General features: G+C 39.0%; 1 protein-coding gene and 2 pseudogenes across 1 annotated transcript; 2 read left to right on the forward strand and 1 right to left on the reverse strand.

Annotated features, from left to right (window-relative positions):
- Positions 1-9,027: 9,027 nt before the first annotated feature.
- LOC143658044 (olfactory receptor 2A12-like) lies at positions 9,028-10,002 on the reverse strand. Its single transcript, XM_077130413.1, has one exon. It carries the CDS (start codon positions 10,000-10,002, stop codon positions 9,028-9,030), a length of 975 nt encoding a protein of 324 aa, XP_076986528.1.
- Positions 10,003-21,097: 11,095 nt separating this feature from the next.
- Positions 21,098-22,024, forward strand: LOC143658053 (microtubule-associated protein RP/EB family member 1 pseudogene; annotated as a pseudogene).
- A 4,102-nt stretch (positions 22,025-26,126) lies between these two features.
- Positions 26,127-28,757, forward strand: LOC143658065 (nucleoporin SEH1-like; annotated as a pseudogene).
- Positions 28,758-72,089: the final 43,332 nt, after the last annotated feature.

Below are 72,089 nucleotides of genomic sequence, written 5' to 3' on the forward strand. Positions count from 1 at the left end.
GACATATCTTTCACCAGAAACTTGAGAAACAAATTCATGAGACTAGGGCCATCATCCTTGAAGAGCTCTGTCGTCACTCTTCTTTGTAAGCCAGATATTACTGTGGGAACTGCTGCTTTGAGCTAGAATCCTTAAACACAATGGAGATGATCAGATCCTGAGTTTGCAGAAGCCATGTGGTGACAGTTAATCACCATAGAAAAGGTGGGCAGGGCCACCATCATGGACAGCAGACTTAAAGCAGCAGTCAAAACTATGTGACTCATAGAGACTTGTGGCATTGGCTAGTAGATCATGGGGTGCCTAGAAATAAAACAGATGGGCAGTTTACTAAATTCTTGTTTTAACTGTATAGGCAGAAGAATTCTAGGTCAAGTGAACAGAAGTATAATTTGAATTAAAAAAACAGAGGGTTATGACCCCTTAATCAATTCCAGACTTGAGACAGTTTGCAGACAAGAGCTCCTCAAACGTCGGAGGAATGGGTACTCTTGGGGAAGGAACATTTTAAATTGCCCAAAATTTAAACTAACATTCTTCCTAGCCTTCCCCAAGGAGACATATGGCCTTTTACAGGTGTGACTGTGCACTGGGGAAAAGGAAATGGTCGGATGTTTGAGGGAGTATTTGACACTGGCTCAGAAGTGACACTAATTTCATGTGACCCAAAACATCACTCTGGTCCACCCATCAAAGTAGGGGCTTAAAAAGGTCAGGTGATTGATGGAGTTTTAGCTCAGGTCCATCTCATTGTGAGTCCAGTGAATCCCTAACCCATTTGGTGGTAATTTTCCCAGTTCTAGAAAGCATAATTGGAATTGTTATATTCAGCAACTAGCAGAGTTCCCATACTTATTCTCTGACTGATGGAGTGAGGACTATTATGGTAAGAAAGGCCAAGTGAAAGTCACTAGAACTTCCCCTGCCTAGCAAAATAGTGAATCAGATGCAATACCTTATTCCTGGAGGGATTCCAGATATTGGTGTCACTCTTAAGGACTTGAAGGATAAGGGGTGGTGATTCCCACTACATCCCCATTCAACTATCGCATTTGTCCTGTGCAGAAAACAGATGGAACCTGGAGGATAGCAATGGATTACCATAAACTTAGTGTTTATGGTGGTAATTCCAAGGGTAGCTGCTGTCCTTATATGGTATCTTTGCTTGAGCAAATCAACACATCACCTGGTACCTGGTAAGCAGCTATTGATCTGGCAAATGTTTTTTTCTCAACAGCTGTCAATAAGGACCACCAGAAACAGTTTGCATTTAGCTGACAACAGTATACCTTCACTGTCCAAAGGTATATCAACTCTCCAGCCCTATGTCACAATCTTGTCTGTAGGGACCTTGATCATTTCTCCCTTCCACAGGACACTACACTGGTCTATTATATTGATGATCTCATGCCAATTGGACCTAGTTAGCAAGAAGTAGTAACTACTCTAGACTTATTGGTAAGGTACTTGTATGTCAGGGGATGGGAGATAAATACAAAAATACAGGGATGTTCCACCTCAGTGAAATTTCTGGGTGTCCAGTGGTGTGGGGCATGTCAAGATATCGTTTCTAAGGTTAAGGATAAGCTGTTGCATCTGGACTTTCCTATGACCAAAAAAGGCACAATGCCTATTTGGCCTTTTGGATTTTGGACACAACGTATTCCTCATTACTCCAACCCATTAACCCAACCACTAGTTTTAAGTAGAATTGACAATAGGAGGAGGCTCTTTAGCATGTCCAGGCTGCTGTGCAAGCTGCTCTGTCATTTGGGCCATATAATCTAGCAGATCCAATGGTGCTAGATGTGTCTGTGGAAAACATGGATGCTGTCTGGAGCCTTCGTCAGGCCCTTATAGGATAATCACAATGCAGACCCTTCAGATTTTGAAGCATTTTTCTAAAAAATTACTCTCCTTTTGACAAACAACTTTTAGCCTGCTACTGGGCCTCAGTAGAGATTGAAATTAACCATAGGCTTAACCATGGGTCACCAAGTTACCACTAAACCTGAGTTGTCTACCATGAGCTGTGTGTTGTCTGCACCACCAAGCCATAAAGCTGGGTGTGCACAGCAGTACTCCATCATAAAATGGAAATGGTATATTAGAGATAGGGCTCAAGCAGCTCCTGAAAGCACAACTAAGTTACATGAGGAAGTGGTCCAAATGCCCATGGCACCTACTATTGCACATTACCTTCTCTTTCCCAGAACAAAGCTATGGCTTCTTGGGGAGCTTCTTGCAGTCAGTTAACTGAAGAAGAGAAAACTCGGGCCTGGTTTACAGATGATTCTGCGTGATATGCAGGGACCACCCAGAATCGGACAGCTGCAGCACTACAACCCCATTCTGAGATGTCCATAAATGACAGTGGTAAGTGGAAATCATCCTAGTGTGTGAACTTTCAAGCAGCACCTTGTTGTTCTTTTTTTTTGGAAAGAGAACTGTCCAGTGGTGTGTTTGTATATTGACTCATGGGATGTTGCTAATGGTTTGGCTGGGTGGTCAGGAAGCTGGAAGTAGCATGATTGAAAATTGGTGACAAAGAGGTCTGGAGAAGAGGTATGTGAATAGACCTTTATGAGTTGGGAAATAGTGTGAAGATATTTACATCCCATGTGAATGTTCACCTAAGGGTGATTTCAGCAGAGGAAGATTTTAATAATCAAGTGTATAAGATTACCTGTTCTGTGGATACAAGTCATTCTCTTTCTTTAGTAATTCCTGCCATTTCCCACTGGGCTCATGAATACTGTGGGCATGGTGGTAGGGATGGAGATTATTCATGGAGTCAGCAACATGAACTTCCACGCACCAAGGCCAACCTGACTATGGCTGCTGGTGAGTGTCCAATCTGCCAGCAGCAGATACTCACACTCAGTCCCTGATATGACACCATTCCTCCAGGTGATCAGCTTCTACCTGGTAGCAGGTTGATTACATTGGATCACTTCCGTCATGGAAGGGGCAGCAATTTGCTCTAATTGAAATAGACACATACTCTGGATATGGGTTTGCATTCCCTGCACACAATGCTTCTGCCAAAATTACCACACATGGACTTAACAGAATGCCTTATGGACCATCCTGGTATTCCACACAGCATTGCTTCTGATCAAGGAACCCACTTCAAAGCAAATTAAGTGTGAGAATTGGCACAGGCTCATTGAATTCTCTAGTCTTACCATGTTCCCTATCATCCAGGGGTAGCTGGGTTGACAGAGCAGTGGAATGGCATTTTGAAGACCCATTTACATGGCAATACCTTGCAGAGTTGGGGGAATGTTCTCCAGGAGACTGCATGCTCTGATTCAGTGTCCATTCAATGGTACTGTTTCTCACATAGCCAGGATTCATAGGTTCAGGAATCAAGGAGTGGAAATGGGAGCAGCACCACTCACTATAGTGATCCTCTGGGAAAATGTTTGCTTCCTGTCCTTGAAACCTTAAGCTCTGCTGATCTACATGTCTAAGCTCCAAAAGGAGGAATGCTCCTAACCAGGAGACACAACAATGATTCCATTGAACTGGAAGTTGAAACTGTTACCTGGCCACTTTGGGCGTCTCATGCCACTGAACCAACAGGCACAAAAAGTAATTATTGGTCTGTCTGGGGTGATTTATCTTCACTATCAAGAGGAAATAGGACTGCAACTACACAATAGACATCAAGAAGAGTTTTCCTGGAGTACAGGAGACCCCTTGGGTGTCTCTTAGTACCACCATGCTCTGTGATTAAAGACAATGGAAAACTGCAGTAACCCAATCCAGGTAGGATTACCAATGGTCAAGAAACTTCAGGAATGAAGGTCTGGGTCACACCACCTGGCAAAGAAACATGGCTAGCTGAAGTACTTTTTGAGGGTAAAGGGAACATGGAATGGGTAGTAGAAGAGAGTGATAAATATGAACTATGACCACATGACCAGTTATAGAAATAAGGACTGTAATTGTGTATTTCCTCCCTGCGTTTTACGAGTATGTTTGCATTTGTACATAAGAAAATATCTTGTTTTCTCTTATCATACTATAGCATTTAAGTTATAAGATATGAAGTTTAAGACTGAATGTTACCTAACGACTTGTACCCTATTCTGGAGAGATGTAGTATGCTTCAGATTCTATGTAGGACTGTTGAATATTGTTAGGTGAAACATATATCTGTTATTGTGTTCTATTTGGAAATTAAGCATGTTTCAAGGTGGCGTATATAGCTGCCAAGTTGACAAGGGGTGGACTATGATGATTACGTTTTGGTGTCAACTTGGCCAAATGATTATTTCCAGTTGTCTGGTCAGGCAAGCACTGGCCTGACCAATGCTGTAATGATATTTCATGGCTGGTTGATAAACTGGAAGGCTGGCTATGCTACCTTCTGCCTCCCTTCACAGCTGTTTTCCACTGACTTCCTGATCACTTCCTCTCATTCATCAAACCCATTAACTTCTGGCCAAGTGTTCCTCTTCATTCCATTCCCTGCCATCAATCATCATGACTTTAGTTTCAGCATCTATTACCCATCCAACCCCCAATCTGTGAGTTCCCTAACATTTCTCAGCCTTGGCATGGAGTGAGGTGTAATTCCGGCCTTCCATTCTTAGCACTCACTAAGAAAACCACCTTCCCATGAGGTCCTCAGTCTCCAGAGGGCACTGTAGCACTGTCCCCCAACTGGACCACACATCCTGCTCACAACCATTGGTACTTGTGGCCTTGACTGAAATGTTCTATAGTACCTGCAACCTGGACTGCAGAAAAACTTATTTCAGGCAACGCTGAGATGCAATGAACCATTCCACTGCTCCTACTTCACGCTTAGGATGAGAATCTCTGGGAGGCAGCATCAGCCTGAGCAGCAAACACTTCCTCTCCTCCCAGAACACATTGTGTAAAAGTGCCCATTCAGTTTTATACCCAGTCTCAAACCTATCAAGGGGTAACTTTCTTCCCCTACCCTTCCCAGATTACTGTCTGGGGGGAGGGAGTGCAAAGGAAAGGAGGGATACACAGGGCTTCTTTCTAAGGGACACAGCCTTCTAAATTATCCTTATGGTCCCTCATCCCAGCTAGAGGAATCTGTTCTATTTTCCAAAGTGAGAATTCTGGTGTTTTTCTCTCCAACATCTAAGAGCTTTACTTTTTGAAACTCAAAGGCCATGATTGCCTCTGTGTTTCTATTTCCTGTGACATTTTATCCTATGACTTCAGAGATGCTTAGAGAGTAAAAGAAAAATGGGAAGCAGGATGGACAATGAAAGGACCTGAGTTAATTTCTTCAAAATCTAGCTCATTGGTTTATTTCCTGTCTCCCCTACTGGACTGTGATCCAACCACCATTGGAATAGAAACTCACATACAATAGGCACTCAATACATGTTATACATATGAATGAATGGGTGAATGAATGAAGAGCTGAATTAAGGAATGAAATGTCTCATCTTGGCATTCAAATCTCATCACACTCTGAACCTTTCCTTACCTAAACAGTCACCCAACATAATGCCTCTGCTTCAACAGGTAAGATGTCTATTTTGGTTTGGTAAGACTGTCAGAATGCAATATACCAGAAATGGGTTGACTTTTACAATGGGGATTTGTTAACAAACAATTTCCAGTTCTTAGGCCATGAAAATGTTCAACTCAAGAATCAATATGATGATACTTGTACTATGAAGATAGGCTACTGGCATCCAGTACACCTCTGCCGCATGGGAAGGCACACATCCTTCACTCCTGGGTTTTGTTGTTTTCTGCTTTGGGGGCCAGTGGCTTTTCTCTCTGGGTCTTCTCTTAGCTTCTCCAAGACTTTCTCTATGAGCTTCTCTTGATTTCATTTCTTAGCTTCTGTATGTGTTATAAAGGACTATAGTACAGGGATTAAGACATACATTGAATGAGGTGGGTCACATCTCAATTGGATTATCCTAATTAAAAGGTCCCAACCACAATAGGCTTATACACATAGGAATGGATTAAAAGAACATGACCCTTTCTGGGCTACATAACAACTTCAGACTGCAACAATGTCGTCCCTATATCCTGCATACCTCAGTTGGTTAATCTCTCCTCACTCACCTTTGCTTCAGTTGTTCATTCTTCTGAAATGCCATTTTCTTCACTGCTCAACATTATCACATTTCTTCACTTCATTCTTCCAACAACGAATTTTTAATCTGTGTGCCTGATGCTTTGCCAAGCACTGGAGACACTGACATAAGTACCACAGCAGGTCTCTGCCCTTATGGCTCATATAAATTCCATCCATCACCTCCCAAGTCACTAAGATTCCAATTACTAGATACTGTCTTAGCTACTTCACATTGATCTCATTAAAAAGTCCAACATTTCTAAGAAGGTACTGTAAATGTATTTCACATATGAGAAATCAGAACCTTCGCAATGCAAGGATATTTGGCCAGGTTCCCAGGGGATAAATGTCTATGCAGGAATTCAAACCACAGCTCTCTGACTTCAAAATCTATGCTTTCTCCACAGCATTCCCCAATTCACTGACCTCCCAAGACATGTATCATCTGTTGCACAAGATATTTCCCTCGGGTGGTGGTATTATAATTTCATGGTTGTAGATCTTTCTATGTATCTCTTGGTTTCCACAGTGTCTGGCATCAGCTGGACCATTACAGATAGCCAAAAAATGCTGGACCTGAATTGACTCATCCCAAGGCCTCTGGAGACCAAAGAGATCTGGAATTAAGACAGGTGTCTATGTCAGAAGTCTTAGAACTTAGAACTAAGACATATGTCAGTTTTTCTCTTGAAAAGGTGAGAATCGCTGCTGTGTTTTGCTCACTATGGTCTACAGATGGGACATAAACATAGAAGTGGTTTTATCATTGACATTTTTCTTATTCTTCTTCTGGTTCACAGATTTTCAACAATTTATTGCATTTGATTTTCATTCGCTATTCCCACTTCATCTATTGTGGCATAGAAATCCAGAAGCACAAGAGGACTTAGAGATCATTAAATTCAGTGTTCCTTTTACAGATGAGTAAATAGGTCCAAAGAGAGGAAGTAAATTGCCCAAAGTCATAAGACATGGTTGGGAGTAGTGACCCAGGTCACTTAACATCAAGTCCTGTGTCCTTTCTAGGATAGAGTTCAGAGTTGCTTTGGTTTCCTAAAGTTGCTGAAATGCAATATGCCAGATGTAGATTGGCTTCATCAATGGAGATTTAACTTAAAGGTTCACAGTTCTGAGGCTATGGAAATGTCCAAATCAAGGCATCATCAAGATGATACCTGTACTCTGAAGACAGACTGTTGGTGATCCTCAGCTCCTCTGCCACATGGTGTTTTGGTTTGCTATAGCTGCTGGAATACAATATACTAGAAATGGATTGGCTTTTATAAATGGGGCTTATTAAGTTACAATTTTACAGTTCTAAGGTCTTTAAAAATGTACAAACTAAGGCATTCAGAGAAAGATACATTGACTCCAAAGAAAGACGGATGTCAGTCACATAGGAAGGTGTATGGCTGGCATCTGCTTGTCCTTGTTCCCAGTTCTGTTGCTTCCAGCTTCTGATTCCAGTGGCTTCCTCTCTAGGCAACAGTGGGCCTTCACTTAGCTGCTCTGGGAAAAACTGGGTTTCTTCTCTTAGCTTAACATCTACTAGGCCCAGAGATTTCTTCTCTTCAAGTTTTAGCTATTTCTGTGAGTCCTTGCTTAGCACCCCACTTTTTCATCTCGATTTCCATCTGTGTCTGTGTCAGCTCTGAACTCTTCCTCTCTCTCTGTGACCTCTCTTAAAGACTCCAGTAAACTAATTAAGACCCACCTGGAAAGGGCAGAGTCACACCTCTATTTAATCAAAACACAATTGGGTGTGTCACATCTCCATGGAAACAACTTAATCAAGAAATCCCATCTCTCAATATTGGATCAGTATTAAAGAATATGGCTGTCCCTGCAAGATTGATTAGGATTAAAAGAACATGGCTTTTCTGAGGTACACAACAGTTTTAGAACAGCACACATTGCAAAGCACATGTCTTTCCTTTCTCGCCCAGGTTTTATTGCTTTCAGTTTCTGTCTTCTTTCCCTGTGGCTTCCTCTCTCACTTCTGTGTATTTTTCTCTCTCATCTTTTCTTTCTCTCTGTTTCTCATCTTCTTTTAAAGGGCTCCAGTAAGAGGGTTAAGACCCGCCTAGGGCAGGCCTCAACTGAAGTAACCTAATCAAAAGTTCCCTCCTACGATAGGTCTACACCGCAGGAATGGGTTAACTTTAAGAACATAATATTTTCTGGGGTCTGTTGATCCTCCAAACCATCACAAGCACATACCCAATGAACCACATTCATTCCATTCCATTGATTGTCAGGTCTATGGCTTTATTGATTGCATACACCATTGGTTTAACTATCAATATTGGCAAAGATATTTATTGTTTGCATGTATCAACTTAATTGCTACATCACCTTCACCTTCTATTGTTTCCATGTACCATATCATTTACAGTTAACATATTTCATGTTGTTTATATTTATTCCATAGGCTCCTGTCATTGTGGTAGTTTATATCATCATCCACATAATTTAATGCAATCCTTATAAAATATTATATATTGCTGCCCATTGCCACATGGCTTGCATTATTTCTCTGTGGGAAGAAGATACTTGACTATGTGACTTGCTTTGATCAATGAAATGTGAGCAAAGAAAAATGTATCAATTCTGAGCATGAGCTTTAAGAACCATCACTTTGGGGCCATGTTTCCTTTCCCTTTGTAACAGAATGGCATGCTTCAGATAGGGGCGTTTGTCTAAGACTGCAGAAAGCCTCAGCCACTTTACAACTGATGTGGAGCATGAGCAATAAATGAAAGTTTGCTGTTGTAAGCCACAGAGGTTGTGGAGTTGTTTGTTGTTGCACCACAACGAAGCAAGGAGATAAAGACTTGCCACGTTGATTCCATATACTACATTTGTTCCACTAACAAAGTACTGTATTTGTTCAGATGCACAATGATGACTGGATAAATCTAAAGGCATTGGGCATTCTACCTCATGCCTCTCTTGACTCTCAATTCACAGGCTAACTTACCACACCCCATCACCTTGAAAAAAGCCACCTTGATGTCCTTGTTCCTCAGACTGTAGACCACAGGGTTAAGCAGAGCAGTGAGAACGTTGTAAAACAATGAGATCTGCTTGTCACGCTCAGGTGAGTAGCTGGACTTGGGTCTCATGTAGATATAGGTGGGTGGAGCATAGAAGAATGTGACCACAGTCAGGTGGGAAGCACAGGTGGAAAAGGTCTTGCAGCGGGCCTGGGTAGATTTGATCTTGAGAATGGCCAGGGCAATACGTACATAGGAGGCTAGAATGAGGGAAATTGGGGCAACAAGCACAAAGATACTGATGGCCAGGTCCACCATCTCGTTGAAGTGGGTATCCATGCAAGCCAAGCTCCGAACTGAGGGGCCTTCACAGAAGTAGTGGTTGATGATGTTGGGCCCACAATAGGGCAGCCTCATGGTGAGGAAGGTATGGATCAGAGAGAAAAGGAACCCACAGGCACAGGTCCCAGCTGCCAGCTGCATGCACAGGTTCCAGGTAAGGATAACAGTATAATGTAGTGGGTAGCAAATGGCTATGTATCGGTCATAGGCCATGACCACAAAGAAAAGGCTTTCAGTCAGGCCCAGGGCACCAAACACATACATCTGCAGCCAACAGCCAGCAAAAGAAATAGTTTTGGATAGAGCAAGAAGGTGTACCAGCATTTGGGGTATAGTGGTTGTGACATAACCCATGTCCAGCAGGGAGAGAATACAGAGGAAGAAGTACATGGGAGTATGGAGATGTGAGTCCAGGCAGATCAGAGTGATGATGAGCCCATTTCCAAGAACTGAGCTCAGGTAGAGGAGAAGAAAGATAATGAAGAGGATCCCATTGGATGTTGAGTCACTGGAGAAGCCAATGAGGATAAATTCAGAAACCCAGCTTTGATTTTCCCCTGAGAGTGTCCACATGATGAGGTCTATAAGAGAATCACAATGATATAAATGTCATTAAAGTGTGATAGCCTGGCAAGAATGTCAACTCTTGAGGCAAATTGGATTGAATTTTAAGTCTGGGCCCACTACTCATCTTCTGTGTAATCTTGAGCAAGTTACTTAACATCTCTGAGCCTCAGTCTCCTCATCCATAAAATGCAGTTAATAATACCCACCATGGGTTGAAATATGCACCCCAAAGATGTGCTTAATTTTAATCCACATTGCTGAGGGTGTGACCTCATTTATGATCCTATAATGAATAGGATCTTCTAAGATCTTATTTAGGTATGGTCAAACTGAGTAGAATATGCCTTCATCTGTATGACAGGAATTCTTATTAAGAGGAAATTCAAACATAGCCAAAGGAGCCAGAAAACAAGAGTAATGCTAGCTGGAGAAAAATCACATCATCAATTAATTTGGGGCAAAATAAACAGAAGCTCTCTGCTTTCTACTGGACCTATAGTGCTGCACCTCAATTGCTTCACTTGGTCTTGGTTAGAAACTTTCCCCTACCCTCCCAGCATCTTCTCCAAACTGTTGGACCATTCCTCAAACAACATCAGCTAATACATGTCCTCATTTGTTTTCAAGGAGTGACTTGATCCCTACTTCACAAAGAATTCAAACCTCCATCTCAAAACCTCCTTAATATTTTGCCCCCATACTACTATTAACAAAAACTAAAATGTGCAAATATTCACCCACACCATTACAAAAGAAAATGGAGTTTCCACTTTTCCAAACCTCCAAACATATACTCTGGAGTCTAACCTTTGCTTTATGACTTTGCTCTACATATCATCTAGAATATCTCCTGTATCCTTAACATTTCTCTTTGCTGTAGTTCATCAATGTCCTGTGTTTCCAGCATTACTTGGAGACAGAGAACACCATGAAATCCAAATTACCTTTAAATAGAAAAATAAATGTCAAATTTCACTGATGTTCTTTTAACTTCTATGAGACTGGATGCAGAGAGCAGGAAAGTAGACTATTAAACTTCATGAAAAAAGGAGAGGGGAGAAGAGGGCATACCCAAAGCACAGAAAAACATCACCCTCAGAAAATGAAATTCAACACTAAAGTACAAAAAAATTCTCAATACAAATCTGAGTCTCAACTGTTTCAGTACAGGAAAGGTATTTGGAAGCAGGCGGTAACAAAGGTAGCAGCACTGAAGAAATACTCCCTCAGGGGTGAAGGAGATCAATAGAAAAGAGGAAAAGTCCATCAGGGATGTGGAAGGGAAGAAGAAAAAGAAAGTAAAGGAACAAAATTAAGGATTTTGCATGTGTAAAAAAGAATCACAAGATACACAAATTTTTCTCTTACCTTCCCCCCCCCCCCCCACCACCATCATTACTTCACCATACTGATATGGGAAGGGGGCTCTTGAACTAGGAACTAACTGTGTCAACAAACTGCTTAGAAAAGGAAAAATCAGACCTATAGGATATCAAGACACTCTAACAAGAAAAATATTTCAGGTAATGAGAATTTCCATCCCCAAAAGCATCTCACAAAACAAAATAAATGGTAACTCAAAACTTCAAACTGAATTGAACAGCATTAAACATTCAACAATATTAGAAAACAAAATGAAATAAATAAAATTGAAATCCAAGATTCAAAAAACAACATAAGTGAAATTGGAGACACAGAAGAAAAAAAAAACAATGAAACAGAAAGAATATTTAAAAGTACTCTGGGGGGGGCCAAGCTGGCTCAGCAGGCAGAGTTCTCATCTGCCATGGTGGAGACCCATGTTTGATTCCTGGTGATGGCCTATGCCAAAAAAAAAAAGGAATCTAAGAACATTTCTATAAAATAACAAAAATCCTAAATCTATGGATAGAAAAGCTCCTCTGATGTAAAAGAAAAAATTAATCCAAAACGATTCTCTCCAATCATTCTAACAAAACTATTGGAACTTAGGTAAGGAATTAAGTCTTCAGGGTCTCCAGGGTTTTTTTGTTTTGTTTTGTTTTTTGCATGCGCAGGCACCAGGAATGAAACATGGATCTCCTGCATGGGAAGTGAGATGTGTAATCAGAATTTTCAACAGCAAAATTAGAAATTAAAGCAACAAACAGCATGTTCATAAACACGAGAAAAGGAAGTGTGACCCCAAATTTTATATCTGTTAAGTTGTCCTTTAAGTATCAAGACTATAGAACAACAGGGTTGAATATGCAAGAACATAGGGCATACTGGACTCTTGAGCCCTTCCTGAGGATCATCTATAAAGTCTGCTTTATTCAACTAAAAGATGACAGGAAATTTCAGCAAAAGATTTGTTGGTGTGCATTTAATTACATTTAATTGTATAACTAAGACTAAAAGAAGGTAAGGATGCAGATAGAAGAAGAGTATGCAAATGTTACATGTTCTGGCAAAGTAGAAAGAATACACCTTTAAAAACAGGAAGACATAAGAGAACTAAAAGGGTATGCATGAAAAGACCAATGGTGATTGCACAGTTAAAAACTGGGAGTCTAATACTGACAAGTCAGATCGTTAAAAGGAAGGAGGTTAGCATCTTATTAAATGGAGAAATACTAGAGGCATAAAGAATGTGGCAAAAAAATGTGCTATCATTACTATGCTATTTAACATTGTGCTAATGGCATTAGTGAATCCTGTTAGAATAAACAATTAGAGGCTTAAGAATTGGAAAAAAGGAAGTAAACTATTTCTATTTACATAAGACATGACGATGTACCTCGAAAATCCTAGAGAATCAGTAAAAGAACTAAATCAATCCATAGGAAAATTTAGTAACTGCTTTTTGGGGATTGAATTTTGGGTTGAATTGTGCCCCCCAAAAAAGATATGCTCAAATTCAAACCCCCAATATCTGTGAATGTGAGCATCTTTGGAAATTGGGTCTTTGTGAGTGCAATTAAGATCAAGCCATACTGAGTTAGAGTGAGCCCTAAATCTAATTACTGGTGTGCTTATACAGAGAATGAGATTTGGAGACAGATAGGCAGACACAGAGGGAAGAAGGCCATGAGACTGCAGAGACAGAGACTAGAGTGGCACAGCTACAAGCCAAAGAACCACAAAGATTGTGGCATCCAGCACAAGCAAGGAAGAGGCAAGTAAGAGTCTTTCCTAAGGCCTTCAGAGGAAGCAAAACCCTGCTGAAACCTTGATTTCAGACTTCTAGTCTCCAAAACTGTGTAAATATCTGCTGTTTTAAGCCACCGAAAAGCTGGCATTTTGTTTGGGAAGCTCTAGAAAACTAATACATATGATAGCAGGATATAGTATAACCATAAATTTTACAGCCTTTAATGTGCAAATAGTAATCAATTAGAAGATACAATGGAAGAGAAAACTACATTTATAATAGAAAGAAAGGAAAAAGAGAAAAATTCTTACATATAAACTTATCATTTATTATGTGGAACCTCTAAACCATGCCTGAAGTACACAAAAGTAGACTTGAACAAACAGAAAAACAATCCTCATTTTTGCCTAGAACTTATTACCATCAAGATGGACATTCTATACAAGTTAATTTATAAACTTAATGCAACCCTACTACAAATACTAGGAGCTGGACAAGTTGTTAGTAAAGTTCACATGGAAAATTAACATGCAAGAATAGCTACAAAGATACTGAAGGGAAGACCTATAAAAGGGAACTAGTCTTACCAGATTTGTAAACTACAATGCCTCTACAATTTTAAAAGAATGGTAAGACTACAATGCCTCCATAATTTAAAGAGTGGCACTGGTACATGAACAGATCAATAGACTACAGTACAAGTACAGAAATAGACCCAAAACGTTTGGAAATTTTCCTGAACAACTGAGCAGCCATTTAGAAAAAAATGAAATTAGATCATAAGTAAAAGTGGATCAGAGGCTGAAATGTTTAAAAAATTGAAGTTACCGGGAAAAAAAATTGAAACACCAGAAGCATCTGCAAGAAGGGGATATTCATATGGAAAAGAATAAAATGTGACCCTTACTGCACAGCACACACAAAAAAGAGAGAGGTGATCAGAGACAGACAGACAGAGAGAGAGAGAGAGAGAGAGAGAGAGAGAGAGAGAGAGAGAGAGAAAGAGGGATGGAGGGAGAAAGAAAGAGACAAAGAAAGAAAGAAACACCAGAAGCAAAAACCAAAACCAAATAAATTGGGAGAAAATATTTGCAATATATCACAGATGTGGGCTTATGCATATCCTTAATATATAAAGAATATATGATATTAAGACCTTTTATAAGTCAAGGGGCAAAAAGGTGAAAAATCCTATAGAAAATGAACAAAAGAAATGAATAAAGAATTCACAGAAAAGATATTAAAATGTCCATTAAGCTTATGAAAAATTGTCCAACTCCACTCATTCTAAAAGAAATATAAATCAAAACCGTGAGACTTTATTTCTCACCATCATATTGATGAACATTGAGGGATTTAAAAGAAAAAGCACACCTTTGCAACTTTTATAGTAAAAACTGATCTAGGCTACATTCATCACTGGATGTTGTGTCTGTATCAGTTTATTGTCTCAGCTCTAAATCTACTCTTTTTCAAACTGCTTTGTGTTGCTGGATCCACTTTGTAAACATGGCTCTTTTGCCAGCTGCCACAGTGTAAGGCTTTTTCAACAGTGGGCGATGGACAGACTCTATAAAGAGATAGCAGCAGAAGGCACCTCCATTCCTGTTTTCAGTGCTCCTTCTTTTATAATTTAGCTTTAGAGCCAGTGAACTGGTGTGTGAAAGGGCCAGTAGCACTCTCCTCATCTGACCTCAGCGGACCAGCTCCAGCCACACTCACCCCACCCAGCAACTGCAGTCTTGCCAGATTCAGTTGGCAGCTTTCATGACTACTCTGGCCATACCCTCAGGTAACTGTTTAGTCACCTGGCAAGCACTTCCACAGACCACAATCTGAGGCCAAACTCAACCCACCCAACAGCCTCTTCTCCAGACAACTCTGGCCACACCCTCTGGGAATACTTTCCCCACCTAGTAGCCACTTCTTTGTGTGCTCTGACCTGCTCCCACTGGCAGGCAGGACTTCTGTCTGAATTTCAGCTTTTTTTTTTTTTTTAATTTTTTTTTACCTTTGACAGGATCAAGGGGAGGAAGGAAGGATCTCCTAAATCCTTAGTCCATTCAGTGTGCACACTCTTTCAGCCAGGAAGTAGTAGCTGCTTTTTCCCTCTTCTATACTACTGCATCTCTTAGAGTCCTTTTTAAAGTCTTTTACTAGTTAACAATTCACTCCATTAAAATAAGCCTGTTCAAAGTACTGATAAGTACTATCTCTTGACCGGATTCTAACCAATATGTATTCTAAGTCATGAAGAGTGAGTTTGATGAGAAACAGAATATTTACATAGTTACTAAAAATCTAGCAAAAAATTACTTATTGCATCCTTATAATTTTTCTTTAATTTGATAACTACTGTGTAAGAGAATACCCTTGTTAGAAAATATCACTGAAATATCAAGGGGTAAAGAAACATGATATATGTAAAGTATTCTCCAGTGACACAGAGCATTATGACAACAATAATACATTTAGAGAGAGAGAAAGGATGATAAATAAAGAAATCAACAGGAAAACAAAGAATGATCCCTAGAATAACAGGAAGATAATCACAAAAGAGACCATCTAAATGGCCATTAAGCAAGCGAAAAGATGCTCAACATCATTCTTCATTCAACAATTGCAAATTAAAACCACAAGACAGCACCACTACACACCCACCAGAATGACTGAAATGAGCAATACCTAGTGTTGACAGGACCAACCAGAATTTTCTTACACTGCTGAAGGTATTGTACATTGTACAATTCCCTTGGGGAAATGGCAGTCATATCCTAAAGCTGTACATATGCATACCCCATTACCCAGAAATTATATTCTGAACTATATCATGCACATTCATACATTCAAAAAAAGACATGTACAGGAATGTTCCCAACATTATGAAAAATACTCAAAAATAGGAAACTACTCAACCATCGATTAACATTATAATGGATGGGACATTGTGGTACATCTATATGGTAGAATGCTATATGGAATTCATGGGAATGAATGAACCACAACCTCAGGCAAAAATATGGATGAATCTTACAAATACAATGTTGAGAGAAGAAACAAAGCAAAACACCCAAATGATGTATGGTTTCGCTTATACAGAGTTCAAAAGTCTAACATATTAAAACTAACTTAATATGTTAGAAGCCAGAATAGAAATTAGCTTTGGTGGTGATAGATTTGAAGGAGACTTCAGATCATCCCTGGTCTTAACTCCTTTGACCATTCTACCACCTACATATCTCTCCGAGTCATTCCTTCTCCCTCAGTCAGGTGTCTATCATTTCTGCATCAGCCCCTGCCTGGTCTCCCAGCCTCTGGGTTCTCCCCCTTTCGTGCATTCTCCACATAGACCTCTTCAAGTGATTGTTCCAAAATGCAACATTTTTCTGTCCCTTGCTTAAACACTTTACAGATGCCCATTGTCCCATCACTTGAGCTAGATGTGTAGATCCCATCATAAATGATATGCTGCTTGCAGACTTCTTCAGCCTCAGCACCCAAATCTCTTTCCTCACTCCCAATCCCATTGCATGCAGACATAATTCACCATACAACCGCTCCCTGTTCCCTTTATGTCCTCTCTCATATCTCCAGGACTTTTCCTAAGTTATTTTCTCAGAATGGATGAACACGATCCCCCACACCCTCATCATCCACCCAGACTTCATTGAGAGTCCATCCTTGATTCCTGAATTAGGACTCAGTTCAAGTGTCATGTCACCCAGGAAGCCTCTTCTGACCTGTCTCATTACCTCCCACTACCAAGCCTGGATTAGATGCATCTATTTCTCACAGCCCCTGTGCTTACTGCCAAGGTATTATGTTAATCTTATCAGTCCATATAATATAAATTGAAAAGAAGTTAAGAACATGGTAAAATGTTCTTCCCCTCCTCATAATTTAATTCCCAGCTATTAGAGTTAGAATATCTGTAATAAAGTACAGATATATGGGTGAGTTTATAACTTCCCTTGAAATCATAGTAATAGTTCATATTTAATAAGCAATTTCTTTGTGTCAGGCATTGTTAAACTATCTTTATCTCATCCTCACAAAAACTCATTAAGGTAAGTATTATCACATGGATTTTACAGACTTAAAAAAACAAACTTAAACATGGGCTTAGACAGTGTAAGTGATTTGCTCTAGATGACATGGTTAGAAAGTTATGGGTCTGGGCTTTAACAAAGCAGTCTGACTCCAGAGCCTACTCTTAATCACTACCTTCTCTTGCTTCCAGCAAACAGGCTTTAAATGAAAAAGCTGAAGACTTAGAAGTTTCCACCATCAGCACATCAGTTTGAGCTTCTTGAGGTTTGGCATAAGACACTATGAAATCAAGTCATAGCCTATTTGGAATTTAGAGGATGAACTAAGGTCAGCAGACACATAGAATGCAAATCCTCCTAGGAAAAAGGGTTAAAGTAACAGCCACAAACTATTTCTCATGACAAGGTTTTCTCAGCTTTTCCCCCCTTATTTGGATATAGAAGGCCATGGTTGTGTTGGAGGAAAGAAGAGCCAGTTGAAAGAAACTTGGGAAATTATTATCCTTTTGGATCTATTAAATCTTTGTGAAAGCATCCCACTCTGTGTCAGCCTTGAAACCTATGGAATGGAAGGCATTATTTAGTCATTAAAATAGCACACACACACACACACACACACACACACACACACATATATCTTGGAGATTCTGCCAGGCCAGGTCATGTCTTAAGTTCCAAAGGTTAGGAGGGTGGAGGGGTGTTTGGCACGGGCAAGGAGATAGCCCTAATTATCCTCATAATCCCTATGGTCATCGCAGGTTTCTCACAGCATGTCCGTCATTGTTTTGTCCCAAATATATCTTTCCAGCAAGATCAGGAAATACCTGAGATCAGAAGATTGTATTTTAGTCATGCTTCAATTTCTGGTGACCCAGTGACCATCTCATCCTTCAGATATCCACAGAAACAATTCACTGAAATGCCATCAGTTGCTGTTAAAAAACAGGAGTTGTACAAGAAAACCCTTGAGTAACTGAGTCCTGTGAGCTGAAATTCCAGGCTACTCATTTTTCAGAAAATTTCTAGGTTTCCAAGCGTTTTAGAGCTAGAGCTCTGACCTTCACTCCGTGGTCTGGCTCTCTACACCTATATAGGCCAGGCTTGGCTCCTGTAGGCCATTCCTTTCAGGTCCCTGTACATAGATAAAGGAATAGGGATCCCCTGCCACCCCGATCTCCTCCATGAGCCAAGTTGCCAAGGCTTTGTGGTCCTGCTTCCTTATGAGGTATTTCTGGGAGAGCTGAGGAGGGGTTGTCTCCCACATCTGGGGATTATGCATCCTTCCTCCACAGTGTCTGTCCCCAATGGGAATGCCAAGATGGAATTCCCTGAACATTGTCAATAAGAGCTCTATTAGGTAGAAGACCTTGGGGACAGGGCAGGAGAAAGTAACACCCAAGAATGGAGAGAAAGAGTATAAGGACCTGTTTCCTTTTCCAGCCTTCTCTAGGGCTGTAATCAGCCCCTGGGGAGAAGGGAGTGGGACTTGGGCCCATGGTAGAAATGCTAAGAATTGAAGCCTTCATTCTCATTGCCTTTACCTATCAAACCCCTGTGCTCTGACTTATCAGTTGAACCCATGTTTGAGTCACATTTCTATTCCTTACTGAGCTACGTTGGGCAAGTGAAAATCTTCCTCCATTCCCCACCAGTAAAATACTCTGGGAAAGTTACTCAGCCTCTTTGATGATAATTAAGAGTTGACCAGATTGGATTGTATGATGTGCAAATAAAACTGTTTAAAAATGAACAATGCTGGAGAAAATGTGGAGGATGAGATGTGTACCTATTCACTGTCAGTAGGCAAGCAGAGTGGTGCAGCTCCTCTGGAGAGCAGTGTGGGGTTTCCACAGGAGGCTGGGGGGACCAGGAGTGGGGGCAGGGATTGCCATATGATTCTGCAACCCCATTGCTAGGTATCTACCTGGAGGAACTGAGAGTGGGGACACTAATGAACATTTGCACAATATTACTTACAATGGCAGTGCTTACAATTTTCAGTGGATGGAGGTAGCCTAAGGTACATTGAACCCAAACCTGCATTGACAGAGGAATGACTGAGCAGCTGCAAGAAGGAATGAAGTTGTGAGGCATGCAACTAGGTGAATGAAACTTGAGGACAGTATGTTGAATGAAATGTCAGAAACTAAAGGCAAATATTATCATGCCTCACTCATTTGGACTAACGATAATATACAAACTCAGAGAATTAAAGTCAAGAAGATGGGTTATCAAGTTGGGGCCTGTTATAAAGGTTCTTACATTGTAAACTCTAGCAAGAACCACATCTTTTCTGGAGTTGTAACTATTTCTAAATTCTGAGGTGCTGAGCTACTTGTGTATAACCTGGCCATTCCCAGAAACTTCCAGTATTTATGTGACACCTGAGACTCAGGACTTAGAGGTCTGAAGCTATGAAAGTCAGCATTACCCCATACAGCAACTGTTTAAAAAGTCAAAAATGTGATCAGACTTTAATTAGAGACAGGAATGAAGCTGATCTGAGTAAGACTAAGGTAAATCAAAATACAGGGTAAAGGATGATATGGTCTATATTTTAAAATTCCAACTTCTGTGTGAGACCAAAAGGAAGGGATATTTATTTAGTACAAAATTTATATTTTTGCTAGCGCATTAGCCTACTTAACGTGTAGGGTCAGTTTACTCAAACACTATAATTACAATGAAATCTAGAATAGGGAGTGAGATCTTGTTGCTTTGTGCAAGTTAGTATGATGCCCCGATACATCCCAGAGTAATTGGGGCAGAGAATAAAAATGTACTTGCAAAGTCACCTTGGGGGACTGGAGAGAAAGCAGGTAATAATAAACTTCCCCATCTGGGGAATTCCTGATATTTTCACAAGCAGTTGGGACAACTATTTCATTAAGCTGAGCTCTCGATCATGGGGTTAGCCCCTATAAAACTTATTCCTGCAAAGGAGAAGCTACGACTACTTATGATTATGCCTTGACAACTTGAAAGTACTATGTACCCCAGAAAAGTCATGGTTTAATCCTGATCCAATCATATGAGAACAGTAATTTCTTCCAATCTTGATTCAATACTGTATACTGTTCCCAGACTCAAGTCCTAAGATTCTAAACATTTCAGGACAAGAGAGGGAGAATCGGTGAGGAGGAACTGGAGGCAGTGGCAGCCCTAAAACCTGGGGAGCCTGGAGCCTGGGACTCCCTAATTAGTCCCAACCTAGGAATGCCTTTGGTAGGGAACTGTGGGAATTACCTCTCATTTGGTAAGACAGGTACTCCAGAAAGTTTTCTGGGTTTGTGCCTGAAGAAGGGAGCTAAAGGGAATAGTAGGCATTGGTAATGATATTAATTATCAAAATCATCTTAGTGGTCCTTGAAGCCTCCTCACAGAACTTCACAATTTACTGAGTATTTTCCTGTGTATGTCCTCACATTGGCGGACTCTCCCAGCACTCCTGTGAAGGTGGTGTTATTGCTTCCATTAGGTAGAGGAGGAGGAGGAGGAGGAGGAAGAGGACAACACGTTGATGACGATGATGAGGACAGATACCTACTGCACACATGTCATGGACCTACCCTTATAGGAGTCTTGATTTGGAAGTGCCCTTCAAAGTCAATAGGTTCAGCTCCCCCTTTTTCTCCCTTTTTATAGCCAGGAAAAACGGACGCCCAGAAAAGGAAAGTCATTGCCCTAAATACGCATGTGTGAATTCCTCTTGTAACAGGAGGAGGCAGGTGATGAGGCATCTTTACATTGTGTAACAGGGTGGGGCGTGTGTGTGTGTGTGTGTGTGTGTGTGTGTGAGAGAGAGAGAGAGAGAGAGAGAGAGATCATCATGCATGGGAGGAAGATGGGGGACGGTTGGGTCCGGCAGCTCCAAAGAGACCAAAATGCCAAGACAGAACCTGAGTAGGCACAGGAGGTGGCTGGGTCCTGCTGAAAGAACATGGCAGTGAACCTGTATTCAACATCAGTGACCAGTGATAACCTAAGTTGACATGATGTGCTGGCTGCATCACCAAGTTTCTGCAGTTGAATTTCACAAAGATTGAAATTGTGCCCAGGGACTGCCTGTTATTAGTTTATAGACATGCTGTCCCCTGGCTCCACTGCCTTGAAGAAAGTGAAATTCCAAGCTGGATTAGAACATGAATACATCCAGAACTTCAAAATACTACCAGTAGGTTTTGAGAGAAATGGGTGTTGACAAAATAGTTCCTGTGGACAGATTAGTGAAAGGAAAGTTTCAGGGTAATTTTGAATTTGTTCAGTGGTTCAATAAGTTTTTTGAGGGTGGGCCACAGTGGCTCATCAGATAGAGCTCTCACCTGCCATGCTGGAGACCTGGGTTCGATTCCCAGTGCTTGCCCATGGAAAAAAAAAGAAGTTTTTTAACACAAACTTTGATGGAAAAGACTATCTATGATCCTGTATCTTGGCAAGTGGCTCCCTCCCTGTTGCTCCAGCTCTGGATAAACCAAAGAAACCAGTTCTAGCAGGGCAGCTCCACAGAAGCCCATTTCAACACAGTGAGGTGCTGCCAACTCCAAAGTCTGGCCCAGATGTGGTGACACCTGGAGTGGGCGATGGGAAGGATGAAGCTGCTGAAGTGATGCAACAGGTCAATGTATTGAAACTTGCCATTGAAGACTTGGAGAAGGAGAGAGATTTCTACTTTGGAAAACTAAGGAACATTGAATTGATTTGTCAGGAGAACAAGGGGGAAAACGACACTGTATTACAGAGGCTTCTGGACATACTCTATGCGAGAGCTGAACTAGAGAAACAAGCAAGGATGAAGATGCTGCCGCAGAGAATCAACATCTCCAGGCTCTTGCACCCCCTCACCCCCATGATAAAACCTTGTGCATAAGCATCTGCCCTGGTGCAGTTACAACCTTGCAGCGTTCTTAGGATAAGACCCTTTGCCCCAACGTTCCCCCTCCCGCGGTTACAATCTTGCAGAACTAAGGCAGTGTTTTCACCAGTGGAAGTTGGCCAAACTCCCAAGGACCCACCAGTGAGAAATTTGCCTAACTCTGCCCCCAACTCCCTTTAAAACCTCTACGCGAATCCAGGCAGGTGGGTGTTGCTTCCACCTTGGAGTGGAGCACAAAGGATATTAAGGAATGACGAACTAGACAGACGGGATCAGGGGGTCTGAAGCTCAGTGACAACAAGACAACTTTATTCTTAACTAGTTCCTGCTTATATACTGTAGGGTTCATGTGACAAAGAGCATGCATGCACCTGGTGAGAATACAGTGTGCTTACTATAAGATGACTGTAAAGAACCTGGGGCTTAGACAAAACAGACATTCTCTCTCTCCTAGACTGTTCTCCATTAAGCAAGTAACAACCTCCACAGATCATTACTGCCACCACTCTGATACCAGCTGTTCTCAACAAATTCTGCAGGTCTTGTTTTAACCCTTGCTCCTACATTTCCCCCTTTTTATTTTATTAGCCAAGGTGACTGTGCCTGTCTTAGGTTGCCCTTAACCTCTGAAGAAAGGGTCTTATCCATCATTGGCTGCCAGTCAAGCTCTTTGACTTTGATTCGGGAGGGAGCCAGGGGTTTTTACCAGGATTATACTGTTAGCGTGGCTTTACTTAGTGGTGTAGCTTGCTACTTTGAACATTTGTTCTTTAACACAGCTGAGGAGGAACAGAAACAGTATAAACAGCCCCAAACCTAAGCTTATAGTAGTCAAAAAGTGATGTAAATTTGTAAATTATACATTTGATCTTCAATATGAACCAATGCTATTTCTGTATCATTTAATCTATTATTAATTTGTTAATCAATATAAGATTGACTATGCCACAGTTCACTGGTATTTCTATGCCAGTCTCTAACTTAATTCTGTGTCTATATAGTTTCATGTATTGCAGTTCCATCAACCGCAGCAACAATGATAATACCAATGATTCCAATGACAGCTGCAACAATGAGTCCAGTTTGTGTCTTAGCCCTTTTTAGATATTCCTTTATCAAATGGGTTAGGATTTGTGTTTCTGAAGAAGATTGCCAAGATCTTGATATGTGCACCAGCAGCCAAATACCTCTTCTTCTTGCTGCTTTAATCGTCTTATTTCCTGTAACATAAATGCTTAGAGGCAAGTGAATAGAGAATAATTCTTGCAATTCTCAGGAAAACTTTCTATAAGTTTCTCTGACTAATGTTGTATTTATCGTCCCATGGATTTGGCACAAATCATCCTTTATGTATTAAACGCTGATTTAGCTTGCCTGTTCATATCATCTCAGTTATCTCTGAGTTAGAGATGAGTGGCTCCACAGGGGACGCATCTCTTACAATTCCATAGGAATCATTAATTATGATAACTACTTGATCCATATGATGTAACTGCCATCCATTCCAACTTTCTTTCCCACCTAATAGGCAAGTATCATTTGATTCTGCAGAGTTTAAAGAAGAATATGCATACAGGTAATTATGAGAATCATTCTTAAACTTAAACCATATTATTCGATTACTTATTGTTATACACGGTAATTTACTGCCTATGCATATGGGTCTTTCTCTAAAAATGGAAGACATAAATTTGACACCATTCTTCCCTCTTCCTTAAGTAGTTTTGGAAGCCTTGAATCTACTGGACCTGGGAATCCTAAACTAGTATTCAGATATATTAGTAAAGTTGGATCTGTCCATGTTAGGGCCTCCAGCAGAGGTGGGTTAGGAATATAAACCCAATAAGTATAATTATGTCCTATAATGTACATTACCCATTTAGTTATTTTCATCAGAGTCGACATGTCTGGGTTTTATTCTTTTCGAGGGAATCCAAACTGAGGTTCCATTATCTGTAATGATAAGAGCAAATCCTCTTCCCCACACCTTTATCGTGCCTGGTTTCCATAAATCATCCTTAACATCTTTCCAATAGATTGGCTGCAGCTGCAGTTCTGTTTGAGTCATATGATTTTTCTTTTCCAAATTACTAAAATGTTGCTCTGCAGAAGTCTGTGATGAATTATCATAAATGTTTGAAAAATTTAAAGTAAACAGTCCTTTTACTAATTGATCTTTTGGTGTACTTATTTTCACATCATCCTCCTGATCATCGTCTCCCCCTTTTGTTTCATGAGCATAGAATTTAGTGTCTGGTTTGCTCGTTCAATAATTCCTTGCCCAGAGGGATTATGTGGAATTCCTGTGATATGAGTAAAATGAAAAGTAGTACAAAATTTATGAAATTGCTTTCCTGTATAAGCAGGACCTTTGTCCGTTTTAATAGATTGAGGGCATCCCATAACAGCAAAAGCATTAAGTAAATGTGATCGAACAAGACAGAAACGTTCTCCAGATTGTGCAGTAGCCCAGATGAAATGAGAAAATGTGTCTATGATACCATGTACATATTGCATTTTACCAAAATGTGAAATATGAGTTACATCCATTTGCCACAATTCGTTTGCCTTTTGACCTCAAGGGAATTAACCCCTGATGCAAATGGGAGTGCACAGCCCTTTACTATTAATATGAGTTAATGTGTGAAATGTCGTGGAATCTTGAATTATCCCCACAAGATGAGCGACCAGAGGAACCATAACTGATTTAATGATTTTTGAATCTTTTCTGGAGCTATTTGCATCCCATATTGAGGTGAAATTTTTGTAATAATGTATCCCAACCTAAGTTATTTATTTACTGTCCTTTTTCCTTGCCTCAGGTTCATACTTCCGTATTTCTGTTTTGAAGATTTCTTCAGATCTTCTAACATAGTCTCCATGTCCTCATTTGTTTGTCCTTTCTCTACTTTAATTACTCCAAATATTCTCTCAATCTTTCTATCTTATTTTTTGAGAAATAGCTCCCTTTTTTGAAGAAGCTTTTTTAGCCTCTTTTTCCCAACTAGAGTTACCTTTTCACTGGCTATATTTCCTGACTCTGTCATCCCTATGTTATTAACTGGTTCCCTTTACTATTTTCTTCCTAACAACAAGAACCTAGTTTCTTTATTTTTCCTAAACTCCCTTTTGTTATTGCCTCATGTGGCCTCACTCTATTGTTATGGAAAAATGTTTTCAGCCAGAAATTTCTTCACTCCTTTTCCCTCAATGTCTCCCATTTGGGAGTCTGCTTTAGGCTCTTCTCTGCTTTATCCACAAAGCTTTTTCTTCAAAATACAAATAACTCTTGAATGTTATTAAAACATTATTTTGTAATGGTACCCTAACAATGATTTCAACACACAAACATAAAAACATACTCCTCCAGCCACTTATTATGATTATCTGTTAACTTGATGCTACAAGGGAAATGCCTACTTTACCAATATGGCTTACTTTACCAATATGACACAAGTTTTCTTCTTTTGGCTGGAGACATGTCCTTCTAACAGACTTTTCCTTGATTCCTTAATATTGTTTTGGAGTAATCTTCTTCTTTGTGCCCCACGTTGGGTGCCAAATGTTGCTTCCACGTTGGAGCAGAGTGCAAAGGGTATTAAGGAATGAGGAATGAGACAGACGAGACCAGGGGGTCTGAAGCTCAGTGACAACAGACAACTTTATTCTTAACTAGTTCCTGCTTATATACTGTAGGCTTCACGTGACAAAGAGCATGCATGCACCTGGCAAGAATACAGTGTTCTTACTTTAGGATGACCATAAAGAACCTGGGACTAAGACAAAACAAACATTCTCTCTCTCTCAGACTCTTCTCTATTAAGTCTCCATTAAGCAAATAACAATCTCCACAGATTATTACTGCCACCAATCTGATAACAGCTGTTCTCAACAAATTCTGGAGGTCTTATTTTAACTCTTGCTCCAACAGGCAGGAGTTGATTTCTTGAGTCAACTCTCCGTGCTGTCCCTCTGCTAATAAAACTTCCTTCCCCTACTGCCAGTGTCATGTCTCTGTCTCTACTGTGTGTCTCCGACCTCCGCCCAGGCTGGGACTTTCACTCTATGCCAAAGAGGAAGGCACTGTGATAACCTGATGAACCGGGCCCAGTGGAGTAACAAGAAGAGCATTAACTGCCTGGACCAGCAGAGCAACAGCTGGATTCTTCGCTTAAAAATCACACGCTTATATAATCTAAGAATGCCTAGAGTGTATAATGATAGTGACTAGATGTCTAAATTTTAAAAATGTTTTTCCATGAGGAAGAACAAAGGAATTTCATTACTGCAGGGTGTTGAAAACAGATGGTAATTAATGTTTAAAAATTTTGCCTTATGTGTGAGACTAGAGCAAGGAATGTTTACTTGGTACAAAATTTATATTTTGACTAGTGCATTTCCTAATATAACTTATGTAGACAGCTTAATTGAACACCATAAGTGCATGGAACCTTTGATAGGACATGAGATTTTGTTGGTTTGTCCAGAGTGATGCCTCAATAAATCCCAGAGTGATTTGTACAGTGAATAAAGGGGTATTTACAAAGTCCTCTTTGGGGAATGTTGAGAAAGGGGGGATATTTAACTTCCCCAAGTTGAATTCTTGATATTCTCACAAGCACTGTGGACAATCAAAGCTATAGGCTGAGCCCCCAATCTTGGGGTTTGTTCATATGAAACTTAACCCCACAAAGGATACATCAAGCCTACTTAAAGTTGGGCCTAAGAGTCACCTCCAAGAACCTCTTTTGTTGCTCAGATGTGGCCTCTCTCAACAGCCAATGCAACAAGCAAACTCACCACCCTCCCCCTGTCTATGTGGGACATGACTTCCAGGGGTGTGGCCCTTCCTGGCAATGTGGGACAGAAATCCTAGAATGAGCTGAGACTCAGTATCAGGGGATTGAGAAAACCTTCTCAACTAAAAGGGGGAAGAGTGAAATGAGACAAAGTGGAGTATCAATGACTGAGAGATTCCAACCAGAATTGAGAGGTTATCCTCAAGGTTGTTCTTGCACATTAAACAGATATCACCTTGTTAGTCAAAATGTGGTGGAGAGGCTGGAGGGAACTGCTTGAAAATGTGGAGCTATGTTCCAGTGGCCATGTTTCTAGAAGATGATTGTATAATGATATAGCTTTCATAGTGTGACTGTGTGATTGTGAAAACCTTGTGTCTGATGCTCCTTTTATCTGCCTTATTGACAGATGAGTAAAACTTATGGAACAAAGATGAATAATAGGGGGAACAAATGTTAAAATAAATTTAGAGTGAATTCCTGGTGATCGGTGGAAGGGTAGAGGGTATGGTATTTATGAATTTTTTTCTGTTTTCTTTTTATTTCTTTTTCTGAATAGATGCAAATGTTTCTAGAAATGATCATGATGATGAATATGCAAACTATGTGATGATATTGTGATTTACTGATTATATATGTAGAATGGAATGATCAAAAGTTACGAATGTTTGCATTTGTTTACTGTTTTTTTGGTATTTAAAAAAATTAAAAATTAACAAAAAAAATCATGCACTTAACTATAAAATACTCCCTTTTATTATTCTTAGAGGACTAACTTGTCTCTTTTCATAAGCAAAAAGAATCTCACTGGCGTTGGTGACCTCTGCTGATGGCTAGTCTGCATCAGCCCGTTCTGATGTGCAGGGCGTAGGCTCCTTTCTGGGGGGGAACAGGGCCCCCGGGGGGGGGGGGTGATGTTCTGGCATGCAGCATCGTGGCGGATCACAAGGATCTCGTCCATGATATGTCTTTCCAATTCCACGGGCTGCGGATGGTGACCTGCTCCAGTGACTAGAGCCTCAAGGTCTGGGATAAAAGTGAAAGTGGAGATTGGCATTGGACTGCTAATGGGAAAACACAGTGGATCTGTGTGGCATGTGACGTGGGCCCACCCTGAGTCTGGACAGGTTTTGACTTCCAATTCCTTTGATGGAACAGTGGCTGTTTGGGAAGAAATAGTAGGAGAATCGAATGATAAACTGTGAGGACAGTGTCACTGAGTATTGAATATCATTAATATAAACCAATTCTACAAAGAGAACAACTTCAGCGGCTAGCAGAACATGAGTTACCCGGATGTGACATTTGCTCCCCAAGCATATGGGTCTTTTGTTAGCAACCTGTTCAGCAGATGGTATCATGAGAATGTATGAGGCACCAGATGTTATGAACCTCAGTCAGTGGTCCCTGAAGCATGGCATGTCATGTAAGCTGAGCTGTAGTTGTATTTCCTGGAATTCTTCAAGCTCCCATGCCCATTCTCCCATGATAGCTGTAGGAAGTGATGGCAGTTGTCATGGTCAGGTTCATGTGTCAACTTGGCCAAGTTGTGGTATCTGTTTGTCTGGTGGGGCAAGTGCTGGCCTGTCTGTTGCAATTAGGACATTTCATAGAATTAGGTCATGATAATGTCAGCTGCATCCACAGTTGATTCCATTTGTAATCAGCCAAAGGGGAGTGTCTTCTGCAATGATTGATGCTTAATCTAATTACGGGGAACCTTTTAAGGAGGATTCAGAAGAGACAGGCTCTATTCCTGCTTAGGTGGCGAGTCTGTCCTGTGGAGTTCGTCCATCAGAATTGTCATTTTCACAGCCTTCCCTGTGAATTTGGACTCCACATTCCCACGGTTACGTGAGATGCTTTTATAAATTTTATATTTGTGAGTGTTTCCTGTTGATTCTGTTTCTCTAGAGAACCCTAACTAATACATCTTGACACCAAGAGTGATTCTTAAGAAACAGAATCTCAAAAATGGGTTTTTATGAATGGTTTTCTACTCTGACTGGACTCAAAGGCACTAAGGACTCTGATTCTCATAATCAGAATGCCACTCCTAATCTATGGAGTGTGTTGGAAAAAGAGATAGTCAAAATATCACCATTCAACTCTCCTAATGCTTAATTATATGAAGCCAGGCTCTGGGGGATAATGTTTTTGACACCTTCACAGAGTTTTGTAGAAATAAGACATATAGAGATGTTGGTTGGTTGTTGTTAGATACTCTGGCTACATTAAGGAGTGAAAGTGATGGGCTTAAGCCTTCAAATGAGAAGCTTAAGCACAATCTCACAGATGTAGATATTTCTATAAGTATCCTGAAGGAAAATCTTATTTCCTGTAGCCGTAGACTTGAGATCTCTGAAAATCAGACTCAGAATCTAATTGTTAGCATAGCAACTTTACAACATAAACTGAAATCTCAATGTTGCATGGTGTCTGCTGTTAAAGTGAGGGCATTGATTGAAAAGGAGTGGGACCCTGAAAAATGGGATGGTGGCATATGGATTGATAATGATGTCAGGGGTGAGGTTGAAACCCTAGATCATGCTGAGTCTTCTCTAGATAACCCTGTAATAGTTTGCCCTGAGGACATAACTGCTCCACCTCCAGCCTGCCTTGAGTAGTTGGCCACCCAACTTCCTCCTGAAGAGATTAGCTCTAGCTTGATTTGTCCTGTTTCACCAGAAGAAACTGCAAATGAAGGCCCTGAAGCAAATGGCTTGGAATATATTTCTAATTCTTTTAATGACCCTCTCTCACCACTCCTCATTTCTTCCAGACCTATAACTAGACTAAAGTCCCAACAGGCCCTTAAAGGTTATACTCCAAAAGAACTCCATGATTTTTCCAATCTATATAGACAGAAATCAGGGAAATATGTGTGGCAATGGATTTAAGGGTGAGGGATAATGGTGGGAGGAATATAAGGCTGGATCAGGCTGAATTTATTGATATGGGCTCACTAAGCAGAGATTTTGCATTCAATGTTATAGCTCGAGGGGTTAGAAAAGGTATTAACAGTTTGTTTGGATGGTTGGGTGAAACATGGATCAAAAGGTGGCCAACATTACCTGAGGTTGAAATGCCAGAACTTCCCTGGTATAGTGTAGATGAAGGAATCCAGAGGCTTAGAGAGATTGGAATGTTAGAGTGGATTTATCATGCAAAGCCTGCTCTTACACCCCAGGAATGTCTGGAGGATGCACATTTTACTAGAACAGTGAGAAATGAATTTGTGAGACTAGCACCATCATCCCTGAAGAGCTCTGTGGTTGCACTTCTCTGTAGGTCAGACATTACAGTAGGAACTGCTGTCACTGAACTGGAATCCTTAAACACAATGGGGATGATGGGATCCTGAGTTGGCAGAAGTCAAGTAACAGCACTTAATTGCCAAAGACAGAGTAAACGTGGCTATTATAGTAGACAGCAAACTCAAAGCAGACGTCAAAATTATATGACTCACAGATTTTTGTGGCATTGGCTAGTAAATCATGGGGTACCTAGAAATACAATAGAAGAGCAGTCTACTAAATTCTTGTTTGAGCTGTATAAACAAAAGAGTTCTAGGTCAAGTGAACAGAAGTCTAACCTGAATTACAAAAACACAGAGTCATGGCCCCTTAATCAATTTCCAGACTTAACAGTTTACAGACTCAGAGCCCCTTGAATGAAGGGGAGACCAGTTCCCTTTGAAGGAGAAGCCTGTCACACTGCCACAAATTTATACTGTTAATCTTCCTCCAAGCCTTCCCTAAGGAGACCGACAGCCTTTTACCAGGGTAACTGTGCACTGGGAAAAGGAAATGATCAGAAATTTCTGGGATTATTAGACACTGCTTCTGAAGTGACATTAATTCCAGGGGACCAAAAATGTCACTATGGTCCACCAGTCAGTGTGAGGGCTTATGGAGGCCAGGTGGCCAATGGAGTTTTAGCTCAGGTCCATCTCACAGTGGGTCCAGTGGGCCCCCAGACACATTCTGTAGATATTTCCCCAATTCCAGAATGTATAATTGGTATAGACATACTGAGCAACTGACAAAATACCTACATTGGCTCCCTAACTCATGCAGTAAGGGCTATTATGGTGGGAAAGACCAAGTGGAAGCCACTAGAATTGCCCCTAACTAGCAAAATAGTAAATCAGAAGCAATATCAAATTCCTGGAGGGATTGCAGAGATTACTGCCACTCTTAATGACTTAAAGGATGCAGTGGTGGTGATTCCCACCACATCCCCTATTTGGCCTGTGCAGAAAGCAGATGGGTCTTAAGGATGACAGTGGATTATTGTAAGCACAACCAGGTGGTAACTCCAATTGCAGCTGTTGTTCCAGAGGTGGTATCATTGCTTGAGAAAATAAAAACATCCCTTGGTACCTGGTATGCAGCATTTGATCTGGCAAATGCTTTTTTCTCAATAGCTATTAGTAAGGACCACCAGAAACAGTTTGCTTTCAGCTGGCAAGGTCAGTAATATACCTTCACTGTCCTACTTCAGGGGTATATCAACGCTCCAGCCCTATGTCATAATCTTGTCTGAAGGGACCTTGATCATTTCTCCCTCCCACAAGACATCACACTGGTCCATTATATTGATAATATCATGTTGATTGGACCTACTGAGCAAAAAGCAGAAACTACTCTAGATTTACTTGTAAAGCATTTGTGTGTCCGAAGATGGGGGATAAATCCAGCAAAAATGCATGGGACTTCCAACTCAGTGAAATTTCTAGGTGTCCAGTGGTGTGGGGCATGTCAAGATATCCCATCTAAGGTAAAGGATAAGTTGCTGCATCTGGCCCCTCCTACAACTTAAAAAGAGGCAGAACACCTAGTTGGTCTATTTGGATTTTGGCGACAACATATTCCTCATTTGGGTGTGCTACTCTGGTCCATTTATCGAGTGACCAGAAAAGCTGCTAATTTTGAATGGGGACCTGAACAAGAGGAGGCTCTGTGACAGGTTCAGGCTGCTGTACAAGTTGCTCTACCACTTGGACCATATGATCCAGCAGATCCAATAGTGCTGGAAGTTTCAGTGGCAAATACAGATGCTGTTTGGACCCTTTGGCAGGCCCCTAAAGGAGAATCACAATGTAAACCCTTCAGATTTTTGAGCAAAGCCTTACCATCTGCTGCAGATAACTACTCTCCTTTTGAGAAACAGCTTTTGGCCTACTCCTGGGCCTTAGTAGAGACTGAACACTTAACCATGGGCCACCAAGTTACCATGAGACCTGAGTTGCCTATCATGAGCTGGGTGTTGTCTGATCCACCAAGTCATAAAGTTGGGCATGCGCAGCAGCACTCTATTGTGAAATGGAAATTATATATATTAGATAGGGCCAGAGCAGGTCTTTAAGGCACAAGTAAATTACATGAAGAGGCCCAAATGCCCATGGTCTCCACTCCTACCATATTACCTTCTCTTTCCCAGACCAGATCTATGTCCTCTTGGGGAGTTCCTTACAGTGAACTGACTGAGGAAGAGAAAACTCAGGCCTGGTTTACCAATGGTTCAGCGTGATATGAAGGTACCACCCTAAAGTGGACAGCTGCAGCATTACAACCCCTTTCTGGGGTGTCCATGAAGGACAGTGGTGAGGGGAAATCCTCCCAGTGGGCAGAACTTTGAGCAGTGCACCTGGTTGTTCATTTTGCTTGGAAGGAAAACTGGCCAGAGATGCGTTTGTATACTGAATCATGGGCTGTTGCTAATGGTTTGGTTGGATGGTCAGGGACGTGGGAAGACCATAATTGGAAAATTGATGACAAAGAGGTCTGGGAAAGAAGTATGTGGATAGACCTTTCTGAGTGGGCTAAAAACCAGAACATATTTGTGTTCTATGTGAATGCACACCAGAGTGTGACTTCAGCAGAGGAAGGTTTTAATAATCAAGTAGATAAGATGACCCATTCTGTGGATACCAGTCAGCCTCTTTCCCCAGCCACTCCTGTCATTACCCAATGGGCTCATGAACACAGTGGTCATGGTGGTGAGGATGGAGGTTATGCATGGACTCAGCAACATAGACTTCCACTCCCCAAGACTGACTTGGCTATAGCCACTGCTGAGTGCCCAATTTGCCAGCAACAGAAAGCCACACTCAGACCCCAGTATGACACCATTCCCCGAGGTCACCAGCCAGCTACATGGTGGCAGGTTAATTACATTGAACCACTCCCTTCATGGAAAGGGTAATAATTTGTTCTAACTTGAATAGACACATACTCTGGATATGGGTTTGCTTTCCCTGCATGCAATGCTTCTGCCAAAACTACCACCCGTGGGCTTACAGAATGCCTTATCCATCTTGATGGTATTCCACATAGTATTGCTTCTGATCAAGGAACATACTTCACAGCAAGTGAAGTGCGGGAGTGGGCACATGCTCATGGAATTTGCTGGTCTTACCATGTTCCCCATTATCCAGAAGCAGCTGGATTGATAGAATGGTGGAACGGACTTTTGAAAACTCAATTACAGTGCCAATAGGTGGCAGTACCTTGAAGGGCTGGGGTAATGTTCTCCAGGAAGCTGTATATGCTCTGAATCAGCATCTGCTATATGGTGCTCTTTCTCCCATAGCCAGTATCCATGGGTCCAGGAACCAAGGGGTGGAAATGGGAGTGGTATTACTCACTATTACCCTTAGTAATCCATTAGGAAAATTTTTGCTTCCTGTCCCTGCGACCCTGAGCTCTGCTGGTCTACAGGTTTTAGTTCCAAAATGGGGAGTGATTCCTCCAGGAGGAACAACAATGATTCCACTGAACTGAATGTTCAGACTGCCACCTGGTCACTCTGGGCTACTTATGCCCCTGGATCAACAAGCCAAGAAGGGGATTACTTCATTGTCTGAGGTGACTGACCCTGACTATCAGGAGCAAGTAGGACTGCAACTACATAATGGAGGTAAAGAAGAATTTTCTTGGAATATAGGCAATCCCCTAGGGTGTCTTTTAGTACACAATGCCCTGTGATTAAAATCAATGGAGAACTGCAACAACCCAATCCAGGCAGGACTACCAATGGCTCTGAAACTTCAGGAATGAAGGTTTGGGTCACCCCACCAAGCAAAGAACCATGGCCAGCTGAAGTGCTTGCTGAAGGTAAAGGAAATATGGAATAGGTAGTGGGAGAAGGTAGTGATAAGTATGAACTTCGACCATGTGATCAGTTACAGAAACAAGTACTGTAATGATGTTTTGTTCATGTTATACTATTTAAGTTGTAAGATATCAAGTTTAAGAATGAGTGTTGCCCAAGTATTTGCACCCTATTCTAGAGAGATTTAATGTGTTTCCAGATATATGCAGGACAGTTGAGCATTGTTAGGTAAAATAAAAAAATGTGTGTTTTATTGTTCTTATTTGGAAACTTGGTATGGTTTAAGGTGATATATATATATAGTGCCAAGTTGACAAGCGGTGGACTGTCATGGTCAGATTCATGTGTCAACTTGGCCAAGTTGTAGTACCTGTTTGTCTTGTTGGGGAAGTGCTGACCTGTCTGTTGCAATGAGGACATTTCATAGAATTAGATCATCATCACATCAGCTGCATTCACAGCTGATACCATTTGTAATCAACCAAGGGGAGTGTCTTCTGCAATGAGTGACATTTAATCCAATCACGGGAAGCCTTTTAAGGAGGATTCAGAAGCGACAGGCTCTATTCCTGTTTCAGTGGTGAACCTCTCCTGTGTAGTGTGTCCATGGGAATCATCGTCTTCACAGCCTGCCCTGAGGATTTTGGACTCTGCATGACCACGGTCACGTGAGACAATTTTATAAATTTTATATTTGAGGGTGTTCCCTATTGATTCTCTTTCTCTAGAGAATTCTAACAAATACAACAGTGGTCCAAATGCAATGGCCAAGATGTGGATTTTTTAATATAATGAAAACATCTGGAAATATGCAAAATCAGAGATGCTTATGAGTTTCACTGATCAAACACACATGATATTGTGTTTACTCCAAATTTGAGGAAGTCTTTTCATAATCTGGCTATAGGAACCAAAGATGTGGGGATTTTTCCTTTAAAACTTGTGAGGAAAGAACTTAATTCCTCTGGTGGGCCAACAAAATTCTAAATCCATGTGGTGGCTCTGTTTGATAATCATAATTCCCAGGTCTGGTAAGTGAGGAGGAATATAATGAAAACAGTACTAGCATCTTGAGAATGATAGCTATGTAAGACTTGGAAAGCTAATCATATAGACAACTGGAAGTGTACTGGTATTTTGAAATGTAATAGGAGCCTAGTCAATAGGAGTTCTCAGTTGGGAAACTCAAACCCGTCCCTAGGTTCAAATATTTCAAATATACAAAATTCATTAAATGGATCCTCTGCTGGCAGAAAGCACAGCTAAGTACAAGCTAATAGAGAAACTTTGCTGTTTGCTGCTTGTGGAATGCACACAGGAATGGAGAGCGAGCTCTTTTTCCCCTCCCTAGTGCTGAGTAACCTCATCTGAGATACACCAGCAGCCTGCTGGCTACTGAACACAGTCTAAAAGGACTTTGAACAACTGTGTATTTCATTTTTTGTGCTAGCCAGTTTATTGCACCGTTTGAAACTTTCAAAATATAAATGGAGAGGCTTTTTGTTGAGGCATTGCCACCAAAAGTTTTTTTTTAATGTTCTTGAACACTCCTTAAACAGGGGTTTAAGCATGAAAAGGATATCATCCTTGTAAATAGTGGGGAGGAGGACAAATATCGCTTGATTCCATTTGGAGAACATAAGCTTGTTTCTTTAGTTTTCTGAAACAGTAAGCTAAAAAGATGAGTTTTATAATTTCAATTTGAAGACTGAATAAATAATTTTCATAAGTTGTCTTGAGTGCTAAATTGTTTACTTTGTAGGATTGGTTTATATTAGTGATATTATTGAATACAGTTCTGTCATTTCCTTGCAATACTTGAAAAATATTAGTAAAGAAGTGAGAGAAGTAACAATAGTAAAATCAAAGTAATTTGTGCAATTTGTAGCCAAGTTAAACATTTGATATTGCTTCATTTATAACTTGGTAGTAAAATGCTTTTTTATTTTTGCATGGTCAGACACTGGGAAACGAACCTGGGTCTCCGGGATGGCAGGTGAGAATTCTGCCTGCTGAACCACTGTGAACCACCCCCTTTGTAAGTTTTTAATTAGCAATCACTAAAGAAATAATTGTTTCTAATATATACTTGTATATTCTTTATGGAGTGATTCCATGGCTTAAAATTTCCTCCAAGTCAAAATTTGGAAACATACTATAATTTGAAATGCAGTTAAAATTTTGCTAAAATCATGCATGCAAATGGACTTCAACCTTACATGACCCAGGATTTTCTTAGTTAATTGTTTCTATTAATTCATATCCTCTAGAACTCTGACCTTGATGACAAAGCTATAAATTTTTAAGTTTACTAAAATGTATACTATGGGTAAGTGATAAAATGACAGAAGAATAACAATATGACATTCTTTGAGCCCTTTTACTTATAAAAATTCTGTAGTTCTAAAATTTTTGCAGAGGAACTACATAGTATGTTCAGTGATTATATTTCCTCAACAGTATGTTGCAATAGCTATTCATATTATGTGAAGTGTATTTGAACTGGTTCTCAGTACCATATATGCACAGAAAAAGGTGTGCCTGCAGCTGCTACAAATGAAAGCATTGCACAAAAGGAGTTTATTAGATTTGTACACTTACAGGACAGCATCAAATTTGCTACCGACATATTAGAAAATGTTTTAAATATATAAAATTAATATCTATTTGTGAAATTCATTCTGATGATTTTTTACAAACATTTCAAGCTTAATGGATTATATTTCTTTCAAGTTTCTACACTTGCTAAGCAATCTTGATTTGAATAAGGGTCTTAATTTTTGTTATCATGTTCTGTTAGTTTTGGCATGAATATGCTAAACTTCTTTTTCCAGCATGTATTTTCTTCTCTTGGGTTCTCTTTGTATTTACTACTTTCTCTTTATCTTCTTCTTTTTTTCATCTTCTGTTGTTTTGTCTGGTTCTGGTGTTTTGTTCCTGTCTTCATTGTTTTAGGTATTTCTTTCTCCCTCTGGATTCCCCAAGGGCTGGATCAAACCACCCCAGTTCTGCCCAGCTCTCCCCTCCCCCACCCCCTTCCTCTCCTCCACTGAATCAGGGTCTTCCTCTGAATTCCACACAGAGCATTAGCTACATATCAATTTTATCTTAAAATACCTGCATTCTACACCCATTTTAGAACAAGCTACCACCCATGAATTGATACAGACTCTCCTTTCTTGCCATTGCTTCTTCCAGGCAAAATGAACAACCAAATACACTGCTCAAATATATGCCCACTGGAAGGATCTCCCTTCACTACCAGAAAGGGCTGTAGTACTGCAGGTACAGAAGGCAATGTATGGGGCCATGGACACTTGGGCCACTTCCTCATACAACATACTTGTGCTTTAAGAACCTGCTCAATCCCAATGTCATATATGCCACTTTCATTTCAAATGTGCTGCTGCTGTGTAAACTCATGCCATGAGGCATTTTGCCTATCTTTAGTGATAGGAGGAGTCAGATGTAACAATTTATCCTTTACACAGGATATCTCAACATATACCACACCATAGAACTTCTAAAACTTTCACTGAGGAGGAAGACCTTGGAATTTTTGTTGATTTTATTCCTCAACCCTCTGACATGCAAATGTCTTACCAATATGCCTCCAGTAACCTTCTCACAGGATCCATTAGCATATTAGTGGTCCAGGGATTGTCTTCTGGGAGGGAAAGGGAATCAAGTTACCTTGAGGACTCAATTATAACATATTGCAGGATTTTTTATGTAACTCTGAGGTAGGACAGTGAAAGTATATTGCTAGCCTTCCTTGCTGAAAGAAAATTGCTTCTGATGGTCTCTTTATTTTTAAATTTTGCTAGAGAAATTGTAGATTTTTATAAAATCATGCATAAAATTCAGGATTTCCTTACACCACCATGACATCCAAAACCTTGGTGTGAAACTTTTGTTACAGTTGAAGATAGCACATTTTTATAATTGTACTATTAATTAAATCCATGGTTTAATTTGGGGGTCACAGCTTGTATGGTATGGTTCCATGGATTTAAAAAAATTTTATTTTGATCCCATATATGCAATCTAATATCTCCTTTTTCAATCATATCAGATATATATTTCACAATGTTCACAATGTCATCCCTGCTATTCATTACCAAAGAATTTTCATCAATCCAAATAGGGATGCTGTAAATTTTAAGTCTTAATTTCCTATTTCCCTATCCCTACCCCATTTCCTGGTAACCTATTTTCTAGATTCTGACTGTATAAGTTTGCTTATTCCAATTGTTTCAAAACAGCTAGCTCATATAATATTTGTCATTTTGTGTCTGGCTTAGTTCACTCAACATGTCTTCATCCATGTTTTCACATGTATTAGGACTTCATTCCTTTCTATGGCTGAATAATATTACATTGTGTGTGTGTGTGTATACCACATTTTCTTTATCCTTTCATTGATTGATGGACACCTGTTGCTTCTATCTTCTGGCAACTGTGAATAATGTTGCTAAGGATATCAGTGTGAAAAAACCTGTTCAAGTCCCTGCTTTCAATTCTTTTAAGAATATAAATAGTAGTGGGATTGTGGGTCATTTGGTAGCTCTATATTTAGCTTTATGAAGACCACCAAACTGTCTTCCATAGAGGATGCACCATTTTATGTTCCCACAAGCAATAAGTGTCCCTTTTTCCCTCATCCTTTCCAACACATTTTCAATTATGGGGGTGGAGGATGGGATTGGGGGTGCATGGGCCGAGAATCCAACCTGAGTTTCCTGGCATGGCAGGGGAACAGTCTACCACTGAACCACTCACGTACCCCTTCCATTTGCTTTTATAGCAACCATTCTAATGGGTATGAAATGGTATCTCATTACAATGCAAATGGTATTTGCACTTCCTCAATGGGTAATGTGAGCATATTTTTTAAGCAGTTTTATTTAGATATATTCACATACCATACCATCCATTCAATGTGTACAATCAATGCTATTAGTATAATTACAGAGTTGTTCATTTGTTACCACAATCAATTTTAATATATTTTCATTACTCCAAAAAGAAAAAACCTATTTGCCTTAGCAGTTACCTCTCAATCCCTCTATACTTCTCCAGCCCTTACATAACCACTAATTACATTTATTAATTTATGTAATCACATAAGTTACATAACTGCTAATTTAATTCTATCTCTAGAAATGTATTTACAAGAGTAAAAACTGGAAGCAATCCAAATGTGAAACAACTAGGTGATCAAGTAAATGAATAGTGATCTTTTCACACAAGGAGCAATCTTCAGGTATTAAAAATAATTAGTACCTAAGAAGAATATTTTTGATTAATTTAGGATTATCTTGTCAATTTTCATTAAAAATTCATTGAGATTTTTTATTGCTTTGAGTTTATAGATGTGTATAAGGAGAACTGACATATGCAGGACATCAAATGCTCCCTTTCCATCCATAAATAAGACTTTTAAAATTCAATAACAATTTGTTGCATTATTTATTTATATTGTTGTTATATATGTTAAATATGTATATACACAATCCCATAATACATGTGTGTAAGTAACTTATTCCTAGTTTTTTGTTGCTTCTGTGCATATACATGTATTTTCTATTATTTATTCTTATTGTGTATAAGATTGCACAGGTGAAAGGTACTCACCCTTTAGAACTGGAGCTTCCAATGCAATGTTGAAAAGAAGTGCTGATAATAGACATTTTCTCTTAACACTGACATTGAAGAAATGATTCAAAAGCTTCACTATTAAGTATGATGTTCATTCGCACATCCTTATAGAGCTCCTTCTTCAGGTTAAGGAAGTTCCCTTTTGTATTAGGGTTCTTTAGAGAAACAGAATCAACAGGGAACACTCACAAATATAAAATTTATAAAAGTGTCTCTCATAACAGTGGGAATGTAGAGTCCAAAATCCATAGGGCAGGCTGTGAAGCTGATGATTTGAATTGATGGTCTGGATGAGCTCCACAGGAGAGGCTCACCAGCCAAAGCACGAAGAGAACCTCTCTCTTCTGAATCCCCCGTAAAAGACTTCCAGTGATTAGATTAAGCATCACTCATTGCAGAAGACACTCCCCTTGGCTGATTACAAATGGAATCAGCTGTGGATGTAACCAACGTGATCATAATTTAATTCTATGACATGTCCTCATAGCAACAGGCTAGCACTTACCCAACCAGCCAGACATACAGGTACCACCACCTGGCCAAGTAGACACATGAACCTGACCATGACAACCTTCATTCTGGTTTGCTAAAAGTTTAAAAATAAATGGCTGTTGAATTTTATTGAGTGCTCTTTGTTCATTTGTGATGTTAAAGCATTCTTGAAGCATTATATTGCATGGCTAAAGTTAAGGTTCTGGAATTGCCTATTGTCTAATCCCTGCTCTGCCTCCTACTAGCAGTGCAACATTGGGAAAGTTCAATCACATCAGTTAAATGAAGACAATTATAATGCCATAAGGTTACTCATTCTGTTCCCTTTACTCAAATTCCTTTGTCTTCTCCCATTTCTACATATCCAAACCCTACCCATCCTTTGAGATCCAATTCAAATGCTACACTTACATAAATAAAGGTACATGGCCCCCAAACAATACTCATTTTGCAAGAATACATACAAGCATAAAGAAAAATATTAAATTAATCACTTTAGAATGACTGCCTATGGGGTGGAATTCAAGGGATGAATGGTTGTTAAAGGAAGTATATAAACAAAACACAAGAGAGATTTTTGGTTGTTTTAAAATAAATATATTTTTAATCTGTCTTTATGGGCTATGTTTGGATGAATTTCCCAGCGCTGTATTTTTTTTTAGTTTCAGAACAATCATGCATAACATACAAGATTCTCATACACCACCCCACAACCCAACATTTGCACTGGTGTGGAAAATTTCTTAAAATTGATGACAACACTTTTTTGCAATTTTTCTATGTCATTAATAATAGTTGCATCTGTTACAGTTGATGAAATATTATTAAAGTAATACCTATGGTTTTTACAAGTAATACTTGTTCACAGTTTACATAGGGATATTTTTCCTCCTATTTTCAACTTATTATTATTATTTTTTTATTTCTATGCATGTCTTTATTTTATTACTCATATACCCATACATTGGATAAAGGGAGTGTCAGTCACAAGGTTTCTACAATTGCACAGGCACATGATAAAAGCTTTACAGTTATACAATCACTATCAATGATCGAGACTACTGGATTACAAGTATTTCCTTCTAGTTATTCTAATACAATTAGAAACTAAAAAGAAATATCTATATAATGAATCAGTAGTCATAATCATTTGTTAAATCTCAATTTCTCAGTTATACCTCCTCCCTCTCATTTGATAAATATCTTGATTTTCAGGAAAATTTGGGCATGACCATCCTAACTTCCTCATGAGCTGAGTGTTTTTTGTTTCTGTATTTTGTTTCTGTAATCTCTTCCTGGCTTCTTACTGCTGCTTTCAGTTCATTCTCATTTTCTCCTCCACAAAAACACCCAGCTTTGATTTTCAAATCACCAGACTATACTATACAGTCCTTTCCTTTGTTCTAAACAACTACTCACACCTGAGTTACTCCCACTATTCTTTGAATATGTTAGCCCTTGAAATAAAACAGATAACAATCTTGCCCTCATGGAGTCTACAGCCTAATAGGAAGATACCAAGTTAGTAAGTAATATACATAATAAATTATGTATACTCACTAGGGGAACATCAGTAGATTTGAACTGACAGAAGAAAGAATTAGAGAACTTGAAAGGAGATCAATAGAGAATATGAAATCCCAAGAACAGAAAGACAAAAGAATAAAGAGGAAAAAAAGTGCCCCAGAGAAAACAGGACACCCTTAAGTGGTCCCATACATGCAGAATAGGGTTGCCAGAGAGTAGAGAGAGAAAGGAGAAAAATATTCAAAGAAATAGTGGCTGAAAACTTCCAGATTTTATTGAATAACACTAAACTACATGCATAGGAAGCTCAACAAACTCCATGTGGGATAAAGGCAAACAGATCTAAAACCAGATACATAATACCAACAATGCTGAAAGTTAATGACAAGGAGAAAATTTTGAAGACAACAAGAGCAAATGACTTATCGCTTATAAGGGAACTCTGATAAGATTAGCAACTGACTTCTCAGCAGAAAAAATGGATGTCAGAAGGCAGTGAACTGAAATATTGAGAGTGCTCAAAGAAAAAAACTGTCAATAAAGAATCTTATATCCAGCAAATAAATAAAAACATTCCTAGATAAATAAAAACAGAGAATTTATTGCTTGCAGACCCACCTTTCAAGAAGTATTAAAAGAAATGTATGAAAGGAGAGATCCCACACAGTAATTCAAATCCTCATGAAAAAAAATAAAGAGTACTACAAAAGGTATTAATGTAATTTTAAAAGACAGAGTACAAGCATATTTTCTCTCTTCTTCTCTTTATTGATTTCAAAAGCAACTGTATATACAAAAAACTGCAAAAAATAATATTTATATAATGTATCATTGGACCTACAACATGTATTTGTTATATATTTGCTGATAACAATACAAAAGTGGTAGGTGAGATCAAAGGTGGATTGGGCCATGGAAATGACTACAAATGGTAAAATACTAATTCTAACAAAGTATTGTAATATTCATAATGTCAATAGACTTAATATGGATAACAATACTAACAAAAAACGAATCAGAAGAATAGATATAGAGGTAAAATTACTATACCTCACTGGAATTAAGCTGGTATAAATATGAAGCTGATTCTGATAAGTCAAGATTTATATAGCAAGCCTTAGGGCAACCCCTAAACAAAATATAGTGAAAAACAGTTAAAGAAATACAAACACTTCATTAGAAAATATTCACTTTATGCAAAAAAAACACTCAGAGGAACAAGGAGAAAAAGACATTCAATATATGGATAACAAAATATAAATGGGGGTAGGTCACGGTGGTTCAGCAGGCAGAGTTCTTGCCTGCCATGCGGGAGACCCGGATTCAATTCCCGATGCCTGCCAATGTAAAAAAAATATATGAATATGTATATATGTATATATATATATAATGGAAGGAGTTCAGTCCAACTGTATGAATAATAATGTTCAATGTGAATGGATTAAATAATGGATTAAATAGTCTAATCGAAAGGTAGAGACTGTCAAACTAATAAAACAAGATCCAGTTACGCTATCTTGAAGAGGCACACTTTAGATTTAAGGTACAAACAGATTGAAAGTCGAAGATGGAAATATATATATTATTGAAACAGCAGCCAAAAAAAAAGCTGGGAAGGTTATACTAATATCAGACACAATAGACTTTAAAACAAAATAATACTGTACAGTGAAATAGAGAAAATGATAAAAAAAAAAAAGGTCAATCCACCAGAAAGATATGACAAGTATAAATCTACCTGCATCTAACAATAGAGTACCAAAATACATTGTGGAGATATGATGCTGTATATATCCCAGAAAAAGATGTTCTTAAATTTAACCCATTCCTGTGGGTGTTGGCCTGTTGTAAGTAGTACCATTTGATTAGGCTACTTCAGCTATGGTGTGACCCACTTCATTCAGCATAAATCTAATTCCTCTTATATGAGCCCTTTATAAATGAAATTGAGAGAGAGAGAGAGAGAGAGAGAGAGAGAGAGAGAGAGAGAGAGAGAGAGAGAGAGAGAGAGAGAGGTAAGGAAAAAAGAAGCTGAAAGCAATGAAACCCAGAAGAAAAGGGAGATACAAAGGAGACAGGGATCAACAGCAGCCATTTTCAGGAAGAAAGCATCACCTTGAAGATGGCTTGATTTGGACATTTTCCCAGCCTCTAACCATAAGTGAATAAATTCCCACTGTTCAAGCAAAACCATTTCATTGTATCTGCTTTGAGCAACCTAGGAAACTAAAATGTACATGAAGCAAAAAAATGCTAGAAATGAAGGGAGAAAAATAGCATTTGAAGATTTCAAAACCTCAACTTTAACAATGGATAGAAAAACCAGGAAGTGGAGCAACAAGGAAATAGAAGACATGAACAACACTATAAAAATCCTAATAGATATTTATAGAAAACTTTACCCAAAAACAGCAGAGAATACATTCTTCATAAGTGCATATGGAACATTCTCCAGGATTTATAGGCTAGACTATAAGGCAAACCTCAACTAATGTAAAAAGGTAGAAATATTACAAATTATGTTCTCTGACAACAATGGAATAAAATTAGAAAACAATGAAATATTTGAATATTCACAAATAAGAGGAAATCAAGCAACACTTTCCTAAATAACCAATGCATCAAAGAGGAAATTAAAAGTGAAATAAGAAAATACTTTGAGATTCCCCCCCCCCCCCAGGAAGGTTTATTAGCAGGAAGGTAGTCTAGCAGTGACTTCCAGAAAAGTATGCTGCCCATAATAGCCTCTGGCCTCACCCAGAAATCCAAACCTAGATGCTGGCAGGCTATGGGGCCTCCTTGCCTCTTTGATAGTAACAATAGCAATTATAAACTATGCCAACTTCCTAGGAATGAAAGGTTTGTTTAAAACAAGGAATCAATTAATGTAATACACCATTATCAATAGAATAAAGGAAAAAAAACACATGATTATCTTAATGGATGCAAATTTCAATCCTTCTACATGATTCAACAAACTATAAACAGAAAAGAACTTCTTTAATGTGATAAAGGACATCTATGAAAAACTCACAGCTAATATCATACTTAAAGTTATTCTTTCCCCCTAAAATCAGGGACAACACAAGGATGTCCCTCTCACTACTATTATCCAACATGGCATTAAAGTCTCTACCCAAGGCAATTACATAGGAAATGAAATAAAAGTCATCCAAGAAGAGGAAAAATTATCTCAATTTGAAGATACCATCTTGTATAAAAAATCCCAAGGGGTCCCCTAAAAACTATTAGAATTAATGAATGTGTTCATGAAGGTTACAAGATGCAGCAACAATATACAAGAAGCAATAGTATAAACAACCCAAATGAAATGAAAAATATTTGCATTTAAATAGTATCAAATAGAATAAAATGCTTAGGAATAAATTAACAAAAGAAAACCAAAATGCATGCAACTTTGTTGAAAGAAATTAAAGAAGATCTAATTAAATAAAAAGACATCCCATGTTCATGGACGTAAGACTTAATTCATTAAAGAAAGTAGTATTCCCCATAATGATCTACAGATTCACCACAATCCCTATCTATACTGAGCTGGGGGTTTGTACAAATTGACATGACCGTAAAATTCATATGGAATTGCAAGGGACTTAGAAGAGCCAAAACAATCTTGGAAAAGAAGTTTGGACGACTCACAGACACTGATTTCAAAACTTACTACAAAGTTCTAGCAATCAGGACAGTGTCATACTGGCATAAGGACAAACATGTAAATCAAGAGAATAGAATGGAAAGTCCAAAAATAGACCCTCACAGTTGTAGTCAATTGATATTCGACAAGGGTGTCAAGACAATTGAACAGGGAAAGAAAAGCCTTTTCAACAAATGGTGGAGAGGTAATTGAATATCTACTCGAAAAAGAATGAATTTAGAACCTTATCTCACATCATATATGAAAATTAACTCAAAATGGATCAAAGACCTAAAGATAAAAACTAAGACTATTAAACTCTAATTAAAAAATATTAAGGGTAAATCTTTGTATTGGTTTGTTAAGCTTCCAGAACATGATATACCAGAAGCAGAATAGTTTTTAAAAAGGGGATTTAATAGGTTGCATGTTTACAGTTCTAAGGTTATAAAAATATGCTAATTAAGGCATCCAGGGAAAGATACCTTAATTCAAAGAAGGCCGATGGGTCTGGAACAGCCCTGTCAGCTGGGAAATCACATGGCTGGCATCTGCCCATCCCTTGCTCCTGGACTCCATTGCTTTCAGCCTCTGTTCCTGTGGGGTTCCTCACTTTGCTTCTCTGAGGCTGACTTTCTGTTGGCTTCTGTGGTAGTTAAATTCAATTGTCAACTTGGCCAGGTGATGATGCACCATTGTTCTGTTTCTGTGGAGTTAAATCATCAGTATATGAAATTCATCTATGAATAACATTTGCAATCGGCTAAGGGGAGTGCTTTCCACAATGAGTGAGGTTTAATTTAATTATCTGGAGGCTTAAAAGAGAGAGGTCAGAAGAGAGCTTAGCAGCTCAGCATACCTTATTTAAGTAACTGCAGCTCAACCAAGACATTTGGAGTTGCAGAAAGGAATCACCCTGGAGAAAGCCTTTGGAAACCCGAAGCCAGGAGAGAAGTGCAGCAGACATCACTGTGCACCTTCTCAGGTAACAGAGAACCTCAGATGAAAGCTAGTTGCCTTTCCTCTGAAAAATTATAAATTTTTAACAAAATGAATTGCCTTATTAAAAGTCAATCCATCTCTGGTGTGTTGCATTATGGCAGCTTTAGCAAACTAAAGATTTCCTTGGCTCTCTCCAGGTTCTAGCTTGCTTAACATCTGATGGGAAGGTACACAGCAATGTCTGCTGGGCTCCAAGCATCTCCAAACATCCATGTCTCTGGTCTCTTGGTCTCTGTTCACCAAATGTCTACATCTGCTCTCTCTGTCAACTCTCTCCAAAATGTTTCCTTTTTTAAAGCACTCAGTAAACTAATCAAGACCACACGGAAAGGGTAGAGTCTTATCTCCATCTAATCAAAAGTTCACACTCAAATTGGGGCCACCACATCTCCATGAAGATAATCTAATCAAAAGTTTCCACCTACAATATCGAATCAGGATTAAAAGAAATGTCTTCCCCCACAGGATTGAATCAGGATTAAAATGAGGCTATTCTGGGGTACATAATAGCTTCAAACTGGCACATTCCACACTCTGGACCCCCAAAAAACATGTGTTTTAATATCCAAAATACATTTGCCCCATCAAAATATCTCAAGAGCCTTAAACTGTATTAGTAACAATACAAATACACAGTTAGAAACACTACAAAATCTCATGAAAGGCAGTTATAAGATGGTCTTTACTAAGGAAAAAAAATTTTCCTTTGGCTCTGGACAAGTGAAACTCAGAACAAGTTATCTGCTGCCAATATACAAAGGAGGGACAGTCATAGGATACATATTTCCATTGCCACAGGGATAAACTAAGAGGTAAACAGGCATCATTGTACCCAAACAATTCCAAAAACCTGCAGGGCAAACTCCATTTGGGCTCAAAGTCTAAGAATCACTGATCCTTGGTGCTTTAGAAAGTGACAGTTCCATATTTTCCAAAGGCTTACACAGTGGCCTTTTTCTTTCTCCAAATGCTGGGGTGAATTACAATACTGGGATTCATTGATGGGGACCAACTTTTTTTCAGCTCCACCCTCTCCATACATAAGAACAGCAGCTAAGATCTCTGCCATCTCTGGGGCACATGCTCAACCCATCCAGAACAATAGGTGGCAGCCAGACTTCATCCAATCTCCAGATTATGTGTGCTCCACCCACTCTGAGGTCTGAGGTGACACAACTCTTCCTGAGCAACCAAGAAGAAGGCCTTCCCTCTGTTTCTGAGGCAAACTCACCTTCACCATGCTTGTAGATGGGTCCGCTCTTCTGGCTGAGATTTCTTGGCTCTAGACCTTTAGCTTCCATGGTTCTGTCTCTGAAGCCATTTTTCCTTTTCTGTCCCTCTCAGTCCAGACTGATATCTGTTCATAAAGATTTCATACAGATCTCACAAAAAAATTTCAATTTTCCATGTACTATGCAAGGATCAAAGCCATCAGACAATAGGACTTTCCACAAATCCTTTCTAGATAACTCTGTCTCCAACCTTCACTTGTCCTGTAATAGCTGACTGCTTCTATGTTTGGTTAAATCTTCCTGGGGGTATCTCACTTTCTGGAGGCCCAGAATTTTCTACAACACCAATTTCTGTTTTCCATGTATGCAAGAATTCAGTTCGCAACTTATCCCTTTCCTTGTGTATTTTACTGTAAGCTGCAAGAAGCAGCCAGACTGCATTTTCCACATTTAGTTTGGAAATTTCTTCTATTAAATATGCAAGTTCATCATTCTCAGATTCTGCCTTCCATCCACAAAGAATGCCTTCCTTCCAGTTTGCAACAACATGTTTATCATTTCTGATAAGAGATTCATGTCTATAATATATAAAGAACTCTTATAACTTGATAATAGAGACAAATAACCAATGAAAATAGACAAAGAATATGAACAGAGATATTTCTACAAAGAAGATTTACAAATGGCCAATAAGCACATGAAAAGTGCTCAACATCATCAGCCATGAAAGAAATACAAATTTTAAAACCACAAGGAGATATTACTGCACACCCATTAGGATAGCTATAATCAAAAAGACAGATAACAGGTGTTGGTAATGAGAACCCTCGTACATTGATGGTGGAAATATAAAATCATGTAGCTTCTCTGGAAAAGAAGGTTCTTAATAAATTAAACAGAAAGTTGCCACATGGTCCAACTATTTCACTCCTAAGTACAAACCCAAGAGGAATAAAAGCGTGTTCAGAGGAAATCTTGTACACAAATTTTCACAGCGTTATACATAATAGTCAAAAGTGGAAAACATCCAAATATCCAATAACTTATGAAAGGATAAATAAAATGTGGTATATCCATGCAGAGGACTATTATTCAGCCACAAAAAGGAAAAAAGTACTGATACATGCCCAACATAATAAAGTACCTTGAAAATATTAGGCTAAGCATAAGAATCCAGCCACAAAAGAGCACGTATTTATTTATACATTTATATGAAATGTTCAGAGTAGAAAAATCTTTAGCGATAGAAGTAGATAATGGTTTCATGGACCTGTGGAATGGGGGCTTGGGGCATGACAGCCAAAGGATGTAGGTTTCCTTTTAGGGTGATGAAATGTTTTAAAATTGACTATAGTAATGGTTGAACAGCTCTGTGAATATGCTAAAAATCATTAAATTATGCACTTCAAATGGGTGAATTGTATGGTATATGTATTATATCTCAATAAAGCAAAAAATAATAAAATAATCAGCAGAAAAATGAGAGTTCCCAACTTGTGTCTAAATCCCAGTCATTTGCACAGTAACTCTCTATGTGGTATTTCATTTGGTCCTCCCAGCAACCCTTTGTTAGAGGAATTACCTCTACTAGAATTACTTCTAGACATCACACTAGGGTTTAACCCTAACTCCAAAAAGAAAAGAAGGAAACTTACCAAGTACTAGATGCTATGCCAGGTTCTTCGTATGCATCATTTCAGTTAACCCTTGAAACAAGCTGTGAAGAATTATTTACGGAGAACTATAAGCCCTATACCCTAAGACACACAGCTAGGACTTGACATGGCAGGATTAAAACACAGTTCTGTTGGATTCCAGTGCTAATGCCATTTTCCTTATATGCACTGTTGGTACTCAGGGACCTGGGTTCTGTGCACTGGCTCCTGAGTGAGCCTGTTTGCTCTCACTACTGCTCCCCTCCTCAGCCCCCTGCTGCCACTTGGTGCATGCTTTCTTCCCACGTCTCTCACTCTTCTGCCTGTCCTCACTTCCACTGCACACAAAGAACAAAGAGCTAAACTTTAAACCATGGCCAATTAGCATCATTCCCCAGCGGAAGGAATTTCAGTGCGAAAGAAGTCCACTTGTACCCTTAATTATCATTCTTCAAAAATCTGGGTTCATCCACGAGACTTGACTTTAAGTGTGACCTGTGTTCCCATGGAAACAAAAGTGGAGAGTGTTATGCTGACCAGCGATATGTGTACACATTTCTCAAAAAAAGATATGCAAACGGATGATAAGCAGATGAAAAGTTGTTCAACATCATCAGCCATGAGAGAAATGCAAATCAAAACCACAATGAGGGGGCAGGTACCAAGATGTTAGCTTAGCAATGTGCGTGATTTAGTTCGTCCTACAGAATAGCTACTGAATAGCCAGGAACAGTACAGAACAGCTCCTGGGGCCATGCCAGTGACTGGACACACAGTGTACATCAGTCTAGTTGAGCTGGACTGGCCACGAGCCCCACCAGAACTGTGAGTTCCCCAAACCATGGCAGCCAGCACCACTCCCTCACAGGCTGCTTCCCAGGGGGAAAAGGAAAGAGACTTTACCAGCAGCAGGGGCTAAGCACAACCAAACACCAATTGTGGAATTAATTAACAAATTCTGACAACTAAAAACAGGCCCCCAGCTCAGGTGAACCTGGTCAAAGTGGAGGTTGATCGTTTTTGTCTCAGTGCGAAGGGGGTAGGGCTGATGAAAAAAGAAGAAACAGAGGATTTTATGGCTATGTTCCTACAAAGGCTTGACTGTCTTTGGATACAGCAGCAGGAATTCTCAGGCTGCAACTGCCCCAGGCATAGGCAGAAACAGACTTGAGGTCTTGCCTGGAGCCTATACGTTCCCCAGGGGAGGGGTGAAGCACAAATCAGGAGCAATCTCTCACTTAAGGAATTCAGACACCAGGGTTTGGTAATTTGAAGCCATTAAAACCAGCCTACAACCTCTCCTCTGTCTCACCAGCAGGGAGAGTCTGCCAAAGTTAAAGGTACCACCACAACTTATGCTGGTGGGACCTGCAGGCAAAAAAGCCCCACATATTGGGCAGGATAAGAAAAACAGAGTCCAGGGACTTCACAGTCAAGTCTTTCAACCTTCTGGGTCTCACCCTCAGGTAAAACGGACACAGGTGACTCTTTCCTCCTGACAGGAGGCCAGTTTGGTCTGCAAAAATCCAGCTGGGGTCTATAATACCTAAGTGGACCCTCCTAAGGGGGGTGGGGGGGAGGAGACACCATATAGGCAGGGCAAGAAACCAGAAAACAAGAACCGAAAATTTCTCCTCTGTTAAACAAAACCTAAGCTAGAGGTCCAGAAAAAGCTGAACTGATTGTCAAAGAAAAGACAGACAAAAATTCATCCATCAAGAAAACCATAGGTTAATGAGATGCTAAGCAAGCCAAAACCCAGAGTTTCACCCCAGGGTTTCTAAGTGAAGCCCCACAGATGCTTAGAGAGGAAACCACTCCTTCAGAAGCTGGAAGCAACAGAACTGGGAACAAAGACCAACAGATACCAACCAGTGCCTTCCCATATGACAGACATTGGCCTTTCTTTGGAGTTAACGAACCTTTCTCTGGATGCCTTAGTTCAGTCATTTCTGTGGCGTTAGAACTGTAAATTTGTAATGTAATAAATTCCCTTTTTAAAAGTCAAAAAAAAAAAGAAAAGAAAAGAAAAGAAAACCCTGGGTTAAAGAAGTGAAAACAACCTCCAGAATAAACTAAATTAAGGTAATTAAATACCTAAATGCCAGCAAAAAATAACAAATCACACTAGGAAAATCGAAGATATGGCCCAGTCAAAGGAACAAACCAACCATTCAAATGAGATACAGGAGTTGAAACAATTAATTCAGAATATAGGACCAGACATGGGAAACCTCATCAAAAATCAAGTCAATGCATTGAGGGAGGATATAAAGAAGGCAAGGAATGAGCAAAAAGAAGAAATTGAAAGTCTGAAAAAACAAATCACAGAACTTATGGGAATGAAAGGCATAGCAGAAGAGATGAGAAAAACAATGGAAACTTACAATGTTAGATTTTAAGAGGCAGAAGGTAGGATTAGTGAGCTAGAGAATGGAACATCTGAATTCTGACAAGCAAAAGAAAATATAGGGAAAAAATGGAAAAATATGAACAGGGCCTCAGTGAAATGAATGACAACATGAAGCACATGAAAATATGTGTTGTGGGTACCCCAGAATGAGAAGAGAAGTGAAAAGGAGGAGAAAAACTAATGGAGGAAATTATAACTGAAAATTTCCGAACTCTTAAGAAAGACTTAAAATTACAGATCTAAGAAGTGCAGCATACCCCAAAGAGAATAGATCCAAACAGACGTACTCCAAGACACTTACTAGTCAGAATGTCAGAGGTCAAAGAGAAAAAGAGAATCTTGAAAGCAGCAATAGAAAAGCAATCCATCACATACAAGGGAAGCCCTATAAGACTATGCATAAATTTCTCAGCAGAAACCATGGAGGTGAGAAGACTGTGGGATGATATATTTAAATTATTAAAAGAGAAAAACTGCCACCCAAGAATTCTATATCCAGCAAAACTGTCCTTCAAAAATGAGGGGGAAATTAAATCATTTTCAGGGAAAAAACCCTGAGAGAATTTGTGACCAAGAGACCAGCTCTGCAAGAAATACTAAAGGGAGCACTAGAAACAGATAAGAAAAGACAGGAGAGAGAGAGGTGTGGAGAAGAGTGTAGAAATGAAGACTATCAGTAAAGGTAAAGAGAAGAAAAATGTAGATATGATATATAAAATCCAAAAGGCAAAATGGTAGAAGAAAGTACTACCCATACAGTAATAACACTAAATGTTAATGGATTAAACTCCCCAATCAAAAGACATAGACTGGCAGAATGGATTAAAAAACAGGACCCATCTATATGCAGTCTACAGGAAATGCATGTTAGACCCAAGGGAAAACATAGGTTGAAAGTGAAAGGTTGGGAAAAGATATTCCATGCAAATAACAATCAGAAAAGAGCAGGAGTAGCTATATTAATATCCAACAAGATAGACTTCAAATGTAAAACTGTTAAAAGAGACAAAGAAGGAGATTATGTATTAATAAAAGGAACAATTCAACAAGAAGACATTACAATCATAAACATTTATGCACTGAAGCAGAGTGCTCCAAAATACATGAGTCAAACACTGAAAAGAGAAATAGACACATCTACCATAATAGTTGGAGACTTCAATTCCACACTCTCAGCAATGGACAGAAATCTAGGCAGAGGATCAATAAAGAAACAGAGATTTTCAATAATACAATAAATGAGCTAGACTTAACAGACATTTATAGAACTTTACACCCCACAAGAGCAGGATACACCTTTTTCTCAAGTGCTTATGGATCATTCTCAAGGATAGACCATATACTGTGTCACAAAGCAAGTCTCAATAAATTTTAAAAGATTTAAATCATACAAAACACTTTCTCAGATAATAAGGGAATGAGGTTGGAAATCAATAATAGGCAGAGTGCCAGAAAATTCACAAATATGTGGAGGCTCAACAACACACTCTTAAACAACCAGTGGGTCAAGGAAGAAATTACAAGAGAAATCAGTAAATATCTCAAGAGAAAGGAAAATGAAAACACAACATATCAAAATTTATGGGATGCAGCAAAGGCAGTACTAAGAGGGAAATTTATTGCCCTGAATGCCTATATCAAAAAAGAAGAAAGGGAAAAAATCGAGGAATTAACTGTCCACTTGGAAGAAGTAGAGAAAGAACAGCAAACTAACCCCAAAGCAAGCAAAAGGAAAGAAATAATGCAGATTAGAGCAGAAAGAAATGAAATTGAGAACATGAAAACAATTGAGAAAATCAACAAAACCAGAAGCTGGTTCTATGAGAAAATCAATAAGATCAATGGACCCTTAGCAAGTTTGACAAAAAGAAGAGAGAGGATGCAAATAAATAAGATTAGAACAGAAGAGGAGACATAACCACTGACCACAGAGCAAAAAGGAAGTAATAACAGGATACTATGAAAAACGTTATGCTAATAAATACAACAATGTAGGCGAAATGGACAACTTCCTAGAAAGGCATGAACAACCAACTTTGACATGAGAAGAAATAGATGACCTCAACAAACCAGTCACAAGTAAAGAAATTTAATCACTCATTAAGAATCTCCCCCAAAAGAAAAGTTCAGGACCAGTTGGCTTCACATGTGAATTCTACCAAACATTCCAGAAAGAATTAGTACCAATCCTGCTCAAACTCTTCAAAAAAATTGAAGAGGAGGGAAAGCTACCTAACTCATTATACGGAGCCAACATCACCCTAATACATAGCCAGACAAAGATATTACAGAAAAAGAAAACTACAGACCAATCTCTCTAATGAATGTAGATGAAAAAATCCTCAACTAAATTCTAGCAAATTGAATCCAGCAACACATTAAAATAATTATACATCACGACCAAGTAGGATTCATCCCTGGTATGCAAGGATGGTTCAATATAAGAAAATCCATTTATGTAATATACCATTTCAACAAATCAAAGCAGAAAAACCACATAATCAACTCGATTGAATGCAGAAAAGGCATTTGACAAAATTCAACATCTTTTCCTGTTGAAAACACTTCAAAGGATAGGAATAGAAGGGAACTTTCTCAAAATGATAAAGGGAATATATGAAAAACCCACAGCTTATAACATCCTCAACAGGGAAAAACTGAAAACTTTCCCCCTAAGATCAGGAACAATACAAAGATGTCCATTATCACCGCTGTTATTTAACATTGTGTTGGAAGTTTTAGCAATAGCAATTAGACAAGAAAAAGAAATACAAGACATCAAAATTGGAAAGGAGGAAGTAAAACTCTCACTGTTTGCAGATGATATGATATTATGTAGTGAAAACCCTGAAAAATCCACAGCAAAAATACTAGAGCTAATAAATGAGTACAGCAAAGTGGCAGGTTATAAGACAACACTCAAAAATCTACTTTCTCGATATACTAGTAATGAACAGTCTGAGGGGGAAATCAAGAAAAGAATTCCATTTACAATTGCAACCAAAAGAATAAAATATTTAGGAATAAACTTAACTAAAGAGACAAAAGACCTATGCAAGGTAAACTACAAGAAATTGTTAAAAGAAATCACAGAAGACCTAAATAGATGGAAGGGCATACTGTGTTCATGGATTGAAAGATTAAATATAGTTAAGAAGTCTCCCTAAATTGATTTACAGATTCAATGCAATACCAGTTAAAATCCCAAAAACTTACTTTCCAGAAATAGAAAAAGCAATAATCAAATTTATCTGGAAGGGCAGGGTGCCCTGAACAGCTAAAAGTATCCTGAGGAAAAAAAAAAAAAGAAAGAAATCAGAGGTCTCATGCTACCTGACCTTAAGGTGTATAATGAAGCTACAGTGATCAAAACAGCATGGTACTAGCATAAAGATAGATATATTGACCAATGGAATTGAATAGAGTGTTCAGATATAGACCTTCTCATCTATGCACAATTGATCTTGGATAAGGCAGTCAAACCAACTTACCTGGGACAGAACAGTCTCTTCAATAAATGGTGCCTAGAGAATTGGATATCCATATGCAAAAGAATGAAAGATGACCCATACCTCACACCCTATACAAAAGTTAACTCAAAATGGATCAAAGACCTAAATATTAGGTCTAAGACCATAAAACACTTAGAAGAAAATGTGGGGAAATATTTTATGAATCTTATACTTGGAGGCGGTTTTATAGACCTTACACCCAAAGCAAGACCACTGACGAAATAAATAAATAAATGGGAGCTCCTCAAAATTAAACACTTTTGTGCATCAAAGAACTTCATCAAGAAAGTAAAAAGACAGTCTACACAATGAGAGATGATATTTTGAAAAGACATATCAGATAAAGGTCTAGTATCCAGAATTTTAAAGAGATTGTTCAAATCAACAACAAAAAGACAGCCAACCCAATTACAAAATGGAAAAAAGACTTGAACAGACACCTACCAGAAGAGGAAATATGGATGGCCAAGAGGCACATGAAGAGATGCTCAATGTCCCTGGCCATTAGAGAAATGCAAATCCAAACCACAATGAGATATCATCTCACACCCACCAGAATGGCCATTATCAACAAAACAGAAAATGACAAGTGCTGGAGAGGATGTGGAGAAAGAGACACACTTATGCACTGTTGGTGGGAATGTCAAATGGTGCAACTACTGTGGAAGGCAGTTTGGCGGTTCCTCAAAAAGCTGAATATAGAATGGCCATATGACCCAGCAATACCATTGCTAGGTGTCTACTCAGAGGACATGAGGGCAAGGACACAAACAGACATGTGCACATCAATGTTTATAGCAGCATTATGTACAATTGCCAAAGATGGAAACAGCCAAAATGTCCATCAACAGAAGAGTGGCTAAACAAACATACATACAATGGAATATTATGCAGCTGTAAGACAGAATAAAGTTATGAAGCATGTAACAGCACGGATGGACCTTAAGGATATTATGCTGAATGAGATTAGACAGAAACAAAAGGACAAATACTGTGTGGTCTCACTGATATGAACTGACATTAGTGAATAAACTTTGAGAATTTCGTTGGTAACAGGGACCATCAGGAGATAGAAATAGAGTAAGATATTGGGTAATTGGAGCTGAAGGGATACGGATTTTGCAACAGGACTGAATGTAAAAGCTCAGAAATAGACAACACAATACTACCTAACTGTAATACAATTATGTTAAAACACTGAATGAAGCTTAATGTGAGAATGATAGAGGAAGGAGGGCTGGGGGCACTAATGAAATCAGAAAGAAAGATAGATGGCAAAGTTAGAGATGGTATAATCTAGGAATGCCTAGGGTGTATATTGATAATGACTAAATGTACAAATTTTAAAAATGTTTTTGCATGAGGAAGAACAAAGGAATGTCATTACTGCAGGGTGCTGAAAATAGATGGTAATTAATATTTTTAAATTTCAATTGATGTGTGAGACTAAAGCAAAAAATGTTTATTTGGTACAAAATTTATAATGTGATTGGTGCATTTCCTAATATAACTTATGTAGACAGCTTATTGAACATCATAAGTACATGGAACCTTGAGTAGGACATGAGATTTTGTTGGTTTGTCCAGCGTGATGCCCCAATAATTCCCAGAGTGATTTGTTCAGTGAATGAAAAGGTATTTGCAAAGTCCCCTTTGGGGAATGGTGAGAACAGGGGGAAATGCAACTCCCCCAAGTTGAATTGTTGATATTCTCACAAGCAGTGTGGACAATCAAAACTATAGGCTAAGCCCCCAGTCTTGGGGTTTGTTCATATGAAACTTAACCGCAGAGAGGATAGGTCAAGACTACTTAAAATTAGGCCTAAGAGTCACCCCCAAGAGAACCTCTTTTGTTGCTCAGATGCAGCCTCTCTCTCCATCCAACACAACAAGCAAACTGACCACCCTCACCCTGTCTACATGGGACATGACTCCTAAGGGTGTGGACCTTCCTGGTAACCTGGGACAGAAATCCTAGAATGAGCTGAGACTCAGCATCAAGGGATTGAAAAAACCTTCTGGACCAAAAGGGGAAAGAGTGAAATGAGACAAAGTGTCAATAGCTGACAGATTCCAAACAGAGTTGAGAAGTTATCCTGGAGATTTTATTCTTATGCATTAAGTAGATATCACCTTGTCATTCAAGATGTAACTGAGAGGCTGGGGGCAACTGCCTGAAAATGTAGAGCTGTGTTCCAGTAGCCATGTCTCTTGAAGATGATTGTAAAATGATATAGCTTTCACAATGTGACTGTGTGATTGTGAAAACCTTGTGTCTGATGCTCATTTTATCTACCTTGTCGACAGATGAGAATATATGGAATAAAAACAAATAATTGGGGAAAAAATTTTAAAATAAATTTAGTTTAAAATGCTAGTGATCAATGAAAGTAAGGGGTAAGGGGTATGGTATGTATAAATTTTTTTCTGTTTTCATTTTATTTCTTTTTCTGAATAGATGCAAATATTCCAAGAAATGATCATGGTGATGAATATGCAACTATGTGATGATATTGTGAATTACTGATTATATATGTAGAACAGAATGATCAAAATAGGAGCATTTGCATTAGTTTGGTGTTTTTTAGTATTTAAAAAATAATATAAAATAAAAATCTAATAAAAAGAAAAAAAAACACAATGAGATATCTCTTCACACCACTAGAAGAGCTCTCTCACCTCCCACCATGGAGAACTTCATTTACATTACAGCAGGGCCCTTCTGGAGAAATAACTCCCAGTTTGGTTATTCTGTGTGTGTGTGGGGGGGGCAGGCGGCTAATGCTAGGAATTCCAGGCTGAAGGATGGGAGTGGGGGGTCTAGGAGGAGGGAAGTAAAGGATGTAAACCAAACCGGGGTGGAATTTCTATCACTGACAGGCCCACCACTACATATACTACCCTAGCCACAGGCTCCCTGGTGGCAAGTGTATCCTGCTGGCCTCTTACACAGTGGAGGATGATGCTTCCTGTCCATGAAGCATGACCAGGTGATAGACATTGTCTTGGATGACCTGGCAGTAATACACCAGATACCCAAGGTGGAGCTACAGCGTATGTGTCCTTCCTCTGTGGTCAAGAACTGGTCTCTAGATCCCTTTACCATGGGTACTTTTGCTGAATTCACACCATACCAATTTGCAGACTATTCACAAATACTTTTCCAAGCACAAGGTTGTGTCCACTTTGCTGGGGAGCATACTTCCCTGCCCCATGGCTGGATGGATACTGCCATAAAATCTGGTCTCCAGGCTGCCAGGAACATCCAGGTTGTTGTAGACAAGGAGGCTCTGGAAGTAAAGGAGGCTTTACAGAAGACCTTCAGCAATGTAGAGGAGTTTTTTTTCTTATTCTGAGAAAAATCTTAGGGAGTCTGATAAGGAGAGGGGGAAAGGAAGCAGAGACCTAAGAGAGAGGTCACCATTAGCCCCCTGGCTCACAAGGAGGAACCCAAACATTGTGAGACAAGGAAACCAACTGGCCAGAATACAAGGGACATCACCTCTTCTCTAACCTCTCTCCTGTGACAGCCATGTGCAGGAAGGAATCACGAGAGTCAGGGTAGATGGAGGGATAAGGTAAATATCTATGATGGAGAATGCTAGGATGAACTTACAGCTGGAGAAAATTTTCTCCTGCTGTATAATAATAACAATTAAAGAAGTTTAAAGAAAACCCCAATCTCTGTCATGTGCAATCAGAAGTTCCTACAGGAAAAGACAAATCCAAAAACCACATTAACTTTAAATTGCAGACTGACAGCAGAGCCCATAAGGCATGCATGCCCTATTGTTACCAGCCTGAGCTAAGGGACCCGACAAAGTATGACTTTTTGTGTGTTTGTGTGACTTATTTTCAATTCCAAATTCTTGGATACTAAGGGCCATTCCTGAGTGTTTGGTTCTAATTAGGCAAAAAGAAAGAATAAGTAAACCACATTGAACTTGAACTCTGGGTGGATGGGAGAGATAAAGATTATTTCCTTCTTTGTGTCAGTCTACAGTGGAGGTTCTTGGTTTTCTACAGAGTACTTCTGATCCACAGATTATTCCCCCACTCCACCTTCACTGCCCTCTTATCAACCAGAACCCCTGGCCTACCTCTGTCCAGCCTATGGCATGTCCTGGGAGGACATCAAGCTCAGTTCATGCCTCTTCTAATTTTTCTTCTCCTGGACCTATTCTTTTGGGCTTAAGATAAGTAATTCTCCCTCCCCAAGTTCTCCTTAACAGTCCCATGCAATCCTCCAGGACCTTTCTCCTTTGAAAATAACATTTCCACTTTAAAGAACCAAACATTTGGACTATGAATCTTATTACACTATTATTTAATTAATTGTGAGATTTTATCTAGGCTGAGAGTCCCCACAAGGGCTGGGACTAGATCTTGTATGACTTTTTTTGTGTTTGTGTGATTTATTTTCAATTCAAAATCCTTGGATACTAAGGGGCGTTCCTGAGTGTTTGGGTCTAATTCGGCAAAAGAAAGAATAAGTAAATCACAAACTTCTCCTTGGACAATATAACCACCTGGGAGACCCTGGAGAATAGCATAATAAAATGCTTGCATGCAATGTTGCATATTTAGAATTATTATATGGGAGGAAGGGAATAGAGAAAAGAAACACAATTTCTTATTAGAATTTATCTGTTTGGAAACCCTGGCCTGCTTTATTATGGTTGTCCATTTACCCCTATATTAGTCGGGACTTTTTCAGCTACAAATTGCAGAAATTGAACCCAAACTAGCTGAAGAACAAAGGAAATGTTTCAGTTCACATGTATGGGGAGTCCAGGGCAAAGCTGGTTTACCCCAAGGGTGACTGGGTAAGGAATTAAAAAAAAAATATGATTATGTTTCTGTCTCTTTCCACCTCTTAGCTCTGCTTTCCTGACTTCCATTTCTTCTTTCTTCTTTTCTTCTGACAAGGAACACAAACAGAAGCAATTCTAAAATTATATATCCCTAGGTTGGCATCCAGGGGAAAAGAGAAGGTTCCTTCTCCCACTGTTCTGCCCATACATGGGCTTGATAAGAAGCCCACCCTTAGCCTTAGAAAGTGGCTGTTAGTCATAAAAGCTGCAACCAGAAAGGGAAATGCAGCAATCCCTTAAGAAGACAATACTGGGCAGATAAAAACAACATGCATATACTACAAACAACTTCTCCAAAACCCAGGGTTGAGCTAAGGAACAAACTTGAGCCCCTTCAAGGCTTGGTTAAGCCAGCATCTTTTGGACTTCAAAAGCTGGATAGATCACTACTTACAGAGTCACAATACATATGAGGAACTAGAAGTAAAGTAGACCACATCCTAGAACAAGGCTCCATAGAGACAGGAGTCTTTTCCCAAACTGTCTCTGCAGCTGTTTTTGTTTGGTAATCCCTGTAGTGTTTCAACAAAGGCTGTGCCTTCCTTGATATTCTCAGTACCAGGGCATCAGCCTGCAGGTCTTCCCAGCCCTGGAAACCCTGACCCAATGGTGTACAAGTAGAGAAAATGGTAATAAACACAACCTGGGGAGAAGGACCCTGATGAAGAGGTCATTATAAATGTTCTTGGCTAACAGCAGAATCTCAAAGAAGCAGTCATGGAGGAGTATATGCAAGAGACTGGTAGCAAGTTAGCCAGAAATAATTCTTTCCCAGGCTCTCTTCACTGGGTATAAAAATGAAGCCCCATGGGACATGGAATCAGCTGTGCAAAGAGGAAAAAACAGGGTGAGGGGAGAATAGATAGTGATTTGGAGGCAAATGATTCTTGGCATTTGGATAAGAATATTAGATAGAAGATGAAAAAGTTCAGAGCTATTGTTGGGATGCAGACCTGCCACACAGGGTTCTTGAACAGACAAAGGAAACTAACTTAGGGTAACTTAAGTTGAAGAGGAATTCATGGAAGATTATTAAAAAGTTCACAAAATTCACCAGAATATTCAAAATCATGCTTAGGAAGTGGGCAGTAACTAAAGGATACCAGGTGAGATGAGCCATAGTCAAGTTTTTGCCATAGGAGCAGCCTGAGAGTTGGCACTGTGGACTCTGAACACTGGCCGCGGCCTCTAGAACCACCACCAGCCCAAGATGCTCTCACTTCTGCCAGAGCTAATTCTAACCTTTCTACGGCTTCCCTCAGATATAAAGTCCCAGATGGGAGTATTCAATTGGATGAATCTAGTTCAGTATCCAATCTCGGTGGTTGGGGGTAGCCACCACCCTTTGGTTTTTGTAACCAACAAGTAACCAGAACCCTCTGATTTTCAAGGTGAAAGGGAGGGTTTTGTCACTTTTAAAACCTTACAATGGTAGATTCACCAGATATGAGAAGATTTTGAAAGGTAGGCTAGGTAGAAGTAAGATGCAAAGGGATGGTTGGGGTACAGGCTACCTCTGCTATATCAGCCACTTAAACCCATCAAAGCCTCAGTTCTTCATCTGACCAAATAGGATAACACCCCCACCATACTGTATTGGAGGAGATTAAAGGACATATATTAAAAAGCACCTAGAAGAAGCTAAGCCTACGGATAATTATGCCTAAGAGTCACCCCCAGACAACCTCTTTCATTGCCTAACATGGCTACTCTCTTTAAGTCAAATTGGCAGGTGAACTCACTGCCACCCCCCCATGTGGGATATGGCCCCCAGGGATGTAAATCCCTGGCAACATGGGAACTGACTCCCAGGAATGAGCCAGCACCTGGCATCATGGGAATGAGGAAGCCTTCTTGACCAAAAGGAGGAAGAGAAGAATGACACAATATAAAGTCTCAGTGGCTGAGAGATTTCAAACAGACTTGAGAGCTTATTCTGGAGGTATTCTTATGATTGTATAGATATCCCTTTTTAGTTTATGGTTTTCTAACTCAAAATACAAAAAAACTCTATGAAATAGAAACTATCATTATCTCCATTTTACAAATACAGTCATTGAAAACTAGAAAAGTTGTTTTTCTTTAAGATGCATAACCAAGAAGTGACAGAGGTGAGACTTGTGGCCAAGTTTGCGTCTCCAAATACCTTACCTCATACCCCAGTAATACAACCTGCAAGATAAGAACCCCAACCAATAGTCCAAAGAATCTAGAATGAACAGGATTCTTTATCTGGTACTCTACATGTCTAGAGAGATTTAAATTTTTAGTCTAACATGTATATTAAATTAAAAGATATCTCAAATCCCTAGTGATAAAAAATGAATGGTTCAAACCAGGGCCAGACCTATTATTATCTTTTAAATGAATTAACCCAAAGGAATTGGAATTCTGCTTCTTCCCTGAGCCTTTGGCAGTCTAAAGGACCTCTATTCAATCCAGGGGCCTGTTTCCCCAAGTAAGAAAAAGAAGGAAATAAACTCTAGAGAGATACTGCAAGAAGATGCAAATTGAAAAAGAAGCACTTTCAACTGAACTACTGGGAAATTGAGAAATTGCTTTCTTTGGAAATGGTTCAATCTTGGGGCCTCATTGGTATGGGGGTAGAAGGATGAAAATCATCCTCTTCCCCCGGGGTTTTCTGTACCTGGAAAATATCTTGAACTTAAACTTTCAGAGCTCATTTAGTACAATGGAAATGACTCTTCTTCGGCTGGTGGTGCCAGACTGAGACTTCTTAGCCAACCCTAAGCTCTGAGCTTTTATCTAACATCCTATCATCACCAGTGTGTCCCAACTCAACACAAGAAGAAGGCAAGAAGAGTTTATGGACATGACTACATTGAAAGAGGTCTTGAAGAACATTTTAAAAATAGGGAAACCAAAAGATCCAGTGCCAGGAGGGAAAATGTGCTGTGCAGGAACACAGCAAGTAAATGGCAATGCTAGAGGAGAACATATGTCTAACCTTCTCTATCTCTCTATTCTGTTAAGTCCCCCCTACTTCCTCCTGATACCTCAGTATCTGGCTCAATAAATATTCCTCACTCTGTCTTCTTTCCCAGGCCCTTTTCTGGATCCTGAGCCTTCTAAGCCCTTCAGGATGTTCAATTAACAATGAGAGAAATAAACTCTTCAGAAACTCACTAACCCTTCAGAGTAGCAGTGCAGTCTTTCACTAAATTGAACAGACTATGGGAAGTCTCTAAGGTATGAAGAGATACTAAGTCAAAGGGACAATTTAGGAGCCCCTGAAACCGTCTTTCCCTGATCTTCTCATCCCATCTTTCAATTTTCCTACCTCCACCTTCATCAAAGGTATAGCCAGAGAATCAGGAGTCTTGCCTATTACTTCTTGGCTTCAATGGGCCACTTCACTTTCCCCTCCCCAACTGCAGAGCTGCCTGATGTTTTACTTATCAACAACGTTTAGACATAAGTAAGAATGCATGTGTAGATGTAGTGGGATTACCCCTGCCCCTTGCCTACATTTACCACCTCTCCTCATCTACAATCCCCTTTTTCCCCCAAGATTTTCACACACCAACTCCAGTATTTTTTTACTAGCTGGGACGTTTCCTTATCAGCTGAACCACTATAGTAATGGCTCCTACACAGCCTTTCTGTTTAAAGAAGGTTATCTGGATTTAGAAGTATGGGTGATAAATAATGTGATACATGAGAATACTGGATTAGATGGATCTTTCTTGAAGTCATTGAAAAGTTACATCATCTTTTCCCACACAGATGAGTGAATGATGTGGCCAAATATGAGTATCCATAAACCCAACTTCAAACATCTACATCAAAGGAATGGGAAGGAGAGGAACAAGGGACAAGATAAGGGCCAGAAAGCCATGATTTAGCCATTAGGATATGCTAGGCTGATTCATTATTATATGCTAGGCACTGTGAGAATCATGTCACCTACAACTTCTCATTTAATCATCTCAATAATGAGGCTGATATTATTATGTATATTTTAAAGATAAGGCTGAAGCTCAGAGAATTTACCTGTTTCCATAATGTCTCACACTAGTAATTAGTAGCTCTAGAATGCAATCTCGAAGATTTCCTTCTCCAAAATCTGTATTTATTTTTCATAGTGCCACAATGGATAATGAGATGCACAATGTATCTCCAAAGGAGCAAAATCAAGACCAATGAGTGGAAACTATAGGATAATTTCTGACAATTAAATATCCAAAGATGGAGAGGGAAACAAAAAGGTAGGCTCAGTATTCAGAGAAACCCTTCTCTATACAATATACCTAAAAATGCTATATAAAATATCTTTAAAAATCTTTTTTTGGCACATGATTGAGCTGACAGGAAAGTAAAATTGTTTGGAAACCTTTAACAAAGGGAAAAGGCAAGTCCACAGGAGCAACTAAGTGATAGAATTGACCTTTGCTCTGAAAGTATCAACCAATCCTGGTCGTCTTGTGTCTAAGCTTAAAGGGTGACAATTGCAGGAGACAGAAGTCAAAGCCTAAGGTCTGAGCTGAGTGACAGGAAAGATCAGACTCATTTAAAGCTATAACCCCCAAAGAATGATACCTTCAATGAGTGAACTAGACAAAACAAACTTGCTCCCAAAGATGATATGCTGGAAATACTTGCCTGTCTTGAACTTGGCTTTGGGAAGAGTATAAAGAAAAAAGCAAGAAATGAACCCCCTACAGATTTCAATTCAAAAGCTCATACTTACATAGTTCTGGGCTTGAAAGTTATATTGCCTACACAGCTTACTTCAGAAATTTAATTTAAAATCCAACTCCAGAATTTTAGGTTAAAAGGGTCCAATTTGGTTTTGTCTTGAGGATCCTAGCAAAATAAAAAGTAAATTCCCTCTAGAAGAAGCAAACTTTAAATCCATGCCTCAAAAAATGCTACAATAAAAGGATGATATCCATATTTTAACTTTTCAACCTTTGCATGAGCCCAAAGTGAGAGATGTTTATTTGGTGCAAAATTTATGTTTGGGGTTGCACATTACCTAATTTAACTTGTGTGAGCAGTATAGTTGAACATTATAAGTATGTGGAAACTTGAATAAGGCATGAGATCTTGTTGGTTTGTCCAGGTTAGTGTGATGCCCTGATATATCCCAGAGTAATTTGGGCAGTGAATAAAGAGGTATTTGCAAAGTCCAAGGGGGGACTGGGGAGAAAGGAGGAAGTATTCAACTTCCCCACTTGGAGAATTCCTGATATTCTTGCAAGCAGTGAAGACAACTAAATCAATAGGCTGAGCCCTTGATCTTATAGTTTGCCCCTAACAAACTTATTCATATAAAGGAGAAACTGAGCAGCTTATAATTATGTCTAACAGTCACTGCCAGAGAACCTCTTTGATTGCTCAAATATGGCCTCTCTCTCTAAGCCTACTCAGCTGGTGAATACACCACCCTCCCACTTCATGGGACATGATTCCCAAGGGTATAAACCTCCCTGGAAATGTGTGACAGAACTCCCAGGATGAGCTGGGACCCAACATCATAGGAATGAAAATTCCTTCTTGACAAAAAGGGGGAAGAGAGAAATGAGACAAAATAAAATTTCAGTGGCTGAGAGATTTCAAAGTTGAAAGGTTATCCTGAAGGTTATTCTTATGCATTATATAGATATCCTCTTTTAGCTTATGGTATATTGGAGTGGCTGGAGAGAAGTACCTGAAACTGTTGAGCTGTGTTACAGTAGCCTTGGTTCTTGAAGATGATTGGATGATTTTATACTTTTGCAATGTAAACATCTGACTGCAAAAACCTTGTGTCTGATGCTCCTTTTATCCAGAATATGGACACATGAGTAAAAAATATGGATAAAAAATAAATAAATAATAGGGGGGATAAGAGATAAAATAAATTAGGTAGACTGAAGTACTAGTGGTCAACCTAGAATTCTAAATCCTGCAAAGGATGAAATATTTTTCAAGCAATAGTAACTGATACATTTTACCATAACAGGGTCTTTCCAAAGGACTCTGAAGGATGTGCTTCAGGATTAATGAAATTCCAAAAGGAAAGTTTGAGATGGAAAAAGAAATGGGGAGCAAATGTGGTGAAATCTCAACAAACGTCAGCTGTGTAAAATGATAATTATGAAGAATTTTTACTGTTAAAATTTCTGAGATAGAATCAAAATCTTGAACAAAAGTCATCTATGACTCAGGGAGAAGTCAGTTCCTCATAAAGTTAAGCATAGAATTACTCTATGATCCAGTGTCCAGTTTGCTAAAGTTGCTGGAATGGCAATATACCAGAAATGGATTGGCTTTAATAAAGGGGATTTACTAAGTTATAAGTTATGATTCTAAGACCATGAAAAAGTCCACATTATGGCACCAACAAGAGGATACCTTCTCAGAGGGAAGGCAACTGGCCTCCGGGGATGCTCCATCACATGTGAAGGCACATGGCAATGTCTGCTCTCCTCCTCTCCTGCATTCTAGTTTCAAAGGGCTCTCTCAGCTCCTGTGGCTCCTTTTTGCTTCTCCCAGGGCACTTTCTTTCTTAGCTTCTCTAAAGTCTCTAAGGCTTCAGGAAAGGATCAAGACTCACCTTGAACTAAGTTGGTCACATCTCCATGAAAACAATCTAATCAAAAAGTTCCACCCACAATAGGTCTTCACCCACAAGAGTGGATTAGAAGAACATGACTTTTCTGGGGTGTGTAACACTTTCAAACCAGCACACCCAGAAATCCCACTTCTAGGTATATACCCAAAACAACTGAAAGCTGGAATTCAAATAGATACTTGCACATTGATGTTCACAGCAGTGTTAGTCACAATTACCACAATATGGAAGCAGCCCGAGTGTCAATCACCCAATTAATGGATAAACAAAATGTGGTATACACACAATGGAATATTGTCCAGCCATAAAAAGGAATGAAGTTCAGAGACATGAATCAACATGGATAAACCTTGCAGACATATATTGAACCACTAGAATAGCTAATATTTAAGAAACTGAAAATACTAATGCTAGAGATCATGTGCAGAAAAAGGAACACTTATTCACTGTTAGTAGGAATGTAGAATGGTGCAGCTACTATTCAAGAGAGTTTGAGTTTCCAAGGTAGCTAAATATAGAATTGCCATATGATCCAGCAATCCCACTACTAGACATGTACTCAGAAGAATTGAAAGCAATGGCACAGACATTTGCACACCGATGTTCATAGCAGCATTATTTTCACAATTACAAAAAGATGGAAGAAACAGAAGTGCCCATCAATGAATGAATGGATAAATAAAGTGTGGTATATATATTGTTTTAGTTTGTAAGCTGCCAGAATGCAAAATACCAGAACTGGGATAGCTTTTAAAAAAGGAATGTCCAGACTAAGGTATCCAGGGAAAGATACCTTGATTCAAGAAATGTCAATAGCTCCAGAACACTTCTATCGGATGGGAAGTCACATGGCTAGCGTCTGCTACTCCCTTGTTCCTGGGCACTGTTGCTTTCAGCCTCTGTCCCTGTGAGGGTTTCTCACTTTGCTTCTCCAGGGCTGGCTTTCATCTCTTGGCTTCCCTTGGCTCTCTCCAGGTTCTGGCTTGCTTAATATCTCATGGCAATATCTGCTGGGCTCCAAGCATCTCCAAACATCCATGTCTCTGTTCTCTGTCTGTCAGCTCTGTTCTGAAATTTCTGGCAGCACTGTCATTTCTGAGGTTTCTCAAAAATATTTCCATTTTGGGCGGGCCGCGGTGGCTCAGCGGGCAAAGTGCTTGCCTGCTATGCCGGAGGACCTCGGTTCGATTCCCGGCCCCAGCCCATGTAACAAAAACGGAGAAACAGAATACAATAAAAAACAAGAAAATGTTTAAAAATGTTTCCCTTTCTTCCTTCCTTCCTTCCTTCTATCCTTCCTTCCTTCTCTCTGTCTTTCCTTTAAAAAAAAAAAATATATTTCCATTTTTAAAGACTCTAATAAACTAATCAAGACCTCCTGGAATGGGTGGAGTCACATCTCCCTCTTAAAAGGTCACATCCACAATTGGGTGTCATATCTCTGTGTTGATTATCTAATCAAGCTTCCACCCTACAGTATTGGATCAGGATTAAAAGAAACAGCTGTCCCCACAAGATTGAATCAGGATTAAAACATGACTTTTCTGGGGTACATAACACTTTCAAACTGACACATACATACAATGGAATATTATTCAACCTTAAAAATGAATGAAGTCTCCCAGGGATGAACCTGACCTTGACACCATGGGAGCAACAGTACCTTCCTGACTAAAAGGAGGAAAAGAACTGTAAAAAATAAGGTATCTGTGTCTGAGAGAGTTCAAACAGAGTTGAGAGGCTACACTGGATGTTATTCTTATGCATGCTTCAGTAAGACATTGCTGCATATTATAACTTGCCAAACTCCAACCAAAACCACGCATTAAGGATAACTTTCCAAAACCTACAACCTCCAGATGGGTCCGTGGACGAGATATGTCCTGAAATGTAGAGGGGCCAGCCTTTCCAGAATATCAATAGTTCCATCCCCCTATACCATATTGACAGCCCCTTCCAACATGAAAAAGTTAGAATGGACATAGCCCCCGAACCCCTAAAAAGTGGGAGAAAGATGAAAGGTGATGGTGGAGTTATACAGAGAAGGTTGGGTTTGACAACTGTGTGTAAATCATTATCCTGATATTTCTCTTAGTCTCCAGTACCTTAGAGCAGCTAGAAATAAAAACCTGAAATTGTGAAATTGTAACCCACACCAAACTCTGATAGCTGTTCTACAACTAATTGTTCTGTTGAACTTTGAAATTTATTGCTTTTATGTATATATGTTTTTGAAGAGAAAGAGGAGTATAACAGAAGATAGGATTTAACAAATGAGTATGACTGCTGAATCACTATACTGATATTTCTTTTGGTCTCTAGCATCTTGGAGCAGCTGGAAGAAAAAACTAAAAATCTCGTTATTGTAATGCATACCAAACTTTAAAGTCCATTCCAGAATTACTTGTTAATATTCCTTTGAAAATTTATTTCTTCTTTGTATGTATGTTGTATTTCACAATAAAAACAAGTTAAACAAATGGAGTCCTGATTATATGCAACAACACAGATGAACCTCGAAGGCATCACATTGAGTGAAATAAACCAGACACAAAAGAATAAATGTTGTGTGATCTCACTGATATGAAATAATTAGAATAAACATACTCATAGAGTCAGTATCTAGAAGATAGGCACTAGGGGACAGGATGCAGTTAGGGAATAGGGAGCTAAGGCGTAAAATGTATAGAGCTCTAATTTGGAAAAATGGCTGGTGCTGCTGGTAAAACAATCTCGCAGATGCAATTAACAGCACTGAAATCTATGTCTGCATGTGCATAAAAGGACAAATGTTTAGGCTGTATATATGGTATTACAATAAAAGTTCTTTTAAAAAAATCTATGAAACTACACTATACAGACAATGTACCCTAAGTTAAAGCACCAACTATAGTCAATAGTACAAGTATAAAACTGTGCTTTTGTCAACTGTAGCAAATATTCAATGCCAATATGAAGTGTTAAAAATAGAAAGGAGTAGAATGCTCACTTTCCATGAGGGAGATCTGCTTTCAATTCCCAGACCATGCACCCTCAAAAATAAATAAATAAATAAAATAGAATAATATATGGAAATCCTGAATTTCATGTATGATTGTTCTGTAAACCCAACTTCTCCAATAATTTTTTAAAAAATCATACCAGACAGCTTTGTTCAGCTATATGCAAATAAATTTCAAACCCCAGATGAAATATAATTTTTATTTAGAAAATAAAACTAACAAAACTTTAAAAGAGACAGAAAAGTTTAAATAAATCAATCACCACAAGAAAAATAGATATTATTGTCAAAGTCCCAATGTTCCCTCCAAAAAGCAGCAAACTGTGATGTTTTCACAGGAGGACTCTATCAAATCTCTAAGGAACAGATAATCCCAGGGTTATCTAAACTGTACCTGAGTGGAGAGGAAAAACAGTCAATAATAGCACTAAAAGAAGGGTAATAAACAATAAAATGGAGGGTGTTTTTAAATCACAAATATAGTATGGATAACTTTCTGCCAATAAATTTGAAAATAGGTAATTTTCAAAGATGAGAATGATTTGAGTTTGAAAAAGGGTAATTTTCAAAGATGAGAATAATTTCATATACAAATATAATTTAGATAAATGGGCAATTTCATATAAGAATATAATTTATCAAAACTGACTTTAAAAAAAATTTTAAAAGCTGCACTGATCCATAAACTTTAAATAAATAGAATAGTTTAAAATGACCTAAAGGCCCCCCCAAAAACATCCCTAGAAGTTTTAAAGCCAAATTCTACTAAATGTTCAAATAATGTGTTACCCTATTTTACATATTCCAAGTGGTAGAAAAAAAGGTAATGCCCCCAAATGCATTTTCAATTTCCAGTATAATTTGGTGCCAATACCAGAAACAGAAAGTTGAAGAAATACAGGCTATAGGCCAATCTCACTTATGAATAGAGATGTAAAGAGACTTTATTTGACTTACCAAACTAGGGCAAATGTATTTTTTTAAAAAGACCCCTTAGCACATAAGGCTCTATGGAAACTTACTTACCCAATAAAGGGAATCTTCTAAACTTAAAGAAAGATCAGGCTTCCTGGTGAAACACAAGATCTTATCTCCATAAAATCAGAAGAAAAAAGACAAATATATCCACAATCACCACTGCTTTTTACACTGTACTAGTAACCTAATTAGTGTAATAAAATAAGGAAAGGAAATATAAAGCATAAGAATTAGAAAGGAGCAATAAAAATGTTGGCAATCACAGACCACATTATTATTTGCATAGAAACTCCAAAAGAAAATACAAATCACATAAGTTCAATTCAGTATCAGCAATTTTGTGAAAGAGCAAAATGCCAAGAAGAACCAAAAGCATTTTAAAGATATCAAGAAAGTATGACTGAGTGGCATTAGACAAATGAAACAGAATAGAGAGTCCAGAAAAAGACCTACATACATGGAATATTAATTTGACAAAAGTAAGCATCCAAGTCAAAGTAGGAAAGAAAAGCCTATCAACATTTTATCTCAGGACAATTAGTTAACCATACAAAGAAAAAAAAAGGATCCCTATATCACACAATACACATAAATCCATTGCAAGTGGAGTTATGTTTCTATGTGGAAGCAATATCAAAAATAATTTGGATAAAAGAATTATAATGTGAACAGAAGGATACAAATTATTGTGAAAATAGCATTTATTTCTGGGGAAGAACTGAGACAATTAAAGCAAAACATTAACATGTACCAAATCTTGCTGATGAGAACCTGCATTTTTTAAATATTTAGGAATATTTTTAAACAAACACCAAAATGAAATAAAAAGAGGAATACCTAAATATTTTAAATATTTTAGAACTATTTTTAAGTAAACACCAAAACGGAATAAAAAGAGAAAGAACTACCTAACTGAAGTGAATCAACTTCTTCCAAACTCACTTCCAGTCTCTAATCTTCAAAAATTCAATCCCAAAGCCAGGTTCATTTGTGATAAAAGTTCTATGAGAAGCTGAGTACAGAGGCTACATTCTAGGAAGTATCAAACAAAACAATGAGCCTAGCCATAGGAAATATATAAAGAAGGAAGACTGAAGATTTCTATAAATTAAGCTAATAATCAGAATATAAAAATACTGGCATGAAATACTGTATACCAGTACAAAGAAAGAAAAGGAAGAGAAAAGAAATTCATATTTATTTAGCACAATAGAGTCCATTATTCAACCACCAACCTGCTTTTCTCAATAACCCTGTTCAGTGACCAGGAGCTTCAAGTTATGGTAATGAAAGAGTTGATCTTTTTCTCAGACTTATTTAGGTCAGTCCCCTCTGGGCTTCCATGACACAAGTGGGTCACAGGGCAAAAGGACATAAAAAATAATTATGGCAGGTGTCATGGTCAGTTTCATGTGTCAACTTGGCCAAGTGCCGGTTCCTATTTTTCTGGTTGGGCAAGTGCTGGGCTGTCTGTTGTGATAGAACATTTCACAGAATTAAATCATGACCATGTCAGCTGCATCCACAGCTGATTCCATTTGTAATCAACCAAAGGGCTGATT

The sequence above is a fragment of the Tamandua tetradactyla genome, chromosome 2 (genome assembly GCF_023851605.1).
Source record: "Tamandua tetradactyla isolate mTamTet1 chromosome 2, mTamTet1.pri, whole genome shotgun sequence".
Taxonomy (NCBI): domain Eukaryota; kingdom Metazoa; phylum Chordata; class Mammalia; order Pilosa; family Myrmecophagidae; genus Tamandua; species Tamandua tetradactyla.

Coding starts and splice junctions, on each gene's coding strand:
- LOC143658044 (XM_077130413.1), bottom strand. CDS start 10,002: ATGTGGACACTCTCAGGGGAAAATCAAAGCTGGGTTTCTGAATTTATC.